General features: G+C 38.0%; 1 pseudogene; it reads right to left on the reverse strand.

Annotated features, from left to right (window-relative positions):
• Positions 1–45,785: 45,785 nt before the first annotated feature.
• On the reverse strand, positions 45,786–46,633 carry LOC113910275 (annotated as a pseudogene).
• Positions 46,634–72,089: the final 25,456 nt, after the last annotated feature.

Consider the following 72,089-nt stretch of genomic DNA (forward strand, 5'->3'; position numbering starts at 1 on the left):
GCCAAGTGTAGGAGATGCAGGAACAGAAATTTGAAGAACCCATGGAATTGCCATGACAACTCTGAATGACCCACCCTCAGATTTCTGTTACATAAGAAATAATCCTTTTACGTAACCATTATTTGGGGTTTATCTGTCACAGGCCACCAAAAATAATTCTAATTTACAAAGCCCCACATATAGAAATTCCAGGCAACTGGTTCATTAAGGCAGTGGTTCTCACTAGGCAGGACATTGTCCCAAGAAACATTTGGAAGGGTCTGGACACATTTTCGGTTGTCCCAACTTGAGTGTTGCTACTGGCATCTAGTAAAGGCTAGAGATGATACTAACCATCCTATAATGAATGCACAGAACAGTGTCACCAAGAATTATCTGGCCTAAAGTATCAATAGCATCAAAGTTGAGAAATTCTGTACTAAGCCAATTACTTCCACGTCCGTCTCTCAACACAAATTGATTAGTCTATACAAGATGCTTTCCAAATAATATTAGAATAAGCTCATTTCGTTTGCTCATTGCCTTTGGTTTTAGCCTGATTGGTGCTACTTTCTCTTCAAATGTAGCAGTTTTTAAGTTTTCCAATGCCATTAAGAACATATCCTCTCCACCAACCCCCCCTTTTTTTTCTTAAATTGAGAGAGATCAATGACTGATAAAGTGAGAATTTGAGTTTAGGGCAACTGAATGAAGTACCAGATATAACCCAGTTCTACTCACTGCATTGTTTTCTTTCTTATAGCTGAAGAGGTTTGTCACTGTGGGAGGTGATTACATGTATTTGGTTATTTTTCCTGAATTTCATTAGGACAAAAAATATTTTCTGTTCACTTTCTTATTAAATAAAAAATGTTCATCATAGAACACTTAGAATTTATTGAGCAAAGGGAAGAAAATTACAACCATTCATAATCTCAATAGTCCCAGAAAAACTATTGTCTGCCATGTATACATTTCTAGATCATTTCTATGTACATACATTAGTACATAAATGAGACTATCCTCTACCTGCTCTTTATAACAGCACCCCCCCCAACACACACACACACACTCAGAAGTAGATCCTACTTTATGAGTGGTTATCCATCTCTTTCAGAAGCCCAGGAACCACCCCCCTTTTAAAAGGGAAAAATGACTGGTCACATTTTTCAATGATCGAGTTATACAAAATTTGCTCTGTTTTGAGGATACCTCCTAAAACCCTAGGGAGCTTTCCTTATGCATAGCAACCAAGGCCACTATTCCTATTTTGTTTGTAGCATCTTCAGTTGCCTTGTAAATGACACCATCCATCCATCTCCCTCAAACACACTCATGAGCGCACACCCCCGTGCACACATGCACGGATGTACACACCCCCACACACATAACCTTGATAGAAAAATATTTCAGGTTTTACATTTAATACATTTCCCAGTAAAGCCTATGAGAAGATACCTTATATAAGCAAAGCCTCAGATAGAAAAAAGAGTCTCCCAGTTTACTACTAACTTAAAGAGCAAATTGAAAGCTGTTAAAATAGACAGTTTAAGAGGGGAGTTACCTGACCGGCAGACACAGGAGGTTGGAGATATAGTTTCCCCTTACCACCCTGAGATACTTCTTAAAGAACAAAATCATAAGGTTGACAATCTAGAGTTTTGTGAATTAACACCCTGCTCCACAGTATTCTGCAATAATTCACTAAGGGATGATCACTGTCCTAAAAGAACTTCAGCTGATTTGCTGGGCCACAATGCCCAAGGTTTGCATTCTCCGGGCTGCACTAGTCAATTACACTTTCAGTGTTAGCCGATTCTGATTCAGTGGGAGCTATTTTCACCTCTGCAAGTTGTAGATGATTAGTATCACTGGAAAATTATTGTACATATACATGAAAACGAATCCTGTTTGGAAGGACTTTTCCCTCCCCCACAAGGAAAAGATTGTTTTAGCACTTGGGCAGAAGAGGATTAATTCAGCAAATCTGCATGACTTGAAACCCTGTATATTCCAAACAAAGGCCTGTCTTCAGGACTGGTTTTTGAGCAGTTCCAAGGAGAAACCTTGTAGCCCTCAGAATATTCTTCCTGATAAGGTTTTATAGGTTTTTAGGCTTTGAGCTACTCTGTACCATTTGGGCCAAATGTATCTTAATAGCGTGACTTCTGGTGAAAGACTTTATTGCTCTGGGGGTGGGCTGGAGTCAGAGCTGCTGAGGTCAGGTGGGCACCGCATGTCTACGTGGCGGCTGATAAAATCCATGGCCACCAATACTCGAGTGATCTTCCCTCACATGTGTTGTCACACATCGTTGCTGGAAGAATTACGTGCATCCCTCTGAGACTCCTGAGACACCTGGAAATGTATGCCTGGCTTCTCCCACACTTTGCCCTCTGTGGCTTTTACCTTTGGTGATTCTGTGTCTGATCTGCCTCCTTTTGCTGTATTAATCCATAACCATAAGAAGAGCTTCTGAACTTCTATCTAATCACTGAGCCTGAGGGTGTTCCTGGAGACCAACACACCTCTGTTTGCATATTCTTTTTAGTATCCCAGATCTATAAAGGTATCTGTTCTTTGGGTTTTCCTTTGAAAAAGGAATAGCATTATCCTGATTCCCTTGTTAGTGAGTTAAATCTTTAACATGTGTTCATTTTAAGTCTGTAAGTCATGATTTTAGCTTAAAAAAAAAAAAAACTTAGTAACAGCAAAGTTTCATTAAATATTGGGAGCCTCTCCTAGAGTAAATGCAAACTAAGATCCCTCTCCCTTACAGCTTTGTTTCTGGTGAGTATCTCAAGTCCAAGACTAAATTCCTCTGTATACTGTGCAAAAGCATGCTAGCAAGTGGCAATAAAGGAGAGTTATACCATGTGTTCAGTGGCCAAGCTCTCCTGATTAGCAGACTCAGAAGGCTCTCAAGATGCAGATTCAGTAAGACTCTGGTGGCAGACCCAGTCTATCTTCTATAAGCCCAGGTGGCAGGGGTCTCTTTGAAGTAGAGGTTTGTAGAACTCCAAGAGCTGCATGGATATTATTCCACTGTCAAGTTTGCTAAATTCTTACACCTCATTCATGCATTTGCCATCAGAGATATATACAAACTTCTTAAGCAACCATCTATGTTTAACACCTTTATTTCACTGATGGAAAATTATTTCTAACACCCCTTATGTTAATAATAAACCTCTCTTGTGTAAATTTCCATATAAGAGTGCTAAGTTACCACCCCTGAAGGTGTGGATTTCTGATTGGGGTGCTTCACAGGATATGTTGTTTAACCACCTCTAAAGTGTGGATTCCTGAATAGGGTACTATAAACACCAACTTTCCCCAGGGTGCAAATTAGAGTTAACTTGCATATACAAACATATCACACTATTAATACCCAAATAGTCTTAAATTCTACACAGACAATAGCAGTGCTAGGAACAACACAGACTCGGAGCAATCATGGTCTTTCTTTCAGGTATGCTTTGTTTTCCTTCTTTCTTAATCACTAATCAAAAATTTTTGAGCATCTACTACCTATGAATAGGATTATTAGGTTATTGAGTTATTTAAAGATGATTAAGTCTTGGTCCCTCCAAATATAATAGGAAGAAAATAGACTTACCAAATGTTCTAGGGTGTAGTAGGGACTTTATAAGTATTATCTTTATTTTTCACAATAACCTTGAAAGTCTGGTATCATCACCCATCGTATAAAACTGAAGGCTTATATCTCACCACACAAGGTGATGATATCCACACTAACCAGAATGAATGTGTCTTAATCCATGTTCTTCTCCCTAGGCATAACAAGTCTCCCTCTCCCTACCCCCCACCCCCCTCAAAATTGGACTAACATAAATACGGAAGTATCAGTTCCTAAGCAACTTCATAATGAAATGAAATTAACCTTCAACAAGTGACTTTGTAGGACAGCCAACTGTGTTAAGTATCACACATGTCTTATTTTCTCAAAGATTCTAAAAGCTTTGACAGATAATACACGAACTTCGGAAAAGAAGTTGCTTGATTAGGCATAAAGTAAATGATTAAGTGAGATTTGAACTAAACTTTTTTACACACTTTCTATATCCTCCTACTTAGTAATGCAAAAAAAAAAAAATTAAAATGGCAATTATCATTAGATATGAGGGTAGGATGGGGTCTGGATTAATCGAAATTAAATTCATGAACAATGTTATGTTTAAGCATTAAATATTGAGAATTTGTACATATGAATCTATATGAAATCTCAAAGAAAGTTCAGCATTATTCAGGAAACAGTGAACTCATTGACATGAATGGAACTAGGTTTTTTAAAAGGTGAAATATATGCAAATTCATAAGGAAAGTACTTATTCAACAAATAACCATTGAGTAGCATCCATTTTTCTAGATACTGGAGATACAACAGGGAATAAAATGGACAAAAATACCAGCCCTTCAAGGTGCTTATGCTCTAGAAATATCAGTGCAAATAAGTTAGGAATGAACAGACTATTCAATAAATGTGCTGTGGAGAATTGGCTGCCAAGATGAATTAATTATTAAATCCCTATCTCACAAAATACATTTTAGGCAGATTAAGAATCTACATGATAAAGTAAAATGCTAAGGTTAGAAGAAAGTAACATTTTCATATGGTATGGATTCACAGAAACTGCAACATAACAAAAACTTATGAAAATAAATCTTTCATTAAAAATTTGTCAATCTTAGGATTCCACTCTTTCAGAGAGATTTGTTAGATGGAAATATATCACTAAGAACTTGAACCCCAGATAATTTTGTTTTAATTGTGTTTGATCTGTAAAGGGGTTGTAGATTTCTGTGTATGGAGAGAAAGTTCAGTAATATGAACTATGTTAACAATAGTTAACATAGTTCCAACTATGTTAACAATAGTTCATATTACTGAACATATAGTGAACATCCTTCAAGCTGATGAGTGGGACATGGTAACTAAAAATGGGGCTCAATATGACTCAGTGTAGGGAAAAGAATCAGTGGTTCTCCACTGCTCCTAATCCCCTGCCCAAACAAAATCTCTGGGAGAAAGTGAGCTCAGTTCACCAGTCTGGGCTCTTTCTTCATCACGGGATGATAAGCCCCAACTCAATAGGGACTAGTTTTTTTTTTTTTTTTCTTTTTAAGTATATACACATTTCTTAAGTCTGGGAAGATAGAATTAGTCAAGTGAATCATACTATTAATGTGTACTCCATATATTTTGTAATTTATATACTTCTAAAGTTTAAGAGGCTTTGTCCTATAAATATTAGTCCTGTTATTCCAATTTAAAATTCATAGTTGAATTGATTTACTCAGGACCCTGAGATCATGACCTGAGCTGAAATCAAGAGTTGGACACTTAACCAAATGAGCCACCCAGGCACCCCAACCATATTTTCAGAAGATAATTTTAGTTTCACCATATTGTAAGTTGAATCTACTATATGCATACAAGTTATGTTTTAATTTTTAAACAAACTTTTAGGTCACCTTAGATTTACAAAAAGTTATAAGGAGAGTACAGAGAATTCCCAGGAGACTCTCATCCAATTTGCCCTATTGTTACATTACATTCCCCTCTGACATTAATCTGGCACATGTGTCAAAACAAGTGAGTGGGGAATTGATACATTATTAACTAAAGTCTATAATTTATTCATGTTTCACTAGTTTGTACCTAACATCCTTTTTATGTTCCAGGATCCTATTCCAGGGGTTACATTCAGTCATCATGGCTCCTTAAGGTCATCAAAGTTTTTTGCAGTTTTTTTTTTGTTGTTTGTTTTTTAAACAGAAAAATCCTTATAGACTAGAAGTGCTTAACAGTTTTGAGCAGTACCAGCCAGGTATTTTGTACAGTGTCCCTCAGTTGGGATTTATCTGATATCTTTCTCATGATTCAGCACTGAGTAGGAGTTTTGAGGAAGAAGCCCACAGAGGTAAAGTACTATTCTATTCACATATATCAAAATGACATCACTGTGGATGTTAACCTTGACCACCTGGCTAAGGCAGTAGTTATCAGGTTTCTCCAGTGTAAAGTCGCTCTCTCCACAGGTGCCTCCCCCCCAGCCCCCTTTTTCCAAATGGTACTCTTTGGAAGAAGTCCCTCAGTGCAGCCCACACTTAAGGACTGGGGAATTATGCTCTACGTCCTTTATAGGAAAATACTTATATAATTCATCTGGAATTTTTCTGCATGTGAGATTTGTCTATTCTCCTCATTTATGTATGCATTTGATCATTTATATTGTTCCACTTTGGTCATTGGGAGTTCTTTCAGTTAGATCTCGTGACACTTTGACAGCCATTGGCTTGAGTGTGCACGTGCACACGTGTATATATTTTAATAAGTATGCCCTTGCATTCTCACACTAAAAGTTTCCAGTCTTATTTGGTATATGTCATGGCCAGCCCTAGGGTCAGCCATTACTCCAGGGACCCATGGTTCCTTTTATCAGAGAATGGCCTTAGAAAGCAAGATCTGGGCATTGAAGAGGCTTGTTGCCACTGGAGCATATGAAGCTACTTAAGCATTTAGAAATTTTTGTTTCTTGATTCAAGCAACTATTTTATAGAATAGTATTTAAAATTATATTAAATATGTTTATAAATGCATTTAAAAATGTTTGAAAGACTTTGGTGTAGGTGTAAATATGATTAAATGTTATTCAAACACTCCTTAAAAGTGATTAAGAATTACTAGGCATAGGTTGAAGTTTTTACACTAACTTTAAAAACCAAGAAGGAACTCAGTTTAACTTTGTTTTTTAAAGTTATCAATTGTTAAAAACCCCAATATAGTCTTGCTTATGTACTAAAAACCAAACTCTTCAAAGAACCCCAGAACACAATGTACATAACAGTCCTTTTCTCAAGTACTAAAACTGCTATATATCAACTTAAGAAAAGACACTCTTGATAGAGGTATAAGCAATAAGAATGTACAGGTAATTCACAGGCAGAGAAACCTGAGTGTCCAATGAATATATGAAAAGATCCTCAGCTTCACTAACATATTAGTTTTCTACAGCTGCTTTTGAAAGTTACTGTGAATGTAGTAGCTGAAAATAACACAGAATTTCCTACCTTACAGGAAGTCTGATTGATCCCACTGGGCCAAGATCAAGATGGAAGCAGGGTACATGTCTTCCTAGAGGCTCTCCTTACCTTTATCCAGCTTTTAGAGGTCCTCTGCCTCCATCTTCAAATCCAGAAACGTCCACACAAGACCCCTTCGTGTTGCTGTCTCCCTAGTTCTCCTCCTCTGCTGCCTTGTTCCACTTTTTGAGAACACTTGTGATTAAATTGGAACCACTCGGATAATCCAAGCTAATCTCCTTACTCAGTGTCAGCTGATAACAAGTCATTTTACCTGCAAACCTCCACAATTTGACATATTCACAGGTTTTGGTGAGTAGGCCATGGACATCTGGGGCAGGGGTCAATATTTTACTTACCACAATTAGTATCATGGGCATTTAATTAAAACCAGGCTCACCTATTCTCATAAACTACCAAAGGTTAAATTGATTCAACCACTTTGACTTTGGTCTTTTAACTTGAAGAATCACATTTATAGATAAAGAAACTCGAGTAAGTGGGTACAAGGTGTCTACAGATCATGTCCATTCTTTTGAATAGCAGAAAAATTTGAAACTAGCTAATTTTTCAACAGGAGGAAATGGGTAAATAGTAATAATCATAGAGCAATATATTATATAACAATTAAAATGCATCAAACAGATCTATAGTACATAACATGGATATGTCATAATAATATAAATTAAACATGCAAAAGATTAGTATTTATGTAATTGTTTAAATACACACATACATATATAATGTTTACTACATAATATGTGGGGCCTTTTAAGAAAAATACAAAATTAAAAGTGAAAACATAACTTAGGTACATAAATGAGTATTTATTTAGATTAAAAAAAGGAAATCATATTATTAAAGTCACTTTTTTCTGAGATCCCCATAAACAATTTGTCAGAAATGAAACCTGGATATCCCCCCTCATAGATCACTCTCCAATGCCTTCAGAGAGCCAAGTTTGGGGGAAGGGGGACTCTGGGACTTCATTCGCTTCAAGAAAAATCCAGCTCTGTACTTATATATGATACAAAAGTATAGCCACATGAATGCCTATTGTAGGTATAACATAGTCTTCATCTAAAATAAATGATCTTCATTTAATAATGAATAGGTAAACAAATAAATAAGACAATTATTCAAGCACCTGAACCACACTTTTCCCTCATTACAGATGTGGCATCTGAAACTCAACCCTTTTACGCCCATTCACCTATCTCCCAACAAAGCTAGCTCCCCTTTTTGATTGTTCTGTCTTTACTGACACTACAGTCTCCTGAGCACCTTAATTATTGTTCTAACTTCCCGTTCTCCCTGCTTCCATCCTTGCCCCCATTTTCTGTTCTGGACAGAGCAGCCCAGATGTTCTTTTAGAATACAGATCATATTGTACCACTTCTGTCTGCACAACCCTCCAGTGGCTTCACATTTCACTTAGAACAGACCAAAGTTTTTACAGTGGCCTTGTTGCTGCTCCAGGTGTTCAGTCTTCAAGCATTTGGTACTTGGAACCTTCCCCTAGACAGCTGTGTGGCTCCTTCCTGCACTTACTTGGGCCCCAGGTAAAATGTTATCTATGAGAGAAGCATCTCCAGACCAAACCACTTGATTCAAAACAGCTCTGCACTATCCCCATCTTTCAGTCCATTCCTTTCCTGTCTTTTTATTAGTTATCACCACCTAACACCCACTTAGTTGTTGACTATCCTGCCCACCGAATATAAGCTACAGGGGAGCAGGGACTCCTCATTCTCTAAGGTAGCCAGTACACATAAAGAGCACTCTGTAAATATTGATCGCATGTGAACTGACTGAATGAGCAATCCAAGTTGGATTAAGTACTTTAAAGGAGGAGGCTTTTGAGGAGAGAGAACATTCCCAGATATGCAAGGAAAGGTCAAAGAGAAAAGAGAAGTGTAGTGATTTACCTGGAAGGGAGAGATGAAGACAAACAGGTCACTGGTCTGGCAGCAAGAGACACACTTGGAAAACAAGGGGACAAGGAAACAACTACAGCTTATTTTTCTCTGGGGCATCAAGTTTATATGAAAAAACATGTCTTAAAATGCTTTTTCAAAATGTTCCAGTTCAAAATGGTGATGGAGGAGGATCCTGAACTCACCACCTCCCAGTGAGAAGCAGACTAGAAAGAGACTGGGCAGTGTCTTAAATGCCAAGATACTAAGTGTCTATCTATTCAATCACTGAGGATTGATTTGGAGATGTTTTCAAATGCCAATGATGCATCAGAGACATGCTTCAGAAGAATTAATCCACAGTTGTATAATAGATGAATTAAAGAGTGAAGCCATGAGAATTAAAAAGTGGGTTCGGTGGTTATTTAAGACAAGAAGTCATAAGGGTTTGAATTATCTGTAATTTTGAAGAGACTCAGAAGATGCAGAGTATACACAATTAGTCATGTTTATCCTGGCTACAGGTTAAAACTACCTTGGAAACTTTCTAACAACCCCATGCCTGGACCAAACCCTCATTCAATTAAAGTAGAGCATCTCATATAAGATCTATATATTAAGAATTTTGTAAAGCCCCCCAGTTGGTTCTAACATGCAGCCAGGATTGAGAACCACAACTAACAGAGGAATTAATCTCATCACTGGGACAGTGATTCTCAAAGTGCTGGTCTTCTCAGTATTAACCAAGGATTTGCTAGAAATGCAGATTTCTAATTTGTTAGAATTAGAACCCACCCAGGCTGGATCAAAAACTCCAGGGGTGGAACCAGTAGTCTGTTTCTTCACAAACCCCCCAAGTGATTCTGACACACAGTGGTATTTGAAAACCACTGGCCTAGGGTTGCCAGATTTAGCAAATAAAATTACAGTATGTCTCAGGGGGCATATTTGTGCTAAAATATCATTTGTTGCTTATCTGACATTCAAATTTCATTGGGCATCTTGTATTTTATCTGCCAATCCTAAACTAAAGAGCTAGAATGGCATTACGGTAGAAATTATATTTTTAAGCATAAATGCTTGAGGAAAACAATGGCATCATCAACTAATTAAAGGCAGAGAGGTAACAGAAAGATCTGGCTTTGTTGAGAAGATTATGGGTATGTTTGTAAACACCTTGGGATTAAGTTGTCTGGGGAAATCCAGGTGAAGGTGTCACATAGAATATATTGGAAATAGGCAGATAGAAATGTTTGTATAAATACTCTAATTAAGGAAGTGAGTATCAGAAGACAAGGTCTCAAAACCCTGAGCTTTAGGGAAACATCTATTTTAATGAGAGAAGAGAGATTAGCTAGCCAACGAGATGAAGAAATCATGTCCTTTTAAATGTATTCACCCCAAATTTCTTTGGATGATCATTTTGCTGTAGAGTATTAACTAACTATTCAATATATGCAAAGGGTGCTAGTAAGCTCTTTGAAGGCAGGGACCAGAGACATTATACTTTACAAAAAAATTACCATACATACAAGCATAGCTTTCAAATTAATCTCTTTCAAGTGAATGATTGACTGGATTAACAGTTTGGAATTAATGAGAAGGAAAGCTGTTTGTGCCATTAAGATATAGTTGGAATGAAAATGTGCCTATCCCAGCAGTATACAATCACTTAGTGTTAGGCTCAATGATAGAAATAACACAGCAACAAGTAGTTTTGTTTCACAGTCTAAAAAAATAGTGGGGAGAGGGAAGGTTAACAGTGTGCCTTCTATTTAGTACTGCATGAAGTAACTAAAACAGCTTTATAAACAATGACACAGGATATTTGAATGGAGACCTGGGTCTGAAAGGACATGAGAAAATTATAAAACCGCCAAGCTGGAAAAACAATGATATATGAAGAGTACTTAGTGCTTTATTTCCTGAATATCCTTGTGTTTTAATGGAATGTTTCTTTCTACACTAATCAATAATGCATTTTGGTGGAATGCTTTTGACTTGAAAATGCAGATGTTGTACTTTGGGCAACCCAGCCTCGACTGGCCTTGTGGTAGGTCGTGCTATCATTAAAAAAGGAACTGCTTGTAAAAACAAGTCTTCATCTCGATGGAAGAATTTATTGCTCCAATAAAAGGAAAGGCCCCCAAGGTTTACGGACTCCACTTTGCTCAAGAAAGAGAAAGTAAAGAGAAAGTAAAGCTTTTTCTGTATTATATGACATGGTAGCAAACGTGGGCGGAGGTGGTGAATAGCTGAAGATATTTAGGGAAGTTCAGCCCAAGGGGAAAAATAGAGAATGGGCATTTGGGCTGTTGAAATAAAAATGAACCTCATTTGGGAAGGCGCAAACAAGAAATAATTTGAGTCTATTTTACACTATTGGATCTTAGCTGGATTTTTCTACTGCTCCAGTAAATCATTTATTGAAACTGCCTCTCTGGGCAGTCTGTTAGTTTCCTGTTGCTGCTGAAACAAAACACCATGAGCTTAGTGGCTTAAAACAACACAAATTTATTATTTTGCAGTTCTGAATGTCAGAATTCCAAAATGGGGTTTCGCTGGGCTAAAACTCAAAGTATTGGCCTGGGTGTGTTCCTTCTGGAAGCTCCAGGGGAGAATCCAGATCCTTGCCTTTTCCAGTTTCTAGAGACTGCCTGAATTCCTTGACTCACGCTCCTTCCTCCATCTCCAGAGTCAACAATGGCCAGTAGTGTCTGCCTCACATCGAATCACTGAGACACTGATGCTCCTGCCTTCCTCTTGCAGATAGAAAGACTCTTGTAATTACATTTGGCTAACCTAGATGATGACATCATCTTCCTACCTCGAGGTCCTAAATTTAATCACATCTACAAGGTCTCTTTTGTCCTGTAAGGTAACATACTTACAGGTTCCTTGGATTAGAGCATAAACATCTTGGGAGCCATTACTGTGCCTACCACAGAGAAGTAATATCTTTTTGGATTTCTATTTGAATGTATATGTTCCTCAGTAAAGAGATTCATGAGGAGTTGAGCACTGTGAGACTTTCCAGGTCTGAATGATCATTTTAAAGTGCGTCTATGTTCTTTCTGCTTTGTGCCTCATCAGCCGTCATAAAAATGACCATTAGTATTTAGGCAGTGATATTTCTACTTACTCAAAGGGCAAGAGAGAAGCCATTTCAGTTCTTTTACAGTAATCAAGGCTATGGAAAAGTGACCAAGACTAAGACTTTATCATGTCCATAAAATATATTTCACACAAAGATGCACCAGAAGAGGTGTACAGTGGGAAGGGTAACATTTTACCTGGTCTTGTTTTATATTATCCTCACTCTTCATGAAAAACAGGGGTAGGGGAAATCTCAGAGAAGCAGAGCTACTAAAAGAGAGAGAAGATGAAACCATCCACGTTGTTGAAAGGAGATGGGATATTCGTGAAATCAATGAAGCATCGTCAGTGTGGAGGGAAGGTCTGAGCACAATAATTAAACAGGGCAGGGTGCATAGTCTACAGCAGCATGCATCCAATAGGAAATAAGGTAATAAGACTGCTTGAATGCTTCGTTGGGAGGGAGGAAGACAGCAAGTGGCATTGGAGTGGTGGAGGGGAATTTGTGAATGGATCACTTAAGATAGAATACCAAGTACACGTCCAGGTCCTCAGCAGTTGTTAAATTAATAGATGAAACAACCAGTGATGATGGTCTTTTGATCAGTGAAAATGTCCAAGCTCTTGACTTGCAGAGTGTATCCAGGCACTCAGGTGAGAATCAGGAGATGTGTTAATGAAAGGAGCACACACAATAGAGAAGATGGGGGTATGAAGGGGAAAGAAACTCAGAAAGGAGGGCAACAGCCATTCTGTTCATCTGGGACCCAAGAGGACAGAATCGGCACAAAAGAAATGCAGCTACAACATGAAAAAGCATGTAGTTGTTAATAGTATCATTAAAGGGAATTAAAGCGGTCAAATCAATGCTTCAAGAGGCAACTTGATAGTAACAGCTCAGATCTTCACACAGAGAGCTCTGTTTCTGAAGTAAATTCAGTTAGAACACTTGTAGATTATTCTACAGGATCAGAGCAGGCTGGGATAGGTAGACCAAAGGCAGAATAAAAAAATGTAACATGGTAGAAACATTATCAGACATAAAACAAAAACAAAAAAATTTTTTTGTCTCATTTAAAAGGCCCACGAGCAGCAGGGCAAAGTAGAAGAACTGAAAAAAAATGTTTTTGTTCTCTGTAAAATGGAAAGGACTTGAACATGCTTTTGTATGAGAAGCTATGTTAGTGTAATAATATAAATGTGCTCAGTCTTCAATTCCACAAAAGCCAACTAAGGAGAAAATGCATTTATCCCAATTAGAATCTGCAGCAGTGTGGAAAAGCAAGGACACACTGGCAGACAAGCGTATGTCTCTGGAACCAACAACGGCTGTTTGGGTTTGCATCACAAACTTTTTTGGGTTTTTCATTTTTCATGTGTTTGGTTTATTGGATTGTGAACATTTTTAATTATGCAATAAATCTAATTATGCAATAAAATGAAGATGCAAGCAATACAAAATTCTTTGAAACATTCCTTTTCACATTTTCCCAAACCCCCCCCCGCCCCCGATCCTGTCTTCCTTCCTCAAAGTAAATGTTCATAAGAATCTAGAGTGTTTCCTTTTGGGTAATTATCTGCATATTCATATGAAATACATATACAAATATTTAGGATGACTTTTAATAGACTTATGCCTATTGTTCTACTTTCATTTTATTTAATAATATGTATTAAATACCTTTTCATCTTTCTCTCTGCCTTAAATCTTCTATGTTATTCCCCAGGACCATAATCCATTTAACTATTTCTCTATTGATAAACATTATTTAGATTTTTCTAGTATTTTGTCATACAAAATATGCTTGCTATGGATGGTTTTTTTATACGCACACACACACATATTTATTTTTTTCTTTGCAGAGCAAATTGCTAGAAGTAGAGTTGTTATGTCAAAGGGTATGCGCATTTTCTTCTGAAAAAAATGTTTCTCAAATCATTTTCCAAAATAACAGTAGCAGTTTACATCTCTGTCAAAAGAGAATGAGCATGCCTGTCCATCTAAGTCTTTATGAACAATGAATATCATTGAATTAATTATTTAAAATTTTCAAGTGTATTACTAAAGACAGCAAGATGTTTATAAACTATCTTACAATAAACAATATAAGAAAAAAATTCAAATATAATGGGTAAAAAATGATTTATCATTAGAGTTTTAATTTGTAATTACATAGTTATTAAGGAGGTTTAGTATCTTTCCCAATGTTACTGACAATTTGCATTTTGTTTCCTGGAAATTGCTTGCTTTATCTTTTACTGATTTTTCTACTAAATTATTTGTATTTCTTTCTTAACTGGGAGTGTTTTAGTCAGTTTGGGCTGTCATAACAAAAGGCCATAGACTGGGTAGCTTGTAAGCAAGAGAATTATTTCTCACAGTTCTGGGGACTGGAAGTTCAAGATCAGGGTGCCCGCTGGGTCAGGCGAGGTCCCTCTTCCAGGTCACAGACTTTTCATTGTATCCTTCCGTTTTCATGGTGGAAGAGACAAGGGAGCTCTCTGGGGCCTCTTTTATAAGAGCACTAATTCCATTCATGAGGGCTCTACCCTCATGACCTAATCACCTCCCAGAGATCTCACCTTCTAACACCATCACCTCCAGCATTAAGTTTTCAATACATCAATCTTGGTGGGACACATTCAGACCATATGGGGAGGAATCTCAGTATATCATGAACATGAAATCTTTGCGTGATGTTTGTTACAATTATTTTATTCATTCTGTCACATCTTACAGATATTTCCTTCTACTTTTAGCCTGCTTGCTATATGTTTTTAATTAGTCCTGCATAGTGCATTTCATCAAATATTTTCTCAGCATCTATCAATTAATCATATGACATTTCTCATTACCATCATACCAATCCTTCTCTCCTGAGATAAACCCACCTATTTCAGTTATTATTGCCAAACAACAGACATGCCAAATACAGCGGCAAAAAAAAAAAAAAAAAGCATTTTATTATACTCACAAATTCTGGGGTCTGGACAGGACGTGGATGGGCAATTCCTTTGCTCCTCGTGGCATCAGCAGAGTGGTCCTCAACTGGCAGATGGGCTGGTCAGGAGGTTCCAAAAGGCTTCATGTCCAATGACTAGAAGATGACAGGAAGGCTGAACTTACTTGGGACTACTGACTGGGGTACCCACATGTGGTCTCTCCACCATGAGAGTTCCAGAGTTGTTGGAATTTCTTACACAGCAATTGGCTTCCACCAGAGCAAATATCCCAAGAGAAATAGGAAGAGCTGCTTGCCTTTTTATGATTTATCCCTGAAAGTCATATAGCTTCATTTTCACCATACTGTATTGATGAAAACAGTCACAGGCTGCTCTCAACCCTTTACTCTCTGATTCCAGGAAAGGGACATAAAACCCAAACCCTAGATGGAAGAAGTATTAAAGAAAGTGCAGACATTTTTTAACTGCCATATTACCTGATCATGATATAATTTTACTCTATTAGATTCATTTTGTTTATATATCATAAAATATTTTTGTGTCAGTGTTGCTTTGTAAAAATAGCACTTCAGCTGCTTATCTTGTTTGTGGCTTTATGACCACAAGACCCATAGCAGCTCAAAATGATCCAAGTTCATAAAGCCTTGGCTTCCTTGGTAGTTGCCTCCTCTTCTCCGGAAGCAAGGACTGTGTTCTGACTTGTCTTCCCCATTTCTACCTGGGTGGAAGCCACAGCAGCTCTAGAACTCAGATCTGACCTGGCCATATGCACAGAAGCTCAGAATGGAAGCTGCCAGAAAAAAACACAAGAATGGAGTACCAAAGAGCCCCATGGAGAAGACTTTACCTAATGAGAGACAGGAGCTGGAGAAGACTGCGAAGATGGATGAGTTGCCCTTCATCCCCGAGAAGGACTTCTCCCAGACATAGTAGTTTTATCCGGCCAATCTAGGGACATTCAGTGTGATCAAGCAATCAGTTTTGTTTTTGGTTTTTGGTTTTAGGTTTTGTTTTTTGTTTTTGTTGTTGTTGTTTTCTGTTTGTTTTTGTTTGTTTGTTTTATAAATATGGCAAGCTTAACAGCATACCCCCTGAATTTGCTTTCCCTCTTTCCCACTTCCCTTCCCTTTTTTCCTCTACCCCTGCTTCCCTGGCTTTATATCCCTCAATAAAGCATTAGCACATAGGTCTGGTGTAGGCTCTTATTTCTAAAGAATTCAAATTGAGACATAGGATTATATTACCATTATAAAAGTACACAGGGGAGTTTCCATTTTTCATCTGCTCTGGAACAGTTTGTATAAAATAGAAATAGCTCCTCTACCATTTAAATTTAGTGGGGAGTGCAGTAATTGGTCTTCTCAGGTTTTAAAGTCCTTGATCTGATTTTTGGCAATTTATATTTTTCTAGAAAATTGTCCTGAGACTTTCTATAAGCAACTTGTTACCTGTTAAATACATGGCTTTTGATAAACTTCTGGGATAAAGAAGAAAGAAAAACACTGATTAATATTTATCTTGTCTCTATCACGAGTTAGTATGTCAGGTGGGACAAGTAAATGAACCAATCTGCGTTTCAGTTCATTCATCTGTAGAATAAGAAATTTAGACTAGACTATTGCTCTTTTCCTTCTGGCTCCAAAATCTTTGATGCAATATGACATTGGTTCCATGTTATGTGAGGAGTAATACCAGAGATTTGCACACCATATGCCAACATGTAACCATCCATGTGACCAAGAGAAAGCGAATTCATTTCTCAAATAAATAAATAAATAAATATAGTAAGTTGAAGCAGATTTAGTGATTATCAACCAGAGGAGACACTGAATTCCTAAGGGACATACGTCAGAATCCTCACCATCAGATTTTGATAATATTCTTGATGTGGCAACACTCCCCTATTACAATCACTGCCATGGGAGGACATTATGATCATTGGAGTCTCACTGGAAATGTGTTTTTATGAAGAAAAATGTTTGGAAACCTTTATCAATAGAAATAATGAGGAGAGAGAGAAGGAATAGATAGAAGGATAGAAGAAATATTTATCAAATTTAAAAAATATTTATTACAAATATTTATTAAATTAATATTAATTTAATAAATTAATAATAAAATAATAAAAAAATTATCGTTTGGTTCACAGTATTAATTTATTTAATTCAAAAATAATCCCCATGAAATGGATACTACATGAAATGATCATTCAAAGAGCACTTCCAGTTTTATGATTCTAAAAATACAGATTCCCAGAAGTAGAAGAATAAGAGCAAGTTTTCAACACCAAACTGGAAATAAATTATACGCACACACACACATACACATATATATTTGACATTAAAGAGAAAACAGGGGCGCCTGGGTGGCTCAGGCGTTAAGTGTCTGCCCTCGGCTCAGGTCATGGTCCCAGGGTCCTGGGATCGAGCCCCACATCGGGCTCCCTGCTCGGCAGGAAGCCTGCTTCTCCCTCTCCCGCTCCCCCTGCTTGTGTTCCCTCTCTCACTCTCTCTCTGTCAAATAAATAAATAAAATCTTAAAAAAAAGAAGAGAAAACAGTGTTAAATACACATTAAAACTTCCAGGCAAATATAGTACAAATTGTATTTGGAAACAGGCTCTAAAAAAGTCAAGAATGGAGGAAAAAAAAAAGACCAAAGATGAAAGTTACCAGAAAGATTTTTAAAAATGTTATGCACAATGAATCATGGAACATTACATCAAAAACTAATGATGTAATGTATGGTGATTAACACAACAATAAAAAAATTTAAAGAAAAAAACATCTACATAAATGTCTATGTGATTTTTTCTCTAAACATGGGCAGTTTAAAAACTTAGAATAAAATTTTAGAAAAAAAAAAGCATGTGTAATCTATAAAACTTAAATGCAAACAAACAGAAAAAAATAGAAATTATAATACTACTAACATCAAGGTGGATTAAAAACAAAAGCATTTAAGGGAAACAAATAAGGAACATTCCGTGGTAAAAAGTTTAATGTGAAAAAAAGAAATATCTGTGTTAATTTTTATGCACAACATAAAACAGAAAGAAGTAAAACTGAGCTGTTAAAAATACAAAAGGAGGGGATCCGGGGTGGCACAGTCTGCTGAGCTGCCAACTCTTGGTTTCACCCGGCTGTGATCTTGGGGCATGATCTCGGGTGGTGAGATCAAGCCCTGCTTCAGGGTTGGGCTCAGTGCAGGGTCTGCTTAAGACTCTCTCTCCCTCTCCCCACCACATGCTCTCTCTCTAAGATAAATTAAAACATTAAAAAAAAAAAAAATACAAAGGGAAACCGACAAAACCTTTACAGACAGAGGCCCTTGCTTAATTGCATGTCTTTATATATCAAGTTTTAGAAAACAAGTACATTTCTGATGTGACTAATATAGCTTCAAGCCAAGTTAGTCAAACTGAAAACTAAAGATACAGAGCAAATTTAAAAGCAGTCAGAAAAAAAAAGACATTATGTAGGAAATGTAAAGGGCCATACATGAAGTTTGAAGTATAAAGTAATACAATATTGACTCTAAATAGATTTCAGAGTTCATATTGTTAGAGTTTCTTGGTCTTAGCAGAATTGACATTTTTGGGATAACTCTTTGCCGCAGGGGTCTCTCCAATGCGTTGTAGCATTCTTAACATCATGCCTGGCCTCTATCAGCTAGAATTTTTTTTTTTAAAGATTTTTATTTATTTATTCATGAGAGACAGAGAGAGGGACGGAGAGAGAGAGAGAGAGAAGCAGAGGGAGAAGCAGGCTCCCAAGGAGCAGGGAGCCCGATGCGGGACTCGATCTCAGGACCCTGGGATCACGACCTGGCCGAAGGCAGACGCTTAACCATCTGAGCCACCCAGGCGCCCTATCAGCTAGATTTTTAACAATGAAAAATACCTCCAGAGAAAACCAGATATTTGGGGGGTGGGAGAGATGAGGCTGGGAAATCATCCCTGATTAAGAACCACGGCCCGATAGCAATCATTAGAGGTATAGAACCCATAAACAAATATGGACTATTAAAAAATATTCAATAACTCCCACATAGTCTGGAAAGAAGCAATAGGCAGAAAATAAAAGGGAAATTGATAATAAGTAGCAAGATGCTATATTTAAATTAAAATATCAATAATTAAATTAAATATAAGTAAAATAGCACAACAGAAATTGTCATAGTTATATTGACAAAAATCAAGACCCAACTGTATGGTTTCTACATGAAATGCACTTCAAATATAAAAACCCAAATAATTTTAAAATCAAAAAATGGAAAAAGGATACCCCATGCGAACAGTCAGCATAGGAAAGCAGGAGTGGTTATATTAATATCAAACAAAGTGGTCTTCAAGATAGGAAATAACAAGATAAAGAGTAACTTTTAAAATGGTAAAAAGGATCATAAATTACAATAACTGTAAATATGTATGCACCTAATAAGATAAAACCCTGTAACAGAGACCATGTGCCTAACAACGCAAAATTCATGAACTGTAAATTCTATAATGACCATTTCTACCATATCCTCGCGCACTGTCTTGTACATAGTAAATGGTCCTCAACACATCTTATTAATTTTTAATGTACCATAATTGATTCAACATTCTCCTTCAGATTTAAGTTGTTTCCAATCTTAAATGGATTTGCTCTAAGTGACCGCAGGGTTCCTGGGATGTCTTTCCTCAAACCTTTGTTCTTGATCAACAGGTCTATTCTACTATCTTTTATGCTATAAATATTTAATTTGGTCATGGAGTCTGCACTGCCTACTCTGATGCGTATTCTTTGAACGAAAGAAACCATGAAATTCTTCTCATTTTTTTAGATTATTCAGCTGCACTTCCTTTTTTCTTTATGTTCCCTTGACTTCTAAATGTACAAGCTAGAAATAATCTTAACAATGTTGCTGATGACCTAACAAAATAGATTTCTGTTTTTCTTTAATATATTACATGCAAAGGCATTCAGAAAGCTGGAGGTAGCTTTTCATTCCCCACATATATAAATAAAAATATAAATGAATGAATAAAAATCAGCAGTTAGACATAAGATTGTCTTCTCTATATTACCATGCTATCCCAGTAATGGTAAGAAATCACTCTGACACTCAATAGAGCATTAGAGAAAGAACATGATCTTAAACTCAGAAAATCCAGATTTCAGCCCGTCTCTGCCATAGTCAGTTTTGGAACTTTGAGCTATTTCCTACATATAACTAATTTTACATTTCCTATTTTAAAAAAATTGTTAGAACAGCCTATCCCCTAGGTTTATGGTGAGGATCAAAGAAGTTCCTGGGTACAAACATACTTTGTGAATTTTCATCTGATTATAAAATCTCTTCATTTTTTAAAATTTTTATTTTAAAAAGTCAGAAAAACATTAGAGAATCTATATCACTTAGGATTACTTTTATGGACACATAGTAGAAAACCCAACTAACAAGAGCTTACAAAACCGAGTTTTCCTGTCCTCATACATCACCAGCCCATGAGTAGGCGGCTGCTGGTATTTCATGGTGAAGCCATGTTGGACTGAGACTATTTCTCTATACTCTGCCCCTCTCCGCAGGCTGGCTTCTGGGCTCATGTTTGTGAAGCAAGGCAGCAAAATAGCTACAAAAGTCACATCACTATTGAAGGCAGGAGGTAAAGGGGAAAGGAGAAGGGCCAGCCCCTAACCCTGCCAAAAAAGCAAAAGGCTTCCCTGTCACTCCTCTAGCAGATGTGCTGGATTAGGTCTCACTGATCACACTAGTGTCAATGTGCATCACTACATGCATCTGCTAGGAAATCTCCCTCTGGGTCCTGCGTGTGGGAGCTAAGATTCTGTGAGCAAAGATGAAAGGCTGTTGAGGAGGCAACAGCTCAGCCACAGGATCTCCAGGGTGAGAAAACATCTCTCTCTTCAGGCCCCTACCCAATCTTACCACGAAATCCCCGCCCTCCCTCATAGATCATTTTCTTAACCAGGATAAATTTTGAGCCTCATTGCCTACACTCTCTTCAGCTCACCTTTTTGTATCCTCAGGACCACTTATAAAACCCAGATGTTGTTTAGGCTCCTCAAGTGTTCAACCAGCTAGTTTTCAAGTACCAGGTAGGTCTACTACTTGGTGGCATGAATGCACTTATTGGCTCTTTTTATGGGACAGGTTCTAATATAATATTTAGGTAAGAAGTAAAAGAACATTCATAATGTAAAAACCATGACAACAATATGTAGTAATGCCATCCTATAACATTTCTGAAAACTTCTTCCTCAGAATAATATCCGGTAAACTTTATTATGATGAGAAAAGTGGGAAGATTCACTCTGTGCCACAAGAGGTCTTGAGGCCATCCTACACCCAGCTCCTGCCCCCTCACTTCTACATCTTTATGGGGCTCAAACTAACCATTCTTCCTTTGCGTACTTACTCTATCCTGGATAGTGAGCCAATATGTGTAATCACTTTACCTCTTATGACCTCAAGAACATAGAAAACTGTACAATGCTTCCCATTTTATACAGAAAGAAGTGTTTTAAAAAGTGAAGTTATATAGTAAACTCTGTTAAAATTCAAGTAATTTTATCAATAAGCATTACAAAGTTGTAAGAAATGGTTACAAGAATTATTACCCAATTTTTCCCAAATCTAAATGGCATTTCCTTGCTACTGTGCACTCACATGAGGAAGAACACAAGTAAGATAAATAGATCCATACTCCATCTTTTTTACTTTAGTATTTTCTTAAATACCACAGAAAGGTTTCTGTTTACAAAAATGCCATTTTACCTAATGTTAATGTATGCAAAGAGTTTAAAATATCTTTTAAGTTGGAGAAACAGGGAAACTGTAACAGCAGTGTTTGTGACTATTCATACTTACCTACCAAGACTGATATTCTCATCGAACTCATTACCTCACAAGTCAAAAATGAGAAAAATATTGAGGACTATTTTGACATGGCTAGAGATTTTATGAAACATTAAGAAATAGCCTCAAGCCTCAGTAGCCATGCTTATGTTGTGAGAATTGTGTTTTGCAAGTGAGTTTAAGTGAATATTTTATCTAAGGAGGCCAGTCAATAGCCAGATTTCTAAAAGCCAGAATGAAATCCCAAAGATTGAATACCTCCAAAACAGCTACAACTTCATTTTGCGAACCTTTTTTGTACATAGTCTAAAGCTCTGAACAATAACAATACATTTTCAAACATGACAAGTACAATAAAATCTATTTTAAAAAAAAGCAGAAATAAGCAAAACTGGTTTCAGATGTGACTCCAAGGAGACTTGCGTAGCTAGTGAAAGGTGAACGAGCTTATTTGATACAAAAATCTGAGATGTGATACATTGCAAACACCATGCATTGGAGACTTTCCAATTTAGCCAACTTGACCTTGCCACATCTCTTCATGGCCAAGTTTGGAATTCACCACTCTAAGTCCCCTCCCCACTTCAACCCCATTCTTCGACAGTGGCAGGACAGATGCCGAAGTGCAATGGGTGAGATGCACCTATGAGACATTTATACGCCAAGGGAGACTCTGAAGTGGGAGACTTGGGAAGGTAAGAAGCAATCTGGAAATGGAAGCAATTAAAAAATAATGCTGTTTTTCACTGAAAACCATAGAGAGAAATAAATGGTGTAAGAGCTTCCACTTTTTAACTAAGGTGTTTTTTGCAAACTAGAGAACTGCTAAAATATTTACATCTTTAAGTGCACGTAGACAGATTTTTCTCCTTTTGCCACTGTCCCCAGAGAAGAAGAGAATATTCTGGAAGCACACTAATACAGATGATTACAATTTCCAGAGGCTACCCCTGAGGATAACTCTGAAAGATGAGTTAGGTGGAATGAGGTAAGCAAAAGTCATCTCTCCTCAGCCCAAACTACATTAAAAAAAAGAGACTTGGTGTAGCTCTTGATACAGAAAGTTTCCTTTGCTACTGTTACAGTGTCATCAGGAAGTAATACCTCATAAATAGAGCCAAAACTGCCATGCAAGGACACTAAAAAAAAAAAAAAAAAAAAAAAAAAAAAATCGCTTGGTTCTATAAGCCTCAAATTAAATAGCAAAAGTATATTGATTCTTCAAATGAGCTTAAGATGATCTGACTGTTCGGGAGCCTGGGTGGCTCAGTTGGTTAAGCGACTGCCTTCGGCTCAGGTCATGATCCTGGAGTCCTGATCGAGTCCCGCATTGGGCTCCCTGCTCAGCAGGGAGTCTGCTCCTCCCTCTGACTCCCCCCTCTCGTGCTCTCTCTCTCTATCTCATTCTCTCGCTCAAATAAAGTCTTTAAAAAAAATACTTTAAAAAAAAAGATGATCTGTTGATTAAGCCATTGAACCAATACATTTATTAGCAGCTGCTTTAAGTAGAATTACTAATAAATATCTACTTTTAGTGATTATATTTGTATACATATATATCTTACTTTTATTTCCATGCCCTTAAAAGAAAGACACTCATTCTTTTCTAAATAAAAGGAGTTACAAGGCCAGAATTCTGTCTCACTCTCTAGAAAATCGATTGTGTCCATGAGTGAGACACTAGCCAATCCTGTGTGCAGAGTAACAGGTCCAGAAAATCAGATTTGATCTATGTGGGATTCTCAGACAGAGCTGCCCTCATCCTGACCCTCTTGCACATTCACTTTCCACTGAAGCTGTCTGTAGACAAGTAAAAAGATTTCAAGCTTGGCCACTCTTCTGCCTCATGTGACATATTCAGAAACAGCACAGCAATCACTGTTTTGTATTTACTAATGTCATGTGGATACTGCCCAGATGTCATTTATTAATGTCATATCTCAAAGGAGAGGCATCAGCAAAGCATGATTCTACATTCTGCCTCATAAATTACTCCCCTGGTCCCACCTATTTGCCAGACATTCTCTAATGACCTTTCTACCTGCTGATCTTCCAACAAGTAACTGTGTACCAAAAAATGATAAAGATGAACTTCTAATCATGACCAACCTCCTTTGTACTTGAATGAATTGTCCTCAAAAGCCTGTGGATGCAATTAGGTATCACGTAGGTCTTGACAGTATCTATCATCCAAACTGCCTTTTCACAGTTTTCTTTCTTTTGCAGTTTTCATACTCATCCTAAATTCTTTAACATGAGAACTCCCTTATTTTCTAGCAATCGCCCTATATCTGCCTTTTCCTCTCTCTAGCGGAAGTCCTCCTTACAAAACTCTAAATCATTAAATTTTTCCTTCCATATGATTATTTCCATACTGAAGCAATAGCACAACTGATAAAACTTGTCATGCATTTAAAACCATGTTTATAATACAATATGTAAAACAAAAATTGCTTGGGCAGAAGTCTCTGCTGGATGATTTTGTGTACCAATAATCTCATCTCTGCCATTTGCATGTAGACAGCTTCAGGTGTCTCTCTTTTAGGTTCATCCAGTGTAGGTAAAACTAGGAATTGGTTAGAGCACACCTTTCCCCGTTATCTGATCGTAGCTTTTCATTGCCTTTGAGCTGTTTTACAACTCTATAAATTGTAGATAACAGATAGCAATGGCAAAATAATCCTTGTCTATAGAAATGCAAATAAAGTCTGTCTGGGGAAGTTCAATTGACTTCTCTGTATCCCCCTGTGGAAAAGTCCAGTTATCTCTTTGTAAATTTATCTCAGCATTGATTTACTTCATATAAATTTGTGCATCTTTGACTTTTTTGAACATCTGATTCCCTCATTAATAATGGCCTAAATAAAATATTTAACTTGTGTTTATGTTATGTCTGTTTGAAATTCAAGTTTCACCTTTTTTGAAAAATAATTCCTTAACACTAGGATTCACAAGCCAACCAACGCTGCATAACTTGAAGCCATAGACTATGAAGACTGAGGAAGAGTACACTTACCTAAAATTTATTGCATTTGGTCTATGTTCATGAATATGACTGAAAACCCTTTTAAAAATTTTATATATAATTTACAAAGTGCCCAGAGTGCCAATAACTCAAGATGTTGTCAATTAAAGAAGTTAAAATGTAAAAGATTGAAACATTAAAACAATGAAAATAAATTACTCAATTCTGTCTTCCCTTTTCTTTTCTTCCTTTTTATATTCTCTGACCCTCAAGAATTAAAAGAAACAAACGAAAAAAAAGGTAAAAGAAATAGCCAAAGAACATTCCCTCCTGATTTTATTTAGAAAGAAAGGCTAGATATAGGAATGTCCCTAAATCTATAGCTTTTCAAACAAGAGCTTTCCATTCAGTTCTTCTAACTCCTTACTGAATCCTAGCTGAATGTGATGACCACAGGTTCTGTCTTGGGATCCTGGCCACCATAGTGCATGGAAGGTGGCACTGGCAGAGGTCAAGATCTCCAACTTCAGACAGTGAGAGTTTGGATTCTGGCTCCATGAATTATGTGTGAGTCTAGTCGAGTCACGTACTTCCACTGAGCTGCAGGTAGTTAATGTATAAAATTATGATAGTTATAATAATAATGATATTAATTTTAAAAAATGATATTAATTTACAGAATTATCTGAGGTATAAATGAGAAACTACCTATGAAGCTCCAAAAACAAGGCCCGTCATGTGGTAGTCACTCAGTAAACATTATTATTATCCTTCTTTGATGTGCTCCCAAAGAGTTGTTTTAATTTGTTCCTAAACATCAACATCACCTAAACACCAGATTTCAAAATCACCTAACGAACGTAAAGGAAGTTCTATCATGTAAGCTCCAAGAACACAAAGAAGATGTTTTATACACATAAAATCAAGAAATAAAGCATCTAAGACAAAAAAAAACAAGTTAATTAAAAAACTTTGTGTCACAAACTTAATGTCAGGCAAACATGTAAACTGGCTATAATTGTGGACTTTTGTAACAACTACTCTGATAATTAAGATCTCACCCAAACAGTAGACTTTACTTGGAAATCAGGCAAAATATAACCTTCTCTTCCTAAACCTTTGGTTCAAAAGTAATGTGTCCTCTCTATTCAGTTGAAATTCCATTATACTTAAAAACAAATAGGTAAGTAAATAAATACTTAAGTTTTATATGAGAAATATATATATTTAATTCTATATATTATATATACATACATATGTGTGTATACATACATGTATGTATATTTATATGTATGTATGTATATAACCACCATTGGAAGCAGAACATCTGCCTCTTTGAATAATTAAAAAATTCAAGGAATGGCTGAGTTTTACAGATAAGACACAGGGTCTAATCAACTGCACGATTTGTGGTCAGTAACGAATTCACTCAATTTTAGTTGCCCCATTGGTAATAAGAATTCTAAGATGGTCAATTCTTTTTATTCAATCACAAAGTAAAGATAAATGAGACAAAGTATGAAAAAAAAAATCTGTGATCAATTTGGAACATAATGTACTATATAAATCCAAGTCGGCACTACTCTGAAGAGCACAATTTAAACACTTCAGATGCAGTAACTAGATATTTGATGCAAAAAAGACTTTATTTTCCCACCTGCTCTTTCTTCCTATACCCTTTCCAGGTGCTGCTGTATAATTTTTCTCACAACCAGGCAATTACATCCCCTGAATTGTGTGGTTAGTCAGCTAACCATCTGCTTTCTAGGAGCAGTCATGTGCTGGGTTCACAATTTTCTTGATTCAAACCATGAGGAGGATGTAGACATCTCAGGTGCAATATTTGAGGCATTATTTATTCTGGAATAATTAACTACAAAGATGAAAATTTTTACCACCCTTGACTTGCTGGTGAAGTTCTTAGGGCACTGGAGAACAAGGTTGGGGAGCCAAGGAAGGTAGAGATCATGGTCACTTAATATGTACATATAAACATAAATAAATGTCTATGACTATTTTTTCTTGATTGCACATCCCCCTAGCATCCCAAACTGAACAGGCTGTAAATGTATGCCTCCAGACACCCAGAGAAAAGCAGCAATCTTAATTAGCCAAATTAAAACAGTAAGACACATCCGATTATCCCTTTTTAGTCTTAACCAGCTTCTAAAATGACAACTGATGTGAAAATAATTAAAACAAGACAGACTGGAAAAAGAGGAGAAATAATGTATTTAGATTTTGAAGAGAAGTAATTAGTTTTGGCAGGTTATTTTTTTTTATGTAAATTGAAAAATTACGTCTCCTAGGCAGAAGCGATACATTTAAGTATCAGCATTTCCGGCACAACACGGGAGAAGAAAAAGTTATAATGAAAAGCAACAAAGATGAGTTTCAAGCATGGGAAAGACTCTTTAAATTGTTACTTTTTTTAAAGGAAGACAGATTCCCAAAGAAAATAGAATTCGTAAAATCTGTCTCAATAGTTCAGTATTGCTGTGGAGGAGAAAACAATCGTACTAATTTCCTAAGACTGTTTTTCCTTAATGCAGATAAAGATTTTTTTTTTAATTTAAACAGCTGTCTGTTCTTGTGTCATTCTGTGTTAACATTCACATGTTATTCTTCCTTCAAACTGTCATTTTTATATAGCTTTACTTCTTCATTTCAGCTGCTTTGTTTTCAGTAGAAACCTAGACCAGTCTTCTCTTGATCTTGAACTTGTGATATGTACACACACACTTTGCTGTCCATGCATTGCTCTTGCCTGGGTTCACCCACGCACGGCTTCAACCATCGTAGACAAAACAAGGACTCTGAAATCTATGAATCTAGCATGGCCATCCACACTTAAGTATACAACTACCTATACCGTACTGATATACACAGCTCTTCTTGCTGCCTTAATTTAGCCATCATTCCTACAGAAACTATGAGCTGCCCTGATAGAAGAATGACTAGGATACACAGGAGGCAGGAAGAAGAGAATGGTAAACTCTATCTGATCTGCAGTGCAGGTGAGGAGGAGGAGTAGTTAGGAAGAAAAATTTCTTCGTAAATAGCTGATCTTCCAATCCCCAAGCTCCAATAACCACAATAAGAGAAAATTATTTTGGGGATAAATGAAAAAAAGAGTACCATTTGCCAGCTTCAGTGAACCCCTAGTGAGATGAAGATACGCACATAATACATACACGCATGTTCCTAGTTCAATAAAAAGTAGGAATTAAAACCAAACTACTCCTTTCCTAACCAAGCCTTCAGTTAATTAGATGATTTCCCATCTTCATATCTAAAATATACACAGAAGTTTTAATACATATGATGTTACTGAGAATCCTTCACATTCTATGATTTATGTGTACAAACTGCCATATCCATTTATGGCCCAGCATAATTCAGGAAGCCTATTGGTTTCAAAATTTCATTGAAGAGTACCTCCAGAAATCTCACATTTTTCTATGATCTTCTTCTGTGCAATGAGGTGGGCTTGAAGAAAATGAATTAAAGTGCTAAGAGAGACCTCATGCTGATGGAGAAACATGCAATGCCCTGGCTGCAGAGTCTCCCCTTCACAAAGGAAAACCGTATTTCCAGCCTTCTTGGAGTTAGTCTGACGCTGTATGACTGACATTTCATCAGTGGGCATATGAGCCCAAAAAATGGCAGTTAAAAAAGAAGTTGGTATGTGTCCTTCTTGGTATCCCTCTCATATCTGTGCACTGGCAACAAACAGTTTGCACAGTCGAATTACAGGGCAGAAGTAGCTCAGACCCTGAGCCATAATTTAAGAACAGCCAAGGAGGACCACCGGACCCATGAGTCATTTTCCTGATAAGCCACTGAAATAATGGAGATTTATTTGTTGTCACAGAACAATTAACCTATCTTAACCGACACAATGTTATAAGGAATTGATCCACCAATACTTTTCCTCCTAAGTGAAATGAAGACGAAATATCAAAAAACTACTGATATCTCAGTTGGTTAAGCTTCTGACTTCAGCTCAGGTCGTGATTCCAGCCAGGGTCCTGGGATCAAGTCCCTCAGCAGGGAGCCTGCTTCTCCCTCTGCCTGCCACTCCCCCTGTTTGTGCTCGCTCTCTCTCTCTCTCTCTCTCTCTCTGACAAATAAATAAATAAAATCTTAAAAAAAAAAAAACAAAACACTACAGGGCACCTGGGTGGGTCAGCCAGTTAAGTGTCTGGCTTCAGCTCAGGTCATAATCTCAGGGTCTTGGGATCAAGCCCCACGTCCTGCATCGGGCTCCCTGCTCAGGGGGCTGCTTCTCTCTTCCCTACCCCCCCACGCCCCATCTCCCTTTGCTACTCCCTCTGCTTGTACTGTCTCGCTCATTCTCTCTCTCAAATAAATAAAAATCTTAAAAAAAATAAAAATAAAAAAATAAAAAACATTACTGATATCAACCAAACATAGTTAATATGAATGAAAATACTGTATAGAGTTAATATTTCAAGCTAGGATTCTGAGGACAAATGGCCTAAATTCAAAATCTGACTCAGTCTTTTATTAGGTGGATGATCCTGGGCAAATTGCTTAACCTCCCTGTGCCTCAATATCCTTATCTGTAAAGTGGGGATATTATCACTATCTACCTCATATATTTCCATAAAGACTAAATGAACTATTTCCTGGAAAGAATCTACCATAGTCCCCATCATATAGCAAGCCCTATTGATAAATATTTACTATTATTGTTATGCAGGGGTAGAACAGTCCATAGCTCTGAAGCAGCATGGTTTCCAAATTTAAGTTATTATTTATACAATTGGCTAAAATGTTTCGGTGTTCCTTTCAATAGGCTCTCTACAGGTTAGCTGAGATGGACAGTCAGGCAAGAGAGGGATGTTTCTTTTCCTGAGCCCTGAACTCTTCTGACAGTGTCTGACTAGACACCTTACCTGGTCAGCCATGCAATGCACTAGATAAATGGCGAGATCCTTCTAATGACGATGAAGTTTCATAGACAACAGCACTGCCAATTTACAACCTCAGTAAAACATTTTACAGTTTTACCGATGCCTCTTAATTTGTGTATTTGTGTCAAATGAAATGGCAGGAAGGGCAAAAACAACAACAGCAACAACAACAAAACAATTCAAGTGGCCACAAGGCTAATCTAATAAGAGTTTATGAATATAACATTTTCTTAAATTCTATACTGCACTGCATGCAATTATACTCATATGAAAAAGAGATGTATCCTGATTTCCAGCTCTAAGAACCTCATCAGAGTCTGTGTACACATATTACGTTTATATACTTTCTAAAAAAGGACAGGTATTTACATGTATGGACTTAAGAACAACCATTGTCCGGTATTCCCTCACACATTTGAGATACTCCTGGGCAAGGGAACCAAGCCTAGGCATATAAAAAACTACCTCTCCAGAAAGGAAACCATTTGTTCAAATATTTTTAGGTAGCTTGAAATTGTCCCCCTATTCTTTTCTATATATACTTGAGTAATACCTCTTTTCCTAATTTTTATTTAAAATTATAACCCCTTAGAAGGAAGGGCTCACGGTCCTATTAATAAATACACTGTCATTCTTTGACCCTGAACTTGGCAAAACCTGACTTCCTAAAATATTCCCATATTAATGATAATGGTGATGATGGTGATGATGGTGATGATGATGATGATGATGTTTAATAGTTAAAAAAATTATTGATATTTACTATTTGCCAGATGACCTATCAAGCTTTTATACTTAATCTTCATTTAATCCTGATAATAACCCTGAAATAATATATTACATCATCATTTTATGGATAAGAAAAATGTGGTTTAGAAAGATTAATAAACATATTGAGGTCATACAACTAAAGGTCACACATTTTAGATGTGGAACTTGAACCCAGCCGGCAAGCTCTAATTTCTGTTACTTAACCACCACAATATATTACCTCCTATTCCCTCTGTCTTCCATTCTCTCCATTATAGCATATTTCTTGATGCCTAACAGTTGTGATATATCTAAATTATACAAAGTGCTCATGAATCATGTCTTCATAAACATGCTGTTTTTTAATTCAAGCAATAGCTCTTTCACTGTGCCCTGTAAAAGAAATGAAGGTCACTCACCTCTCCTTGCCTCAGTTTTCTCACCTGTCAAATAGATAAATAATACCTTCCTTAATTTTTAAGATTTTATTTATTTATTTAGTTAGTTAGTTAGTTAGTTATTTGAGAGAGAGAGAGAGAGTGCAAGTGAGGGCAGGGAGGGACAAGCCGACTCCACTGAGAGCAGAACGCAGAGTCTGACCCAGGGCTCGGTCAGGACCCTGAGATCAGGACCCGAGCTGAAATCCAGAGACGGTTGCCCAACCAACTGAGCCATCCAGGTGCCTCCTTTTTTTTCTTTTTAATTTTATTTAGTTACTAAATATTTTTAAAAGTTCTTTAAGCAATATTAATCAACAGCAAATAATAGATTGGTTGGAGGTGTGATCATTGTCAGCATAGAAAATGATGTCAGAGCAAAAGGTACACTCATTAATTTAACAAATACTTATCCAATAGCACATACTGCCAGGCACTGTTTTAGATTCTGAGGTAACAAAAGTTGAGATTAGGGCAGCAGAAATGGAAATGGATAGAAAGAAATAATGACTGGAGATTTTCTAAGTGAAGGTTTTCTTCGTCTATAAAATGGTTTGAGATCAGTGGTTCTGAGAACTGGTTCGTGTCAGAATTACCAGACCTAACAAATCGGATCCTCAATTAGTGAGGTCCTGAGCTTCTGTATTTTACTGATTCCGATGATTCTCAGTTGATTCCCATGGCACACACTCATGTTTGAGATTCACTGGGCTGTAGGATTCTTTAGGGCCCTTCCAACACTAATGATCTCTGCACTTTTGATTCATGATTGATGATGATTCCATTGCAAAGAAAGGGAGATCTCAAGGATAACTGTGAGCTACTTAGCAGCGTCTCTATGAAATGCCTCCAGTTTGCAGAAGTTCATTCTGGAACTTCATCCGTAGAGACAGGATTTCAGTCTTTTTTGACCTTATTTTCTCTTTCTGATGTTTTATATGTGTTTTTAAATCCAGCACATCTATTTTTAATTTCTAAGTTACATCTGCATCCCTACCCTCTTGTGATGCAGTTTTAATAATGCTAAATAAGAGTGCTAGCAAGTGAACCATGTGTGTATATAGATAATTTATAACATTTGTTTTACAATGACCTGGTAGGGAACACACACACACACACACACACACACACACACACACACACACAATTTATTACAACTCCCACAACCTCTATTACCAGCTGTACCTCTTTAATATATATGATTGTCATAATAATTGTAGGCTCCCTTCCTCCCAACATGGATCATTACCTACAAACCTGGAATGAATTTAGCTTCATTATCATTGACCTTATACGTGATTGAGCACAATAATGCGCATGAAAGTATTTTGTAAACTGAAAGGCATCACATGATATGCATTACTCTTATATTCAATTAGTATGCACTAAAACTTTATTGATTGAGCAAAGTTTTACAATTTTGAACCTTTAAAGCTTTGGGAAAAAAAACAATTGTGAAAACCTTTGTATAGGAAAGGACTGTCTTTTTGAGGACACTGTATAGTAAACAGTCTTGGAAGACAGAGGGAGTGTCTCCCTCTAGGGTAGTGGGCAGATTTGTTTGCTATCCAGGGTAGTAGAGATGTCTCCCCCCAGGCAAAAATTGGGCATATTTGCTAGCAGTCCCTTATAAAACTGGGGCTCACTAACCTCAGGTCTCCTTATCAAGAGTATGAGCCTACTGTGTGTGCACCACCAACCTAGGACCACCTCCTTGTTACCTCCGTTGAACTTGGAGAGGGGTGGGAAGGAAGACTGATGTGAACATGAAGCTCACACTGCCTCATGTGCTGTGAGTAATAAAGTCCTCTGTCTCTGACCCAGGAAACTTGTGTCTTCTGTCAGAATTCATGAAATTATGCACAGCAACAGTTTGTTAGCAGGGTAAAATCTCAAACCTTTCATAGTGCTTGACAGGATGTGGGTGTATGATACTCTTACAGGACAAGGAATGGATATTTAGCAAAAATAAAAAGTAATGCAATCTTCCATAAAGGTTGACATCTTAAAACGATTCTTAAAAAAAAAAAATCAGTGTGAAAATCTCTCTCCCTCCCTCTCACCTTCCATCCCTCTTTCTTCTTTCTCTCTTTTTCTTTCCTTTCTCCCACCTCCCATACTCCTCCTTCCTTTCTTTGCACTAAATTTTCTATGCCAGTTTAAGTTTGTTCTACAGTTCTAATATCTGTCTGCATTAGCATGTTCACTGTTCCAGGAACAGCATGTCCCTGAAAATCTCTGCGGGATATAAAACTTTCAAGCATAACTAATATGACAGCGAAATGAATTTCATTTAAATGAACAATGCATTTCTTGGCCTTCATGGGTCAAGGTTACAGTGGAGGGAACTGCCTTTGTTTACAATCATTTGTCATCTATCCACAAAAACCTAGTTAGCGCCTGGAATGTTTCTGTGTACACACGAATGCCTTTCTTTTTAAGAGCACACTGTCTTTGGAAAACAAACCAAACATCACAAAGAGATGACAATTTATAATTCAGATTAACTGCCTCCATTTGTTATTATAAATAGAAGGCATAATGAAGTGATTACTCAGGGCGCCTGGGTGGTGGTTCAGTTGGTTAAGCGACTGCCTTCAGCTCAGGTCATGATCCTGGAGTCCCCGAATCGAGTCCCGCATCAGGCTCCCTGCTCGGCAGGGAGTCTGCTTCGCCCTCTGACCCTCTCCCCTCTCATGTGCTCTCTCTCTCTCTCTCAAATAAATAAATAAAATATTTTCAAAAAAAAAGTGATTACTCAATCGTTCTTAACATTTTAACCAAGTCAGAAATATCATGAAAATGAGCAGCAGTCCCCTGGTCAAAGGGGATTGAGGACCTAACTGAGAAGTGACCCTAAATTCTGGGGGTATTGACTAAACCATTGTTGACTGCCTGATTGGGCACACTTCCTGTCTGACATAAAAATTTACTACACCGTGCTGCCTCCCTGATAAATGCCATCTCTAGCCCCAGCAAAGGTGTTGTTTCCTTATAAATCCTTGTTTCCTACATTTTGTCAGGAGAAACCGAAGCTATGGAGTGTCACATACCAAGCCCATCAGTCCATAAAACTGGCATAAGAGCAGCAAATTATTACCAGAACTTTTATTTCACTCTTTATCCACCCATTATTCAACTGCATCCTGAGCCTCTTTGAAGGACCAGGCATTGTGCTAGACTCAAACAGGCAATTCAAAAATAAACACCAACAAGTTATACTCAGGGAAATTTTATTTTATTTTTAAAGATATTATTTAGTTATTTGAGAGAGGGAGAAAACATGAGCAGGGGAGAGGGGCAGAGGGAGAAGCAGTTTCCCCACTGAACAGGGAGCCAGATGTGGGGCTCGATCCCAGGACCCTGGGATCATGACCTGAGCTGAAGGCAGACACTTAGCTGACTGAGCCATCCAGGCCCCCCACTCTGGGAAATTTTAAAGTGGTGGTATAAAGAAATATGTGGGAGAATAAAAAAAGATAAAACAGTCATTTCTGGAGTAGTCTAGAAAGTTTTCATCAAAATTTGACAATTGATCTGTCTACTCAAGAACATTTGGGCAATTTTTTAGATGAATAAAGGGCACTATAGCTAGAGGAAACAACATGCAGGGAAGTGCAATGTAATTTTGAAGACAACTCTGAGTCAACAGTCAATAATGGTTTTGAAGCTGGAAAATTCCAGGGTCCTATTTGTTTATTAGAAGATTATTCTACTGACGGTGTGGTGAGTATTGGGAGGAACAAGACAGAAGCCTGTGCAACATTTCAAAAGTTAGACAAGAGCCATGAGAATGCCTCTTTGAAAGGTATTGTGAAACAGAGTTCTGTGATTGCACCATACTGTGGGATGTGAGAGCAAAGACTCAAAAGTGCCTCCATGTATATGAAGGAGAGAGAAAATACAAGGCGTCCAGTATTTATAGAGTGTGCTACATTCCAGCGAACCAAAAACAAAAAAATAAAACACTAGGCAGAGATAATTGGAAATGTGAGCATGGGGCTCAGGAAAAAATTTGGGTTTGGAAATATCATGTGGATTTGTGTGTCATATGAAAAGGAGTTATAACCATTGATTTAAATGCTCTGCCTCAGGGAAAGAGCAGAGATTTGGAACAGTATCGAACCCAGGATGGACTCCTGGGGAATGCAGACATATAGTGAGAGGGCAGAGGATGAAATAGAACAAATGAAATAGAAAGGTCAGTGGTTAGGGACATAGAAAAACATCCAGGAAGGCTAAGAACTCCAAAAAGTCGACTAAAATGGTCAAGTAGTATTACGTCACTGGCTCGCCAACGAATGGGTCACTCATGACACTGATGAAAAGGTTTCGGGAGAGTGAGGGGAAAGCCAATGCTGGGCTGGGAAGCAAATGGGAGTCAAGAGATAGAACTACTGAATACTTCTGTCACCGGCTCCCACAGGGGTGATGTGCAATCGCGCAGGCGGCCATGGTCCGTGGGGAAACACAGCAGTCACCTACGTCTGTGGCCACCCTTCCCCCCACCATCTCTTGGAACACCACAGCCCAGGCCCATTCCTGGCACTGGGGGCAGGAGCAGAGAGAATGGGAGGAGAACCCCTCGGTACGTGTTTCATATTCACCACGGACCCCCAAGCTGGAATTTTAATGTTACCTCTGGATGAAAACGTACTACAATACAAACAAGTAAATGTAGAGGTACTAAGAGGACTGAAAGGAAGAAGATGCTCTACAACTGGATTCCAATACTGGACCCCATTATCCCTGGCACAGGATGAATTATTGCTTTTTATAAAAATCAGGAGCGGATACCAGAATTATTCTTACATTCCTATTAATATAACAAAAGGATTATTTATACTCTACAACTTTTGAAACTGTTTTGGCATTAAAAAAAAAAAACAAAACTTTTTTTTTTAGGATGACCAGGAACCACCAAAGGGAAAATGGAACGGGCCTCTCTTGCCTCTGAGAGGTCCTGATGCCAATCCTCCAGTAATTCCCTCCCCTTTGGAGGATTCTGTGCACGTCTATGGGCGTTTCTGCATCGATAGGCCAGTCTGCTATGTGCTCTGAATGACTGGTTTTTATTCCCTCTTCTCCCCTTCAGCTGGACGTCTTAGGATCATGACCATTGTTTCTTCCAAGCAATGGTGACTGAGTTCCACTAGAATTTTCCCCAGATGCACTGCTGTCTCTGCAATTTGCTGTATTCCATCTCCCTCAGATCCCCAAACTAAAGTCTCCTAACTGGAAAGTGTGGGAGTTAACAAGGATGTCTCTCTCTGTCCTTTGAATTTTATTCTCTCAGAGAGATAGCAAGAGTTCCACTACCCTCCTCCCTCCCCCCACCCACGGACACCACAGGATTCAGACATGGGTCCATGAAGTTTGGGCTGACAGGCAAATCTCACGGCAAACATAGCACACTCAATATTGCCCTGCACTCTGAGAACTGAGGTTTTCCTACTGGGCCGAGAAGCTTTTATGTTTGTCCCTTCTCTTGGTATAATCCTCTTCCAAATGACTTCTTGACCCTTGAAATCACTCAGCTCTAAGGCCAGTGCTCCTGGATCAGTGTCACCAACACCCTCTCCTGCCCCTTGACCACCCCCCCTCCCCTCACTGCCATACAGTTCACTATAGGAATTACTACAGGAATTTACTGACCTCTTGCTATGGACCCAGCACGTCACAAGTGATTTATTTGGCTTATTTCATTTAATCTCCACAAATAAAAACTTCTAAAATGTTCATGCCTCCATTTTTACAGATGAAAAAAACTGTTTTAGAAAATTAAATTTAAGTTTTCCAGCACGATGCAAAACCAGGCATTGAACCGGGACCCACTTCTGCTGGGCTCCAAAGTCCAAGCTCTTGTTACCACGTCATTCTCTAAGTATTAGGCACTGAGAGGCAAGCACAAGGCAGATGCTCTGTCCATGTCATTCTCCACTGCACCCGTAGTTCCTAGTACTAGGAACGGAGCTGAGTAGGTAGGGGTGTCAACTAACATTTGTTGAATAAATGAAAAACAGTGGAAAATAAATCTCTCCTTACAGTACCATTCATAACTGACTTTGGAATTTGCTTTGGGATACAAGTTCAGAGATATTTATGAACCTCCAGCCAATCAGTTATTTAGTACATATCATTGCAATAGACATAGCCTTATTCTGCTGGGCTTTATGAAAGAAACAAAGGCAGAGAAATATAATCCCTACCCTTTTGGGTTTACTAGTTTGTACAAAAGAAACAAACAAGTAAGTAAACAAAACTCATGTGCATGGCCAGAGCTTCCCATTACCAAACTTCAGCCAGAAGCTAGAGATCAGGGACTCCTGAGATGCAATCAGAGGTTAGCCTCCAAGACATGGAGCAGGGCAGAGCTCTGTGGAGAATGAGCCCGGGGAGGGAGAGGAGTCTCTAAGAATGACCAGCACTCTACCATAAAACATGTGCTACACAATGAATACTGTGCTCTAGTTCAAACTCCTTCTGTTTGACTCCAAAGAAGAGTTTATCCAAGCCAAACTATCTACTGTTGAAGTTCTGGTGGAGGAGCTCATTTCCACGGAGTCCAGTATTCAAGACACTGCCAGTGCTCCTAACCTGGTTGGCAGTGGCTGAGGAGATTCAAGTATACTCACCCAACATGCTGAATGTTTCCATTTGCCCCTTCGCCTCCACCCTGCATTTCTTCATCCTGCTCTGCCCTGGGAAGACCTACTTGTCACTGGCTTCTGGTTGGTTCTGTGGATGAGCAGAGTTGGAGGGAGAGAGAAAGGAGGGTGAATTCAGGGCATATATATTACCCTAGTTCCCCCTCTTTCTGTTCTGCATCCACTCAGCTTCTGCTCCTTGTATAAACAATCGCCCTCTCTCTCTCTCTCTCAGCAGGCTAGCTACAACTCCACAGGTAGTATGTGTGTTGCCCTGTTACTCTCTCCTGAGTACTGCTCATCCAGCGTTGCTTCCCTATATTCTGTCAACATCTTTGTAAATGGTCCCTTCAGTAAACTTTCACCAAAAGACCCAGTTTGAGGCATAATCATCTGTTTCCTACTAGGACCCTGCCTGACTGACAAACCAATACTACAGAGATATGCTTCATTAAGAGAAGGAAAAAGAAATACTCTGCCCATGGGAAATGAAAACAGACTTGTGGAAACTTGAGAAGCCACTCTTTATGAAACTGTACAATTTGCTTAATTAAGGTCTAAAGCAATAGACACTATTAGATTCCAGATAAGTCTTCATGAGTATTGTCGTACCATGTGTAAACCAGAAATGAAATTCTCAATCATTCTTCCTCATCCTGGGATCCTATGTTTATCTTTTATTTTCTAAAACAGGAGGGGAAAAGTCTTCACTTTTCTCAGGTGCCACTACAATCATACAGTGAAAGGATTAATGAAAATGTATGTACATAATGATCCACCATCTCCTTAGATTATTTAATGGAAATCACATGCCATTCATTACACACAAGCACTCTCTTAAGAGCACTCTGGGGAGTTATTCATAGGAATGTTGTGGCCAGAAGGTGAAGGCTTACAAGGGCTTGTTGAGGTGCAAGTTGGAATGTGTGAGATGTGTAGTTTGAGTTAGCAAAAAATATGGGAACTAGGGGATTGCCCTAGTAAATCACCAAGAAGTAGAGGAAATGTTATGAAAATGATGGCCAAGTCAAGGGATATTCACTGTCCTCCAGGGTGCAGATTTTAAATTTTGCCCTGCAAATTCAGCAATTCTTAACATATTCTTTGATATGTTTATAATTATTTATTACACAGTCCATATATTTTATATTTAACCAGATGTTTTCCCCATCTAGAGACACAACTGTCTTCTACCTTTTCCCTTCCATGACTCAGTGGAATTCTGCTAGGTGAACAGGGAAAGTTTTGCACTTTCATCCTTACACAACTATGCTAGCCACACCATAGGCAAGAGCTGAACACTCGCTAATTTACTATTTCCACATCTTAATTGAAACAACTTCTGTCTGGAGAAGTTTTAAGAAAAGTGCATTTATGCGACAAGTGCGTAAACATTGAGACTGCTTTGTATGGGCAATGATTTTCATGGGGCGTGTGGGGGCAGGGCATGTCTGGAGGTGTTTTGTTCTGACCATAGTAGAAACAGCTTCATGATCAGTCATGGACTAGGTATCTCTGAGGAATCTTTTAAGGCACTCTAATAGTTCAAAACTCTGTTAAAATATCAGTAACAAGTCATCATTTGGACAAAGAGAGGCAATACAGTCTCAGATTGGTTGAATTCGGAAAACTGGAGTTTACTGAATTTGACCTATTTTTTTAATTATTTTTTTAATTTTATTATGTTATGTTAATCACCATACATTACATCATTCGTTTCTGATGTAGTGTTCCATGATTCATTGTTTGCATATAACACCCAGTGCTCCATTCAATACATGCCCTCTTTAATACCCATCACCAGGCTAACCCATCCCCCACCCCCCTCCCCTTTAGAACCCTCAGTTTGTTTCTCAGAGTCCACAGTCTCTCATGGTTCGTCTCCCCCTCTGATTCCCCCCCCTTCATTTTTCCCCTCCTGCTATCTTCTTCTTCTTCTTTTTTTTTAACATATAATGTATTATTTGTTTCAGAGGTACAGGTCTATGATTCAACAGTCTTACACAATTCACAGCACTCACCAAAGCACATACCCTCCCCAATGTCTATCACCCAGCCACCCATCCCTCCCACCCCCCACCACTCCAGCAACCCTCAGTTTGTTTCCTGAGATTAAGAAAGCCTCATATCAGTGAGATCATATGATACATGACTTATTAAGATCACATAACCATGCCAAGACTCACACTGACTAATGTCATTTATGTCATATCTTAAATCCTAGGGCATAAAATTTTATCTGCAGTTTTAACATATTTTAAAGTACTTTATTTAAACCTTATGAAGCCATTATCCCTATCTTATCCCCATTTTATAGTGTCACTCAGGCTAAGTGAATTGGCTAGGAATATACAGCCAGTAAGTGGCGGAATGAAATTCAAAGCCAAGCTTCTCAAACCTAAGTTGTGGCCCATTTTTACCATGCAGACAATTTCTACTTTATGCTAAAGTGCTTATCTTCTTGATCTACAATTTAGAGATGTCAAGTTATCAATCAAAATATAAGTACAACACAATTTATAGGCAAAGAAGAACCTCCCGAATCTTCAGGATGTTACTGGAATGTGCTGTTTGAGTGAGATATAAAGGGATGCTTTTCGCTCTTTGTTTCCTCTGCTCATTTTCTAACACAACTCAAAAGAAATTATTTTGGTCTAAGTCTCAATCTATTTGAAATAAAATAAAATATGTGTCCTATGCTTTAATTTGGGGGGATAATAAAATAAGAATATAGAATATAAGACCCAGATGCATGCTCTTCACTGTTTCAAAAGTTCAATTGGTCTCTTAGCTACTGTCCTCATCACATCGAAATGCCTTCTACAGAGATAGATGTTTCATCCTTAAGTCATCTACTGCTGGCTATGGCTTATCATTATGATTCCTCTGGGTAAAATGCATTCTCCAAGTGCATCCTTCCTTCTAATCCTTCCCAGCAAATTTGTAAGTGGGTAGTTTTATCTGACCACTTGCCCCTAGAGTGTGATCATATTCTACAATCTCTGAGTCCCAGGAGAACTCAGGAATACCAACATTGAAATAGGCATTGAACCAAGGCAAAAAAGCAGCTGAGGTACTAGGGCAAAGAGACAAGATGGAAAGGGCCACTTTATGATGTGCAGCCCATATCTGAACCTTTTAGTGTTTCAATGGGAATTTAAGTCAATCAGTGATTCTTCTGCTTACTTTCATGGAGTGGTAAAAGAACAGGGAGGGTTGGGCCTCTCATAACTAATAAAGGAAACTGACATCAACATGAAAAAGTGTTAAAGCATCAAGAGGGAATGCAATAGTGTGATCCAGTCAAATTTGCAGTTCTGCTTCAAGTATTTAGTAACTCAGGTTGCAACATTCTAGTTGTTGGATTACTTTACTTACAGATGAAAGCCACACTAAGGACAACAGATAAACAGAAACACAAAGTGAATTTCTAATCAAAACCCACTAGGGTGATAAAGACTCACAAATGAGTGGTGGAAAAGAAAAGTCAATGGCTTCTTTGAAATAAGAACATATTAAATGTCAGTTGTTGATTTTTTTTTTCTTTCCCACCTGGAGGTATCTTCAAATAGCAGTAAATGTTTAACCTCCAGTGCTAAGGATTCTTATTAATTCTCAGGACTTTGAAAAAATAAGAATTCAACCCAGAAAAAAATTTCAACCCAGATCCAAGGGATGATAGACAAATGCCTTGAAATTTAAAGTGTTTTGGGGCATCCATTGACAAACCACACTTAAGATATCAATCAATAACTGCCACTCTAAAGAATATTGGAGAACACCAAAGCTGGCAAAAGGCCTCGAGGCTTATGTATATAAATATATTCAATGTGGAAATGAAAGATTGATGGATACGAATGCTATCCAAGAAACTTTATGAATATAAACTCTTTTGACAGTGTTATTCACACCTGAAGCATTTCTGAAATTCTCAGCAAACCATGATTCAAGAAGCTCCAGTGTTACTCGTTCCAAGCTACACATCCAGTAGGTATCATGGGCAATGAAAATAAGTGGAATCTGCTTTCTACTTTAGCAAATCTCCTTTCTAAACACTAGCTTTCTAAATAGAGTAAGTCTTAAGTGTTTTTCCCTACCATGGTATTTGCTTTTTAGGTGAATATAGTTTGGGAACTACAACGTGAGTGTACAAAGCTAGAAAAAAGGAGGAACTGTGTTACTATCCAAAAGAGAATCCATATATTTCAACATATACGTGGAGTTCTGTTTTTCCAGTTGATAAGTCTATATTATCAAAGTAAGGTCAAAGGAAGAATGTTTTATAGGCAGTTCTTTTTATACTTACAATAGTTAAAGGGACATTTCTGGCATTTTTTTTTCCTGTTCTAAAAGTAATTCATGTTGGGGCACCTGGGTGGCTCAGTCAGTTAAGCGTCTGCCTTCGGCTCAGGTCATGATCCCAGGGTCCTGGGATCAAGCCCCACATCGGGCTCCCTGCTCTATGGGAAGCCTGCTTCCCCCTCTCCCACTCCCCCTGCTTGTGTTCCCTCTCTCACCGTGTCTCTCTCTGTCAAATAAATAAATAAATAAAATCTTCAAAAAAAGAAAAAGTAATTCATGTTTAACGTTTTTAATTTGGAAAATACTATATAATCTAATGAAACAATACAATCTACAATTGCATCACTTACTGATTACTGTCAATATTTGTTATACTTCCTTACAGTGTATTATTTTTACATACATATTTAATTGGTATGTTGTACTTCACCAACTTGGAGGTTCACAATCCTTTTTATGTTTTTAAGATTTTATTTATTTATTTATTTATTTATTTATTTATTTATTTATTGGGGGGGGGGGGGACAGAGAGAGAGGGAGAGAAAGAATCTCAAGCAGATACCTTGCTGAACACAGAGCCTGATGTGGGGCTCGACCTCATGACACTGAGGTCATAACCTGAGCTGAAATCAAGAGTCTGACACTCAACCAACTGAGCCACCTAGGTGCCCCGACAATCCTTTTAATATGATAAAATCACCCAGCCACCCAACCTAGAGATTTGAGACCCATTCTAGATTCTTCACTTTTCCTTACATACCACTCACATTCAATATGTCATCAAATACTGCAGATTATATTGCTCTCACTCTATTATAGCTCTTTTTTTTTCCCCTTTCTAGCCACAGTGCTACTGCCTTAAGTCAAGCTGTTTCATCGCTCATCTTGGCTATGGAACTAAACCTAATTTAGATCACTACTCTTAGTTTTACATTTCAACTCATCTTTCACATTACTTACCAAATTATTATTTTTAGTGCATCAAAGATTGTGTTATTCTCCCACTTTATAATATTTCAGTGGTTTCCTGAAAAAAATGTTGAACTCCTTAACATGGTGTATAAAGTTATCCACCCTCTAGTTTCATCTAACCACTCTTTACTCTGGCTATATTCACTCATCTTTCCTTCTCTTTATGTCCCAATTATTCTGAGCTGCTTCCATTTCTCCAAACCACCAGGGGTAATCTATGCCTTGCCTAATGTTTTTGATCATTCTATCCCTCAATCAAGAATCATCATTTCCTTTCTGAAAACCTCTCTTGCTCTTCCATCCCTTTCCAAGTAGAAGAATCACACTCTCCTTTATATGTCATGCTGTGTGATCATTCCCTCTATATAATTCTGCCTTCGTCTTTTATGTGTTTTTCTCCTCCTCCTAAAAATAGCACTTCTTAATGTTAGAAACCCTGTCTTACTCATCTTTGTGTCCCCAGGATCTAGAGTTCAAACCCCAGTACAAAAGAAATGTTCAAAAAGTTCATAAATTAATGTACAATAGCAGTGAGTACTGCTCTGACCGTTGGTAAATGTCAATCAAAAACTTAGGTTGAATGTCATTTGAACTTAAATATGTTCTTCCGATTCCTACACCATGTTCACTCTGCGTTTATCCATTTTTGACTTTGTTGAACAACCACAAATGAAGGGCAAATTCAGCCTATTTAAAATCCCCATGGAATGACAATTCATAAAATGCTATAAAGAGATGAAACTCAGCAAACACCACAAAGCCATTATGAGAAAATTGTCATGCACTAAATCTGCTCAGGACTGTGGGGCGCTTAACTGATAGTCACATTTGTTTTGGGATGTTTGCCTAGAAATGTTCTTTTAATAAATGTACTAAATAAGATGCATAATTTAGTTCCTTTTCTGTAGCCTGCTGGCCAGCTGCCAACTCCAGGTCCAGCACGCCTCTCTCCTTCCCTCCTCCCTTGATCTCTCACCACCTCTTTCTTGGGTTTTACTCAGCACCAAGGTTACCTGCTGGCCTAGTACAAACAATCTCATTAAAAAGCCATCACAGTCGTGTCTGATGGCTTCATTTCTTCCCCAATGGCTCAATTTATATCTTCCTTTGGAACAAGTAGAGAGCAAGTTCTCTCCAGGATGACTTCATCCAGCTATACTACATGCACACTGGCAGATAGTAAGATGAAAGAATGAGAACTCTTGCCTTAATTGGGTACATGAAAAAAGGAGCTTTCCTAGTCTTCCTCTACTTATCACCATGGGGTTTGTTAAGGTTCTACTTTGCTTTGGAGGCTATCATGGTCAGTGCTCAACGTTTCTTTTCTTGCTCCTACGCAGCCTCAAGTAAAACTCAATAAGCTGAGAATCAGAAGACCTTGCTTCAAGATGGACCATTGGAAAATTATTCGCTATTTGGTGAGGGGTCAAGACACACATAGTCTAGATCCAATGGCAATATAGCCCCAAATCCTAGGTTTGTTAAGTTGCAGTCTGGCTTATGAGAGAAATTCTTTATTTAGATGCTTCAGTGACCAAGAGATAGCATAAACACTTGAACACACACCCATACACAACATGTAAAGGCATTTCACAGACAAAGGGGAAGGCAATGGGGGGGGCGGAGAAGAGGCCACAAGAACAGCTCGGGGCTTCTCTGATTCAATGAAGAGGGGCTTGTGATGGTGACAGTCCTTAGAATTCCTGCTTGAAAGCCACCAGGAAAAATCTACTCCCAGGGAAGTCCCAAGCCATAAAACACAGCAGAGTTGGAGAAATCTTGGTTAAGGGCCTGGGGAACATCTGCTCTCTCACCCAGAAACCTACACCAACTCTCCTTTCTTTCCCTAGGGGCCCTATCCTGCTCTCTGGTACCCAGGAATCTGCTGGTGGCTGGCGGGAGAGGGCTAGGACCACAGCAACCTGGGCAGGTGGTCTACTGCAAAAGGAGAAGGGGAGGGCTAGTAGATCCAAGGAGCAGTAACGAACCTCTGAGCTGAGCTGGCCGGCATGAGGCAGTTTGCCTTGAAGGGCACAGAACCATCAAGGGGATTTGGATGTGGGGACTTCCCCACATGACCCTGGGTCAGAGCACCTCTGGTGGAGGAGAAGAAAAACCCACCTTGGAGCTTCCCATGATCCCACTGGGTACTAAGGCCTCCTCCAGCTCCAGCCTTTCCCTAGCTGCTGCTGATCTTTAGCATGATTCGGGAACAAGGGAGAAGGGGCAGAAATTGTAGCACTGCTCTGCCAGGACCATGTCATTACTCCAGAAGGAGACTTCACAGTGGGCAAAAAGCTGTATAACTGGCCAGTATCTGGTCCCAGGCTCAGGAAACCCTGTCCATTTTGGGAAAAGAGGGAGTGTCATATTAACTCCAAGCTCCTATGGGGCAGCCACTTCCACCTGCCCTTTCCCACCTTGGCCAAAGTCTGGTGTGAAAGCTTTAGGTTTCACTGGAGCTGCCTACAGCCTGGGAGAGTTCAGTTCTTTAACTGCAAACTGGTTTGAAACTGACCTGCAGTCCCAAACTCAGGCCTGGGACTCATGACATATGGCCGAAAGGGGCTGGGGAATGAGGAAAGCCATCCTCCAAACTGCCACCCTGTGTGACCCCAAGTCGTCTCGAGATTCACCCCTTTCCCTCATCCTGGCCTATGGGGCCCATTCCAAAGGGGAAGAGCAAGGGTAGATTTGCCTGGACCAATCAGATGCCATCTGGGGCCCACTCCTGCCTTAGGCCTATGAGTTCTCCAGGTGTAAGAAAGGAGGAATAGGGCTGACTATGGTCATGGGAAGCAAAATCACAGCTGGTTCAACCTCAGCTGTCCAGCACGGACAGAAACACCTCTAGTCTTCCAAGGTGGTTAATTCTTTCTAAAAGGGCTGCCTTTGTATTGGAATCTGGCCCAGGGGTGATGCCATTGGTTTAGTAACTGGTTCTTGGGTTCGAAGCCACTGACATGAGCTTGATATTGTTCTATGGAGTTCAGCACTATCTTATATATCTTGCTGGGGTAGCCCTGCCTAGCTGATGAGTCAGTGACAGCAGAGTCTGCGGCTGCCCACAGTGTGCCACGAGTTTGAGCTTGGTTTCCTATTTCCTGTGTTTCTTGCCCACATAATGTTGTGGGGCCATGACATGGTCGTTGAAAGTCACCTGGCAGAAGCTGCAGAACTTGTCTGGGTCTATCACCTCTATTCTGGTGCAAGCCTTCCACCTTGGTGGACTGCTGCTTCAGCTTTAAGTTCTTTGTGTGGGTCCTCCCCAGGCAGTGCCACTGGGCCATGATAGCAGATGAAAGGGTGGTGTTACAAATGGGGCAGCACTGGTTCTTATCTTTGCTTCTGCTAGTCTTCTGATCTGCATCTAGCTTGTTTTCCCCTTTAACATCTCCATTCCATGGATTGCTAGGAAGATCTTCACTCTGCTGGCATGTTTTTTGCCTGGTACTGTGCCAGCTTCTGGGATTCAGAAATGAGCAAAGCACTGGCTATTGGTAAAGAGACACGGGTTCTTCAGAATCATGTGCTCCACTTTCTCCCTCCCCACCAGTTGGGCCCAGGGCACTGCTTCCCACAGGCGGCGCCCTCTAGCGGGGGAGGTGCGGCCCACCTGGTTCCTGTCCTCGCTGCTCTGAGGTGTTGCATGGCCAGGCCCCTCCGGGATCCATAGTGCCCAACAAAGGATAATCCATCTTTCCCGCAAGCCCGAACTGGCCGACAGCCACTCATAAACCTGGATCTCTACTTTCCATATTTAAAAGAAAACAAATAATATGTAATAAGCCCTGCCAACCCATTCGGTAGTGCCTTAACAGCACCCTGCCCCCAACACACACAGTCATTTGACCTCCTAACAAGATCAGTATGTCAGAATAATCTGAATACTGTTATTCTCCTTTCTAGTTGAGGATGTGCATATTCTTTGAATTTAGTAACTATGAGAATCTCCTATCTTTTCATCCTGTACAACCCATTAAAATCCATTTTCCATAAAAAATATGGGCTTGGAACGGTAGTCATAGTCCAGGTCTGGGATAATTTCTGGGGAATAATTCTTCACAGCTCTGCCAACCCAATCTCTTATTTGTTTAAGAGAACTGGGCTCAAGAGTCTGGAAATCTATGAAGGCTGGCTAAAATAATGACATAAGAAAAAATCAGCTTCATCTTTAATAAAAGCTAAGATTAATAATTGTCACTTGCAAAAAACACATTATCTGCCTTAGATAATTTAATCCTTACAGCCATCCTATGAAGAAAACTCTACTGTTTTGCAGTTGATGAAACTGTATCGTAGTAACTGTGGGATCTTGGCCATGTTACTTTGCCTCTTCAGGTTCCAGAGGTAGAACCCAAGACCCTCAAAGCCCATTCTCTTAACCACAGCAGCTTCTCTTAACCACACCTAAGCCACATCTGGCTTTAACAACCGGGAATACAGGGATAAAGACAGCTGCTAACCTCAGAAACTGACCTGTAATGAATAGCATCAAGTCAGTGCCCATTATAGTGCTTGTTTCCCTTATGTTTCTCCAGACTGTGAATCTTCATATCCATCTCTCCTCACTGGATTGCAACTCAGCCTTGGCTTGCCATGATTTCTTTTCCAGCTGCTAACCTGTGTACCGTGGCACTGCACGCTGTCTGGCTATCCCATGGAGAGGAGGCTGTGCAGAGCATGGCATCTGACAAAATGCAGGTCATTTCTCCGAATGAGCATTATTCATTTCTGTCGCGTAAATTCAAGGCAGCAGTCTGCATTTCTCTCCCTGGACTGCTAAGAAGAACTGGAGAGCATGAGGAGACATTTTAAATGTAAAATACTGCGCTGCATTCTCCCACATTGAAAAAAGCATGCCAATTCATCTCAGGGAGACCTCCTGGGGCAGAAGTTTTGTAAACACCCTCCAGTGGCCCCTGGGTCCTAATTTAAATACTTCTGTTCTATTTTATACCAGCACTTGCTGTTTTGTCTATGAACCAAACCAAATAGAATGGTTTCTATTCAGTAAGGAAGGGAGGGAGAGCATGGCCATTTTGTATTCATTCTCCCTTGAACAATAGACTCAACTTTAAAGCCTCCTCAAGTTGGAAAAAGGTCAGGGTAGAGCAGAATTCTCCAAAATATGATTGTTTCTATTTATAAAATATCGTTGTGATACCCATTAAACCTATTTGTGTCCCCTGCATTTCCATATGAATTTGAAGATCAGCTTTTCAAATTCTGCAAAAAAGAGAGTGCTTTGAATCTGTAGATCAATTTGGGGAATAACGTCATCTTTAAGATATTATCTTTTACTCTATGAACATGGATGTCTTTCCATTCATTTACTTCTTTTTAAATTTCATTCAACAATGTTTTGTGGATTTTAATGTAGAAGTTTCACAGATTTGTATTTAATTTATTCATAGTTTATTCCATTTGACGCTATTGTAAATAAAATCGTTTTCTTAATTTCAGTTTTAGAACATTCATGGTTAGTGTATGGAAATACTAAACATTTTTGTATATGGATCTTGTATCCTGAAACCTTGTTGATTTTTTTATTAATTCTGGTAGTTTTTCATGGATTCTTGAGGATTTTCTACATACAAAAATCATCATTTGAGAACAGATGATCCTCATTTCCAATCTAGATGCCTTTTCTTTTTCTTTCTTTTCCTTTCTTTCCTTCTTTCTTTTTCTTTCTTTCTCTTTCTTCTTCTTTTTTTTGCCTAATTGGCATCTGAGATGAAAATAGTTTTAATGGTCCATTTCCAACCTGTATGTTATTTACTTCTTTTTCTTGTCTAATTGTCTGGTTAGAAGATGCAGTGTAATATTAAATACAAGTAGTGAGAGCAGGCATCTTGTCTTGTTTCTGATCTGGTGCGGAGAAAATATTCAGTGTTTCACCATTAAATATGATGTTAGCTGTGGGTTTTCCTGGAAGTTCTATTCCTAGGTCAATGAGTGTTTTTGTCATGAAACAGTGTTTGATTCTGTCAAATTATTTTTCTACACTTATTGCGATTACCATGTAGTTTGTGTCCTTTATTCTATTAATATGGTAATTACACTCACTGATTTTCACATGTTAAAGCAATCTAGAATTCCCTGGATAAATCCCACTTGGTCATTGTATATAATCCTTTTTGTAGGCTGCAGGATTCCGTTTACTAGCATTTTGTTGAGGATTTTCGTGTTGATATTGGTCTTTAGTTTTCTTTTTCCTGTAATATCTTTGGTATTGGTATCAGAGTAATTGTTCTCCAATATTTTCTTGCAAGAGTTTGTGAAGGATTGGCATTATTCGTTCTTTAAGTATTTGGCAGAATTCATCAATGAATTCTAGACTTTTCCTGGTAGGAAGGTGTTAATGTACTAATTTTTAAATTTGTTTTAGGGCTATTCAGAATTTCTATTCTTGAGTTTTAGTAGATTGCAGTTTTTCTGTGGTTTTGTCCCTTTCATCTAAATTACCTAACTTGTTGATATTCAGTTGTTCATGTGTCCTCTTATAATCATATTTATATCTGTAAGGTCAGTAATGATGTTTTCTTTTTAATTCCTGATTTAGCAACTTGAAACTTCTGCATTTTTTTTTCTTGGTCAATCTAGGCTTGTCAATTTTATCTTTTCAAAGAAACAAATATGGGTTTTGTTGACTTTTTTCTATTCTCTACTTCACTTACTTCCACTCTAATCTTTATTATTTCCTTCATTTTTTTTTACTTTGGATTTAGCATCTATTTTTTCAAATTTCTTAGTAATTTGTCATTTATTTGAGGTCTAACTCTTTTTTTCTAACTACTTAAAATAAGTGCTCATAGCTATAAATCTCCGTTTGAGCACTTTAGATGCATTCCATAACTTTTGATAGATTATCATTTTCTTTCATCTCAAAGTATTTTCTATTTACTCTTTACATACACTTTTCCTTTGACCCACTGTTATTTTAGAAGTGTGTTAATTTCCACATATTTATGAATTTTAAAAAATTTAATAATTTTGTGGGGATGGGTAAAGGGACAGGGAGGGAGAATCTTAAGCAGGCTCTAAGCTCAGTGTGGAGCCCAACACAGAGCTCGATCTCACAACCCTGAGATCATGACCTGAGTCAAAATCAAGAGTTGAATGCTTAACCGACTGAGCCATCCAGATGCCCCTCCATCCTTGTAATTTCAATCTCATTTTGTCCTCAAGCTTAAAGTATGATTTTATAGATAGCATATTGTTGAATCATGTTTGTTTTAATATAATTCCATCAACTCTGCCTTTTGTTTCTCATTCCCCAAATTTTCCTTTGAAGATTTCTGGTGATCTTATTTGCCTCAATTGCCTTAGCCACTTCAGGCATCTACAGTGTTAAACAACTGCCACTGTGTGTGTGTGTGTGTGTGTGTGTGTGTGTGTGTGTGTGTGTGTGTGACAAATGTCCTGGGGATAGAGCTTTCCTCATCAAGTGAGCTCTGAGTCATACTGAATAAAGACAGATTCTGACAATAAAGACAAGATCAGGAAGCTGCCAAACAGCTCAAGTAATAAAATTCTCTGGGAATGAAGCTTTCTGAGGCACTCCAAATCCATTCTGCTCCCTCCAGTGACTGTTAAGCTGCTGATTTTCACATCTATTATGGTTCTATAAGTTGCTATATTCAAGACCATCATGAGATAGCTTTTTACTTCTAACCCACTTCTTTTCTGGGGAAGACTTGACCAATTCAAGTTGCTATTTAGTGACATACACTCTTCAAGTTCTAAATAAGGAATAATGGCTACTTTGGTTTGTGACTTTAAGTTAAGGCCTTGGATATAGTTTGTTTGACCTTAAAAGAAAGAAAACTTTTCTGCAGAAAGAAAAAGAAAAAGAAAAAGAAAAAGAGAAAAGAAAAGAAAAGAAAAGAAAAGAAAAGAAAAGAAAGAAAAAAGAAAAACTTAATTACCTGAAAAAAAAATCTACTTGTTTATATAGCATGCTCACTCAAGCTCCCATGAAAGAGCCTTTGCCATTTTCAGTCAAGTTAGACTTGCTAAATTCAATTTTTTCTATAAGCTATATAAATTCTTTATAAATTCTTATCCATAGTCTTAACAGCATGCACTCTAATTATTATGTCAGTAATGCACCTTTAGACTTTAAACTGGTTTTTCTGAATGTCCAGTGCTTAAAGGTGAAGAAATAACCCTATATCTTAGAAAATTGTATATTTTATGCTCTCCTTTAAAAATGAATAACTATCATTTAGTCTATTTTTAAGTGTAGTTCTTTGTACACCTGTACTTTCTTCCAATTTCATTGCTGAATGACCTACTATCACCTGAAGTTAAGAACTTTGGGAAATGGTGTCTTGATAGCATTTTAAAATCCCACTATAATGTTAAAAATAACTCAGCTTTTCTTAAAGTCAACTTAAATTTAAACCTTAAAGAAAATATATGGGTGCTTACTTTTAGTTGTTACCTACACAAAGTGTGTAACTTGAATGACATACAGTGATAGAATCTCTGACTTTTAGTAGTGCATATGGCCATCTGAAATAGAACCACATTCCTTAGCCTTCCTTGCAAATCGTGATTTTGTGGAAAAGATCTGATCAAGAACTTATAAATGGAAGTGATATGTGTAATTTCTGGGTAATAACCTTACTGAGATGTGAAAGGAGGGTTATTAGCATATCATCCTTACTCTTTCCCACTGAATGAAATATAATATAAATCCCAGAGTTCTAAAAGACAAATGGATCGTGAGACAACCTTGGAAATATAATGCATGCATGCTTCAGAGTCATAAGAAGCCCAGATACCTGACACCTGAACTTGCCATGACCACTCCCACCCAGCTGCCAACCAAGACTTTTACATGACAGAGAAATAAATGCCTGCCTTATTTGAGGTTTTTAGTTATTGTTATTTGAGGTTTGAGTCACCCCCAGCTGAATCTAATTTTACCTCATAGAGCACTTTTCAAGGCTTAAAATTTACTTTTCTGAGCTAGGGAAGCTATTAAATACATCATAGAAATCCAATTAAGTTACTCATTGATGATCAGTACTGCTTAATCAGAATGTGCTTGGAGGAAATCTCTCTGCAACATAATAAAATGGATATTCTCAGATAGAACCGTTTCTCCAAACACTAAGGTACACTCACACATCAGTTAATTTCTTATAAAACGGAAACCTGATTTTCAGTGTGCCTTCAATCGGTTTTGCGAGGTTGTGAATATTCACACATTAAGAATCCGTGTCTCTTTCCCTGGTAATATTATTTATCCCTGTTATATATTATTTTCTCATTATAGAACCAACAACTGCAGTCTCTTGAAAGTCTCCTGATTTCCCTAGACAGAATTTGTACCACATATCTGCATTTCCATAGTATCTTATAGCCAATTTCTATCATTTTATTCAATACATTATGTTTGGTGTTTCTGCATCTGTCTTGTTTACTTTGCTGTAACCATCTCAAAAGAAGTGACCGTGATCTATCCACCTGTGATTTCAACACTTCACACAGAGCGTATAGTAGACTCTATTGGTTTTCTATTGCTGTGTACCTAGTTACCACAAACTTGGTGGCTTAAAGCAATACCCATTTATTGTCTTGTACTTTCTGTGGGTCACAGGTCCAGGTGAGTCTGACTAGGCTCTTTGTTTATGGTCTCACAAGCCAAAATCAAGGTGTCAGTCAGGCCAAGCTCTGACCCACAATCTCTGGATGAATTTTCTGGATGGGTCTGCTTCCAAGCTGGTTCAAGTTGTTGTCAGCAACCTTGCATTAGTAGGACTGATGGGTCTTCATTTTCTTGCTGCCTATCAGCAGGGAGCCACTTTGAGCTTCCAGAGGCCCCCTGCATTTTTTGTCATGTGGCCCCCTTGTATCCACAAGTCAGCTATGGTGTGCCAAATCCTTATGCTTTGAATCTCTCTGTCTTCCCTTTCTACCACCTGCTAAAAAAAATGTCTCTTCATTTTAAAGGGCACACCCAGATATCCCCCTTTTGCATATGATTTAACAAATAATCTTGAGGGTCATAATATCATTTTCACGGATTCTACTCACACTCAAAAGGGAGGTGATCATACAAATGGAGATACATTTGGGGGTTGTTCATGCTTATCAGGTAAGATAAACATTTGAAAAAATGTTTCAAATAAGAAAATGACCCCTACACATCTTGAATTTTATTAGCATGTAGATATTTAAAATGTAAATGTTTCAAACCTTGTGTTAATTTTTCATTCCCAAAGAGCCATAAGCACATGGGCATAATTTCATCTTATAGTATGATCTGTAATTTAATTATCAAAGCCTTAGGAGTTTGGGTGACATGCCATTACTAACTGGATCAATAAAAAAGAAAAAAGAAAACAACAGTAAAAAGAAACAAAGCTAAGAATAAAGCATATCAAGTCCTACCAACCCATTTCCTAGGCAGATGAATGCTTAGTCATGACATTCACAAATAACCAAAGGGCTACATGACCTTTCTAGAACAATTAAGACCTCTTCCAAAGAGACCTCTTGTACCTGCCTCTACAGAGAGCAGGTGGCACTTTTCCCTTAAGAGCAATAAACAAATCAACAAACAACAATGACAAAACTACATATAAAGAAAAAATTACAAATAGTAAACAGTGGTGGTGAATTATATAAATGAATATGGCTGGGGAAAAGAATTTGGATGTGTCAAGATTATATTTGCATCAGAACACAATTGCATTTTGAATTTTATTTTTTACTTTTTTTAAGATTTTATTTATTTATTTGAGAGAGAGAATGAGAGATAGAGAGCACGAGAGGGAAGAGGGTCAGAGGGAGAAGCAGGCTTCCTGCTGAGCAGGGAGCCCGACGTGGGACTCGATCCCGCGACTCCAGGATCATGACCTGAGCCGAAGGCAGTCGCTTAACCAACTGAGCCACCCAGGCGCCCCGCATTTTGAATTTTAGAGCATAACTGCTTTGCTGTGTATGTGTATATCCAGAACGGAAGAGAAGTGAAACAAGGTCTAAGTGAACTTGGACTTCTTTCTGTTGAGGTCTATCTGATTCTCGGTCTCCCACTTTCACTTCCATCTACAGTTCTGCACAGCTGGAATTTTTGGCTTTGCTCTACTTTCCTGACATTCTCAGAGGTAAAATAAGTGCTATTTCATAATAAGCTTCCTCCAGCCTCAGGCAATGGTACTGCTAGAATTCCATTTTGTCTCTAAACCAAAGTTCTAGTCACCATGAACCTGTTTCCAGAGAAAACGTATCTGCTATTACCCTGGTCCAGAGCCCAGGGACCAGTTACATGTGGGAAGAACTCACCCACGTAATCACCCCCATTCCTGATTCTGTACGATCTGTTTCCCATGTCTACACACTGCCCACCTTGCGGGGCTCTGCTAAGATGGCTCAGAATTCTAGTACAATCATCATTATACCTGCCCTGCCCTCAGAACTTGTGCCTGACTGTAGGTCATCCTGCTCTCAATGATGATCTTCTGCCAATTTCAAACACCTTCCTCCCTTTCTTTCCAACCTATTTATTTTAATATCACTCAAGTCTCAGAATATTACACTTGCTTTTCAGGTACAAAAAAGTATAGGTAATGCCACAATTCATACAGTCTTTGAAGAATTTCTCCAGGTAAACTCCTTTATGGGATACTTGTATATAGTCTGTCCCCTCTTCCAGAAACATAGAATTCTTAAAAGATGGGAGGAAAACTATCTCATGCAGCAATATTAAGAGTTTTAGCTAAAATATAAATCTCTGTACACACTTATAAAGCATTAAAATGTGTACTTTGCATATCTATAAAATCCATTTACCTTGCCCACAAGAGCGTGCTGTTCCGTAACAGAGTTCCATGCGATGTGTCAATGTTGGTTTTTCTGATTGACTATACTTAATGTAACTCCACCAGGGTCTGTGATTCCTTCCCTTCCCTCATAGGAAGGCGGCCCTGAATCCTGAGAGCTGATAGAACATCTCTCTTTAACACTGCCCCTCTGCTTGTTGTCAGCCACCAGCCCTTGGCTGCTTCTGCTACAATCAGCTAAGATTGTCATCTTCCAAGATTACAGGAATCTTGCCCTCATAAACTGCTGCTCAGTCAGCTTTTGTAATGTTTGTCAATTCCATGGAGAAAAGATTAATTCGTGATGTTGTAGTTGCCACCATTTCCCCTCTTTTTTTAAAAAAGATTTATCTATTTATTTGAGAGAGAGAAAGGGAGAAAGGGAGCTCACACAGCCGGGGGTGGGGACAGAGGTAGAGGGAGAGAGGATCTCAAGCAGACTCCCTGATCAGTGGGGAGCCGACCCGGGGCTTGATCCCAAGACCCATGAGATCACAACCAGAGCTGAAATCAGAAGTCGGTAACTTAACCAACTGAGCCAATCCAGGCACCCCATCATTTCCCTTCTTTTTGTGGACTGACTGGAAAGTCATCGCATCTTCCCATTCAGATGCTTAGGTCACTGTCAGTCCTCTAAAAGTGCCTGTGCTTGCCCAGCCCTTCAGTTCCTTTCCTCCCTCTAGGGTTGCCTTAAACACTCGCCATCTTAGAGATCTAATGCTAAATGTCTGCTAACAATAGCCATGCCAAAAAACTAAGCAAAACAAAAAACAAATGGATGGCTTAGAAGCCTTGATATGACTGGCAAGCACTGTTCCTAAGTCACAAATGTGATTTTTGATCTCAGTTGCTAGTGACTATAACTTGTGGTCATTTAATAGCTTTACCACAACCCACATAGGTCGAGGCTATGAACCACTTGTTCATGGTTTAAAAATACTGTCCCCTGTGTAGATATCCCCAGTCATCACTATAGCATATTCTAATCATTGTAATGACTCAGAAATAAGAAGTAAAAATGCTCAGCTCTATTAGAAAATTTTGTCTGGCATCTGGATGAGAATATGCTTCTCAGAATCTTTCCCCCAAAATTCCTATATTTTTCCTGCTGAAGACAGTCATTTGTTGACCTCTGTAATAGTCTACATTTTCTTTAAGTTAGCATTTATTCTATTACTAAAATCCTTTTAGTTTACCCTCAAACAATTTTTTCTGCTTAATATTTCTAATCCATTTGAGGATTAATGGATGGCTTTCACTCACTGTAGCCACATGTTCATTCTCCTAGCTCTGTTCGTTATTTCTTTGATAACAATGTTATATCTTAATGTGTGAAAGATGATCCCTCCAACTCAGTCAAAACTTGACTGCATTTATTTTCATAGTCCAAATACATTTCTTCTGTTTGGTCTTTAGGGGCCACTTATTTTTGAGACCAGCAGGAAAAGAAAAAACCTTCCTATTTGAGTCACATCCAACTAACTAATGGGAATCCAAAGGGGAAATGGAGATTTGCTTTCTCTACTTTTTAAATTTAGCCTGATTAGGCAGAATGGAAAATAACTGGCTTGACAAATATAAAAATATGTGTGGTTGAATGGAGATATTAACTTATTCCATCTACATGGATCAGTTGCTTAGATAAGACTAAAATAAAAACATTTACCAAATAATATACTCTTATGCATGGGAACAAAAAGAACATTTATTTCTTAGGATCAGATGTTAGAGTTCAAAAGTGTATAGCATACTGATAAATCCATAAGCTTCAAGTTTAGCTCAGTTGGAAAAAAAATACAGAATGTTCTGAAATCAAATTTGAACAGAAAATCTGAGAAACTGAGCAAAGTTTTAATAATGTAAACTTGTACCAATTCAAAGAATAGACTCAGCACTTTTACTATATATTATGTTATGTACTCAAGTATTGGCGAAAGTAATTCACAGCCATAAAACCTATTAAGCCTTTCGCTTACAAGGGCATCTTACAGAGAACTTTAAAAAAAGAAAATAGCAAATGCTTCGTTTTATAAAAAATATTGTTGCAAGATTAGCAATAAATCCTGAATCAAAAACCTACCTTGGGTTATCAATAGTTGAAAAAAGAATTTTAGTTTTCAACCTACAGACTCAGCCTAACCAACATGTATAAATCATTATGTTCTTCTTCTGATTAATAAAGATAAATACATGAGGCTTTTACACTTTTGCACACATTTCTCTAGAGCAGCTGAAAGATTCTGGGTAAATTGGCTCTAACTTTTAAAAGCATGTTAGTAACTCTATGTGAAAGTCTATGCATGTAGAAGGAAAACATCTTGCTTTTCCAAATTTAATATAGTGAGACTTTCTAATTTAAAAATATGACAAAAATATGAACCTGAAAGTAAATAAAAATTGAAAACAACAACACTTTGTTAACAAAATTTATATGATTAAGGTCATACTCTTTATGGATATAAGAATGTCTCTGGGACAATCTACTCTCCTCTAATTTAGAACAAATTCTACTATGTCAGGAGACATAGAGCAGAGAGAGAGAGAGAGAACAAGTCGGGGATTAGGAGCAGAGGGAGAGAGAGAAGCAGGCTCCCCTTCTCCCAGCAGGGAGCCTGACACGGGGCTCGATCCCAGGACCCCAGGATCATGACCTGAGCCAAAGGCAGATGCTTAACTGACTGAGGCACCCAGGCACCCCACATTATGGTAGCTTCTTAAAAGGTTAAGTATATGCCTAAAATCCAGCCATTCAATTCTAGGTATTTACCCAACAGATAAGAAAAATATATGTCCACACAGAGACATATACCTAACATTCATACAACCTTAATTTGTAATAACCAAAAACTAGAAATAGTTTCCATGAAAGGGTGGATGAGTAAATATAATTGTATTGTTTCATTGAATAATACCATTTAAAAATAAAATGAGGGGCGCCTGGGTGGCTCAGTCAGTTAAGCTTCCAACTCTTAATTTCAGCTCAGCTCATGATCTCAGGGTCATAAGAGCAAGCCCCACACTGGGCTCCACGGTCAGCAGAGCCAGGGAGGGAGGCTGTCTGCTTGAGATTCTCTCTCTCCCTCTCCCTCTGCCCTGCCCCCTACTTGCATAAGCATGCCTCTGTGCTCTCTCTCTCTCTCTCACCAAAATAAATCTTTTTTTTAAATAAAATAAAAATAAAATGAACTACTCACATTTGTTAGGAAATAGAAAAAATCTCAAAATAATTACACCTGGTGAAAGAAGCCAGATTAAAAAGAGCACATACTTTATGATTCATTTATATAAAACGCTAGAATATGCAAAGTAATCTACAGTATAAGAAAGCAGGTTACATGGGTGTGGGGAAGAGAAGCCAAATGGAGGGATTGCAAAGGGGCAAATGGTTATGAGGTAATAACTCTTGAGAGTGATGGATATGTTCAGGACCTTAATTGTGTTATTGGCGTGTGTGTGTGTATGTGTGTGTGTGTGTGTGTATAATGCAAATAACACACATATATAAAAAGACTCTTTAAAAATATATAGCTTGGGGCGCCTGGGTGGCTCAGTTGGTTAAGCGACTGCCTTCGGCTCAGGTCATGATCCTGGAGTCCCGGGATCGAGTCCCACATCGGGCTCCCTGCTCAGCAGGGAGTCTGCTTCTCCCTCTGACCCTCTTCCCTCTCGTGCTCTCTATCTCTCAGTCTCTCTCAAATAAATAAATAAAGTCTTTAAAAAAAAAAATATATAGCTTGTTGTCAATTATATCTAAATAAAAATGTTTAAATATATAGCATATCAAAAATCTGTGGAATGCAGCTAATGCAGTGTTTAGAGGGAAATTTATGACTTTCAATTTATATATTAGAAAAGAAGAATGATCTAAATCAATGATTGAAATTTCCATTTCACAAAATTAGGAAAACTAGACCAAATTAAGATAGAAGGAAGGAAGAGCAAAAATCATTGAACTAGAAAACTAAAAGCACAAATTATCAATAAGTATTAGTAATGAAAGAGTGGACACAACTAGAGTTCCTACAGACATTAAATAATTAAGGGAAAAGTCTGAATGACTTTATGGCAGTAAATTGGAAAATTTAGATAGAAAAAATTGTTTGGAAGACAGAATTACAAAAATGGATTCAGGAAGAAATAGTAAATCTTAATAGATTAAAGAAATTAAATTTGTAACTAAAATTTTCCCACAAATAAAACTCCTGATGGATATATAATATACATTATATAATAGATTGCATATATATCTTTCATATATATAAATAAAAATGGAGAAAGAAGAGAGAAGGAAGGAGTTGAGGAGAGGAAGAAAGAAGAAAAAGGAAGGAAGGGATTATCATGTAATAACTTATAATAACTATTTATAAGCCAGAGTAGATAATAAATGACAAAGTTGTGATTCAACCTAGCTCTGTTGCATTTCATGACCCTGCTCCTTGCCTTTATCACAATCACATATGCCTACCTACTGCTAAACACATCAGTAAAAATGGTATTCACTTATTTAAAATTCACCTAGCACGGAGGACATTAGGAGAAGGAAGGGAAACATGAAGGGGGGAGAATCGGAGGGGGAGGCGAACCAATGAGAGACTATGGACTCCGAGAAACAAACTGAGGGCTTTAGAGGGGAGGAGGGGGGATGGGTTAGTCCAGTGATGGGTATTAAGGAGGGCACGACGTACTGCATGGAGCACTGAGTATTATACGAAAACAATGAATCATGGATCACTACATCAAAAACTAATGAGGTATTGTATGGTGACTAATGTAACATAATAAAATAAAATTTAATTAAAAAATAAAAGAAAAAGAAAAAAATAATAAAATTCACCTAGAACCCTAGGCTCCATCAGTCTAGACCCCAGATTGTTGTGTGTTTTTTTTTCCCTTCAGTTTCACTTAAATTGAGATAGATCTATGTTTAATATGATTAACAGACTCCTCAGAGTGACGAGACATTCATAAGCAAACTTCAACAAAGTCATAGATTATTTTTCAAATCAAGTAACTACAAATTGCATCTAATTAGATCTAAATCTAATCAAGGTTTGCCAATTCCAGAATAGATTAAGAAAACCACACTAAGGTTGATGTTGGCAGTAGTCTCTTATAATTGTAGGCACACCCTCAGAATCATGGCACTTTGCTTTCTTCACAGAAGCCACCTTATGGCAACACCCCCACCCATAAACATCCAGGCTCCAAAGGAAGGGAACCCAGGCAGTGAATTATCTCATGAGCTTTCCAACTCCCAATTTAAAAGAACTTTACTGATACATTATTCCTTCAGTTTGGATAGCCAGATGGTTTTTCCAGATTATGTTATCACAAAATACAGGCTGCCAATTTTCCTGTAAAATAATTGTCAATCTTTTAAATATGAAATATCAATACCATTTTTTCAATGTTATAGCAAAATACAATGTGCCAATTGGCAGGGTAGGTGATGGATCCCACTGTTTTATTCTTTACTGGTTGTCATAAATGAAGTGAACTGAAATGTATAAAAAGTGCTTGTAAACACTGAAATGCTATTCATATAAAAGATTTGTTTGGGTTTCCTTCTGTTGGTCTTATTGGTTATTGAGTTATAAAGTTGCTAATAATTTTAGGTACCTCTATTTTTTCCACAAGAACATTTATTAAAATGCTTAGCTTTTCGGGTGCCTGGGTGGCTTAGTCGGTTGAGCATCTGACTCTATTTCTTCTTGGGTCATGATCTCAAAGTCCTGGGTTCAAGCCTCACATCAGGCTCTGCGCTCAGCGGGAAGTCTACTTGTCCCTCTCCCTCTGCTCTTCCCCCCACACCCCCACTCACGCTCTCTCTCTCTCTCTCAAATAAATAAATAAATTTTTTTTTAAAAAATGCTTAGCTCTTTAAAAACATGTAAATGAGAAAGATAATTTTATTAACCCAGAGAGTGCACTCTGAGCTTATGAGAAGCTTAAGATTTGGTGCTATCAGACGAGATATTTGTTTATTAGACTGAGATGCTTAGCAGAAAAGATGAGGGGAGCATATCCTGGGTTAAGGTTTTTTAAAAACACAGAGACTATTTCAAGGAGAAAATAAACATTAGGGGCTGTTTTTGTTGTGTGTAGGTTTCTTTCCATTCTGCTCTTTTAAAATCCATTTTATAGATTTTGTAATTTTTCAAGAGTTAAGACTTTGCAGCTTAATTTATGTGATTATCAAGAGAAACTAATTCAAAAAATGGACAACTTTGTGGAAGTGACTTTATCAGGCTTCGAAAGCCAAAATTTAAAAGGAAAACTAATTTCATCACAAATATCCTTCAGTCAGCAAAAGCTCTAATTTAAAGTGGTCAGACTTCCTGAAACACTTAAGCAGTTAAAATCCCTGATTTATTTTACATAATGGGAGGAACTCAGGCAACAGGACCCATTTCAACTCTCATCCAGAATATCAACCCCTTTTCAATTTTACCCAGTTGTTAGATGAGTGTAGTACACACTGTGAAACTCTGATTGGCTATAGAAATTATTGGAAAACCTGACTTTGTGTTTGTCTAAACAAAGCCCTTTCTCATTTCTTAACTGAGACATAGCTGCATATACATTTCTGAGGGTTTTTTTGCCACCAATATCCATTGCCTAAAATGTATTCCAAATAATGAGTGTGAATATGCACATATTCTAAGCTGCTAAGAAAAAACTCCACTGTGAGTTTTCTCCGAAATGCCAGTGTACCCACTCTTCCACCTGCTTTCTCTCTCTAGTCTCTTCCTTCATCTCCCAGCCCGATTTCTGGATATCCAGAGGATATATCTGAAGTTATTAAAGTTGAGACTGAAGAACTCACTCAAGGTCATTAGACAGCAGTTATAATAGCAGCCAAGAGAAAGGAGCTTCTTTTTTGCTCAACCTAAAACTGGTAGTTTAGTTGGACCCTAATGTCTACCGTGGGAAACCCGGACTCATCCTGTAGGTGACTCTGATTAAAATGAGACATAAAGAAAAGGATCAGAAGTAGAATCTTTAAGGAGACCCTTACAAGCTAAACAATACAAAAAACTAATCACTTACTTTGAAAACCATATTCATATTACGTGTCTATGTATTTGTATGTTTCTATACATGTAGGAAAACATGGAAGGAGCACACCTCTATATCATGTGAATTGCTAAAACACTCCCTACAATAAAACAATTAAGTGCTTAAAATAATATATATCAAAATATCGAATTTTTTTAAATTAAAAGCTACATCAAATCACTTCAGATTTATTTTTCAAAAATTTTTGTCTAAAGGTAGCATGGTAGAGTAGGAGCAGAAATCTGGTTAAGTGCATACATTTGCATTTGAATGTTGCTAATCACCAGCTGGGTGAACTTGAGTAACTCCCCCTGAGCTTTGCTCATTTGTGAAATGACTGAATTGAGCCAGTAACCAGAATGTTCTTTGCCACTATCAAAACAGATTTGGGTCTTGCATAAGCAAAACTAAAAATTTTACAGAGACATATAAGTTATTTCATGTATCCAAACCATTATTAAGACACTGCATTAGCTAACTCTATAAAAAAGATCTGTCCTGTAAAAAAGTACACCTCAGATCGGTGCTGATGAGGTCCAAAGGGACAGCAGTGTCCCTCTCTCACATTGCTGGCCTTTGAACTCCAGGCTGTCTGCTTGCTGGGAGCAAGGAGCTTGTTGGACATTGTTGTATCCCGAGGGCGTGTCCCTCTCCCACATTGCTGGCCTTTGAACTCCAGGCTGTCTGCTTGCTGGGAGCAAGGAGCTTGTTGGACATTGTTGTATCCCGAGGGCATGTTAGAGGCCCAATATATATTTGTTGCATGACTGATTAGGCCCTTAAATCGAAGCCTCTTATATTCAGATAAGAGATCTATTTCATTAATTGGAGAATTATTTGGCATCATTTAAAAGAAAAAAAAACCTAAAATAAATAAATAACAAAAAGACCTATTTTATTGGATTTTTGCTTTCTGTTTAGCAGTCTTCAAAGAGCCCTGTACTTCTTCGCTTCCAGTTAGGAAAAAACCTCTTTCCACTCTTCTTTAAAAAATATCTACTCATTTTATAATTGCAACAGGGCACAGCAGTGCATGTGGCAGCCCTGATGGATGTATTTCTCACGTGAACTTGAAACCTGAAATGTATGTTCCTGAACCACAGATTAATCAACACAGGAGCATGGGCTGCTGTGTCTTACTGATTAATTATGCTGAATGATGGATACAGGTTTAATCACTTTACCTGATAGATGTAGGGAGCCTGCAAATGACAGTTACCATATCATTTCTAATAAACTGCTTTCTAACCACCTTACTGCAGAAATTTCCAGAAGTTGATGTTCCAGAGGGAGAAAAAAAGGCATAGGATTTTCCATGCATCACTTTACATTTCTACTAATTTATCTTTAAGTTTGTTCTCTGACCAAGAAATCATACCTATGTAAATACAATAATTATCCAGGAATTCCATTGTCTGGAAATCTGTCTCATCAACTAGAAAACATAATTTAAAAGGTTAATAGGATTCAGAATCAGGTTTATAATGTTAGGGAAAAACTCCTTCCTTGACCTAGAAAATCAGCAACTCATGGTTAAAATTATATGTCTAAAAATGAAGAGGAAGAAACATACCTACAAACCACCTCTTCTCCTTTTAAGAGGAAAATGCTAGATTAGTTCACATAAAAAAAAAATGGAAGAGCTTAGTGATCACTTCTTTAACTGAAAACAAAGAAACAAACAAACCAACAAACCAGGATGTACTACATAATTAATATTTTACTTCTAGATAATTCAGTAGACAGCCCTAAGGAGAACATGAATAATATCTGGACCAATGAGACTTAACAAATTGGTAACAACCTCTCCCACAGATACCGAAGTTAATTCCTCTTTCCCTTTTCCTTTCACTGAATTTTGTACTTCTGTTTTAGTTTATCATTAGCATAGTTTTTCACGCTACAATAATTAATGTGAAAAATGTATTTGCATTACAGACAGACACTGGTCTCTCCTTCATTAGAGGTAGTGAGGACCTGGAAAACAGTGGCCATCATATCTCATTTAACACTGTTCTGCACAACATTTAAATAGTTTCCCACTGGTAGTAGACGTTCAATAAAATCTTACTGAAGTTGAATAACTGTATAGATTCTGCAAAGGAAAAGGTTAGTTTGTCCATTCCTGATCTCCATAACTCCTTTCAAATATATGTAAACTGCCTTAAACCTCAGCCCCACTCAGGCCCTGACTGACCCTGCACCCATAAAGGGCTTCTCTCGAATTTGTGGGCAGTCCAGCCCTTGGAGTGAATGCCAGTATCTTCCAAGAGGCACCCTTTCTTACTCTGTCACTTTGTATAGGCCATTCGTGAGTCCTCCGCCACACTGTTCCTTCATGAGAATTTCTGTCTCCCCATGGGGCATTAGGTTGAGCCTGGTGATAGAGATGTATAAATGAAGGAGGCATTTTCTGGGGCTTAGCTTCCTACCCATTCCCTTTGCTGAAATCCCAGCCCTAGTCAGGAACTTGAGTATTTAGACTGGCTGGGAAGCTTCAGTTGCTGACACCTGCTCTTATTTTTATACCAAAACTTAAACTCTTTCCACCATTTGTTCTAAGTTCAAAGCACGTTGAACTTGCTTCAGCATGGGGAAGTGCCCACACTCAGCTTCACCAGGAAGCAGCCACCATGCAAGAGGCTAAACCAAAGTATGAGGATTAGGGTCCACACACGGCTGGTTTGAGACTTGCACAGACATGTGAGCCAGATTTCTGGGGTTGTTTTTGAAAGGTGGAAGAGTAGTGGCAGAGTTTCAGGTTGAAAAGCCCTTTTGTGGCAGTTATGAGGTTATCAGGTCACAAATAATTTGGGCAGTCCAAGAACCTTGAGTTCCTTAGCCAATTTCTTCTTAACTCTCTAAACTTCAGTTTTCTCCTCTAATAGAGATATTATCTGCTTTGTTGTAAGGTTTGAGTGGTGAATGGAGAAAGCATATAAAGGGCCTAGTTACGGTACCTGGTTTACTAGTGCCTAACAGATATTAACTACATTTCATTTTCTCTTTTCATATAAGAACTAACTGCAGTTCACTCAAAAAAAAAAAAAAAAAATAAGTAGGTTAGAGAAGGGGGCATAGCCCTGGAAGTGACCAGTGACCTAGGAGATTGCCAGAAGGACTGAACTGGTTTGACCCTAAATAGTGGTGATTCCAGTCATGAAGTGAGGAGAACTATGGGCCTTGCTCCCCTGACAGACTCAGTGTTGTGGTGACAAACCCAGACTTGCTGCCTTTTGCCAACTCTGCTACTACAAGGTAAACACTAGGCACATGGTGACAATAGAACTTACAGACAGGCCAGCCCCAACACCTGTGGGACCCAGGCGAACACTACAAATGGAAGCCCATGTATCTTACGTCTAAATATCGAAATGTTACAAATAAAGCCATCAGACCCTTATATAAAATATGGTCTATTCTCTGACCTTACAAATTTACCTGCATATAAGTAGGAAAGCCAGGTTTGAATTTACTATTCTTGGACACTTTGGGTTTTCCTGCTGGAATGTGATGCTATGGGGAAAGCTGTCTCCAAACCCTCGTCCAGCCCAGCTTACATCTTCATAGTGAGGGTCTTGCTGCCTTCCACCATCCTCAAAAGAAGCCCCTCACAAGCTCCTTGGGCATGAGGGTAAGCAGAATGGTGGCTTGGTCTACTTTCAGGTGGAAAGGATCAAGGAGAAGGCTTGTACAGGCTCTAGAAGCTGACTCGTGGCCAGGTGGCGTAGATGGAATACTGGGTACTCAGAGTACAGTCTAGAAAGGGAGGTGCTGTCAATAGTGAGGACATCCCCTTGGTCTTATGCTTCTCTGGTTTCAGCCAAGGGAAGCTAGAATAGGGTCCTGTGAAACCCAGAAGCTGGGAAAGAAGTCCTACTTGCACAAGTCTAAGGGCAAGATGCTTAAGTGATGGCTTTGGTAAGAGAAAAGAAGACCACTCCCTGAATGTAGGAGCTGCAGCCTTCGGTTAGAAGCAGAATGAGTTATGTCCAAGAATATCTGATAATCGGTAGCTGATGAGCTATGACAGTGGCTCAGGGGAATTTTGCATTGAGTATTTTTTAAATTTCTTTTTTTCTCTAAGTTTCTTTTTTCTCTTTCCCCATTTTCTTCTCTATTTTCCTGGCTTCTATGTGTGTACAATGTTGCTTTATTGTATGGAACTAGCGGGGTTTTTTGCCACTCACAGGATAGGTATGTAGTCCTTGAGTCTACTTAATAGAAAAATGTACCCGTAACTTTTATTTGGGTAATCGATCAATATCTTTATATGAAAAAGCCTTAAATTGTTCTTGCAAATGATACAACCCACCTAAGATCCTCTGACCAAAGGTCTACCTGCAAAAGACAGTAAGACTAAACAGCTTTAAAATAAAATAAAGATTTAAACTTTCTAAATCTGTATTCTATTCTATTTTCCACCTAGGGGAGCTCTCCAAAGCAAGAATGGAAAATTAGCTATCTATCCAGAATTGCTACATTTGGGGAAAAAAGTCTGAATGACAGGCAGTTACTTAGAAACTATGGTTTTCATTATTCAGATTATTATGCCACTAAAATTAAGGTGGTAGTTCTTCATGATCAGTATAATCGCAGCAATTTTAAGTTGGTAGGGACTTTAAAAATGATAAAAATCACTGTGGTGGGAGGTATATTTGAAAAAAAAAAAAAAAACACTACAGAAATTCAAGTGATTTAGTTAGTTAGTTAGTTAGGTCCTAAGAAGAGAGATTGGGTTAGAACTCAGGTCTCCTTTCTAGCTAAGTGGATGTCTTAATCAGTTTGGGCCGCTATAACAATTTACCATAGAATGGGTGGCTTAAATAACAAACATTTATTTCTCTCAGTTCTGGAGTCTGGGAAGTCCAAGATCAAGGTGCTGGCAGATCCTGTGTCTGGTAAATGCCCTCTTCCTGGTTTGCACATGGCCACATTACTGCATCCTCACATGATAGAGAGAAGCTTCTCTCTCACAACTCTTCTTATAAGGGCACAAATCCCATTCATGACAACTCCACCCACATGACCTCATCACCTCCCAAAGGCCCCACCTCCTGACACCATCACATTAGAGGTTAGGATTTCAACATGTGAAGCTTGGAAGAATACACACATGAAGTCCATAATAGTGAGCTTTCCTCTATAATGAGGTACCGAATCTAGGACTGTGAATACAAAAGTGCATTTCCAGATTTCCTTGAAAGACTTAAGATAAAGGTAGGAAATGGTGGTAATGAAAGGAAGAAAAGGTAGAAGAATAGGAGCTTCCCTGTGCCTTCGCCTCAGACACATTCACAGAAGCTGCCACCTTTTCCAGAACCTGGTGCCTATTCTGGAACAATTAATATGTTATCTTTCTGAAGAAACTGGTTGATCTAAAGATAGAAATAAAAGAGGCAGAAAGTCATAGCAAAGAGAACACCATCCAGGAATTTGAAATATTGAACATCGAGTTTGAACTCGGTTTGAATCATCATCCCACCCACTTGTAAATTTTCATGAAGTACAGAACTCACAAGGCACAGGAAGATGAGTCAAATTCTTTTCCTCCACAGAAATCACTTTCTGAGTTGCTCTTTGGGGAAAAGAGCTGGGTTAAATGAGACCAAATACTTTGCATGTTAGATTTGAAGTAGATCTGACAATGGCACACCAAGGAGGCATCAGCATTGGTAGCCAGAGCTGGTGTTGCTGAGCAGCAAGCCAGAGGCACAGAAATCTATAACAACAGAGAATCAGCCCAAATAGGATTAATTTAGGACTGCCTGTCAGTTGTGACTCTTGGGCCATTTGTATAAGGAGGACTGGCTGGGATTGCAAAATGGCCTTGAACTTGTTTTTAGGTGTCACTAGCTGTACGGACTTAGCCCGTAAATTTAGCACATGGGATGAATGATTGAAAAGAAACTGACAGAAGGTTAGCGATTCCCCATGGAGGTAGGCTCCTCTTACCTAAGTTCCTAAAGGCATGCATTCTGAGAAATATGCTTGCAATATTAACTCACTTACGATGGGAGCTTCCATTTGCAAGGTGAAGTGATTTGTCACATATCAAATCCTGATTTGGCATCCCCTCAAGAACAACTTGGGTATAATCCCTTGAGAAATAGCAAAGGCAGCATCACTTCCAGAGTAATGTTGGGAGTGGATTCTTGGTGACTCAACATGAGAAAAGCAATGTGTTTTATATAAAATACAGAAAAAAAAGTCTCTCCTAGAGTTATAAAATACTGGACGTGGAAAAGATCCTAGGGGTCATCTATTTTAATCTCCTTATTTTAAAGACAAGGAGCAAACTTCTAGAAAAATTAGAGGACAGAACCAAGATTACTGAGCTAATAAAGGTAGTACAGAGTAGTGGCTTTACAAGGGTATTCTAGCATCAGACTCCTTTGGTATAAATGCTGGCCCTACTGATCACTGGCTACGTAAGTGTGAATGAGTTACTTGAACTTTCTGCATGTCAGATTTCCTGTGTATAAATGGGGGTCATAGTTTCTACTATATTGAGATTACTTTAAAGATTAAATGAAATATTTTGTATAAAATGGTTTGTATAGTTCCAAGTTAGATGGCAAATAATTAGTAAATGCTAACTAATATTAATATAATAATACGATGATGATGATGATCTAAATTCATCATTTTTGTTATGTGACAAGATAAGAATTAGTCCGGGAATCTTCAGTGTGCTCTCTGATACAGCAATTTCAAAGTCAAATTTAGTTAACTAGTCAACTATAATCAAATGAGAGGCTTTTCTACTGAAAGAGGTAATTGCTCTACTGGCAGATAAAGACTCAAGTACTTTTGGAAGCGTTGAAGAGACTGGGATGGATAAAAGGACAGTTAAAGAACTTAGTAACATGTGGAACCATTAAACCTGGATGGATAAGTAGTTGTGGACAGATATCATCTAGGAGTGGGATGTAGTGGATTGTCACAGAATTCTGTCTTTCAATTCGCTCTAGATAATATATTCATAAATACCCTCAACATAGAAGACAATGTTTATCAGTTAGGAGGATGAAGTTAAATTGATAAGGTCAAATCTTGGCAGGCTATAGCCAAAAGATAAATCTGGAAAGAAAAAGTGTAAACAGATATATTCAGATTTTAAAAATCAACTACATAAACAAGAGACAACCGAGATATGCAGTAGCACATGTCAAACATTTATTAATTTTAGCTGCCATTAAACCCAAAATGATGTAAAACCCAAAGGGCAGCAAATTTATTGACAACAAACCCATGCATTAGCTGAACACAGTGAGCAAACATTTTATCAAGAATTTGAAAAGCTGAATGTCTATTGCCTCTCAGGAATAATATCACAAAGTAGAAATCAAATAAATGGTGAGGAAAGTGGCAGAGATGGCAGAGCGGCAGGAAATAAATGGTGAGGAAAGTGGCAGAGATGAAATAAAAGCTGATAGATCTTTGAAAAGAAGGAAACAAAAATAAAATCAACCCAGTAGGAAAGATAGAAATGGGAAGAACATAAAAGTGAGACAAAACAAAACACAGAAGAAAACACCAAGGCAGAGAGGAGAGAAATACAGCAAATTACAAAAGAAATGGAAGAAAGAATAAATATAAAGGAGCAAGAAAATGATAGAGAAGCAAACAAAGGGAAATCCAGCATACACCTATGTAGGGTCTCTAAAGAAGGAATCAAGTTACTGGAAAAAATGGAGTCCTAATTCAAGAAATATTTTCTGAAATAAAAATAAACTTGAATCTGAAAAGGCACATCTTTGCTAGAGAAATGGACCCAGAATAGTGGATACCAAGATGTAGGGATTGAAAAATACAAAATCCTTTTCACAGCCAGAAAAACAGATGAAAACATGAAATGATGGGAAAATCTGCAGGAACATCCAAACCTATAGGATTGTTAACCAAAATATAAAATTAACTTAAATAAAGAAAATGTAAACCAAGGAAATTATATCAAGTCAAATAATTTTTTATCTATAAAAAACATACAGGCAAACAGTGTTGAATAAATGAGAACTGAGTAAAAATTGTTCCCATGAGTCTTTCTGGGAAAATTACTGGAGGACAGAGTTCAGCCCCTGAACCGCACCCCCCCTCCCAGGGTGGCCCTGAGCAGCGGGGCAGGGAGGGAGGCGGAGTGTTGAATGGTTAATCTCTGAGAGTTAAAGGATATCATTTAAAGCTGACAGATCAAATATTAGAAGTATAAGAGCTGTCCCTCTACAATGACAATAATTAAAAAAGACTTTTAAACTGACTAAAATTGAAGGGGAGAGGATACAGGAGAGGTGAAAGAGAGTGGAAATATGCTAATTGCATCATCTCTCAGAGAACAGAGATTCATTTGTTAACAGAGATTCACTCCTTTATAATTTTAAAGGAATGCAACCTTGCCTAAACATCAGAATTCCACAGATAAGCACACAGAAAAATGAAGAAAATGAAACACCTAGTGAAACACCACAGTTATGAATAAAAAAATCAACTGTTTTCACAGAATTAATACAAATATATGTCATTATTTTATTAAAAATAAAAAAGATTGGATTATAGAATGCATTAAGATTTCAATTAATGAAAATAGAAGCATATTAACGATCTGCCCTTATTTTTTATTTGTATTTACTCCATCTACCCCTGGCTTCCTTGCTGTTATGGAACATGTCATATCTCCTTCTACTGCTTCAAGGCCTCTATACTCACTATGTCTTTTGCTTTCCGTGGGATCTTCCCATAACCAGCCAACTCAGATTTGTATTCTCTAGGTCTTTAGGTTCCATTCCCAGAGAGAGATTTTCTCAATACTATACACATAGTATTGACTTGTATATGTACCTAAAAATTTTCTGGAAGGTTAAGCAAGAACTTAATAATTGTTATCTTCAAAAAAAAAAAAAGGAAACTGAACTGTTGAGACACAATTATGGGGGGAGAAGTTTTTATTTTATATCTTTTTATACTTTGGATATTTGAATCATGTGTTTAAATGATCTATTTTTAAAAATGTTTTAACATAATAACGCATTGTGATGAGAACCAAAAGAAGGGCACAGAACCCAAAGGAAAGTTGTTAAGAGATTTTTTTTTTTAGTGAATGTATATTTTTACATGAGTTTTAGACTAAAAAATGGGATAAGCCAGGAGGGGTGGGGGTGATGGATCTCCAGGTAGAAGGTAAGCCGAAGACAATTTTAAATTCATGAATCAGCATTGTATGTGCACAGAGGTACAAGTCACATAGTATAACTGAACCAAATGGGCAAGATGGAATGTGGACAGAAGTGAGGCTGGAGAAATAGGTGGGGTCAAGTATATACATCATGTTAGCAATCTTACATCTCATCCTGAAAGCAATAAGAAGCCACTGGAGAATTCTAAGTAAAGCTTTAAAAATATCACTGCCTATCAGAAGTTAACTCAGTTTTTTATATAATTGATAACACCTATATTAACTTACAATATAAAACCATACCATCAAATTGATAAAAAGTCTGTAATTAGTTTTGACAAAAATGTGAAGAAATTCAAACTTCTATGCTGTTGGTCATTGTGTAAATTGGTCAGGCATTTCAGATAGCAATTAATCAGTATCTACCTGTGTTGAAAATGGGCATGACATACATCCCAGTAATTCTAGATCCAAATTTATACTCAAGGGAAACACTCATATAAAAGCACAAGGAAGCAAGTATAGGAGATTGTTATAGGATGTTTGTAATAGCAAACCATAGACAGCATCTAAGTCTCCATAAACAAAAAATGTAGATAAATACATTGTGGCATATTCACAAAATATTATTCACAGTCAAAATGAGTAAGTAAAAAAAGATCACCTTATGGCACACACACACCCACACACACACACACACACACACACACACATAAATCAATCAATAATTAAGTCAATCCAGGTAAATGGAGTCCAAATATTCTGTATTCCTATTATTGCTGTAACTAATTACCATAAACTTAGTGGCTTAAAACAATAAAAATGTATTATTTTATAGTTCTGGAGGTCAAAGTCTGAAAGGGGTCTCATTGGGCTAAAATCAAGGTGCCAAAAGCCTACTTCCTTCTGGAGGCTCTAGGCAAGAATCTGTTTTTTCCCTTTCTCCAGCTTCTAGGCTATCTACTTTCCTTGGCTTGTGGCTCCTTCCTCCTTCTCCAAAGTCAGCACTGACTGGCCAAGTCTTCCTCTGCATGCCTCCCTCCAACACTGGCTCTTCTGCCTCCTCCTTCCATCTCTTAAAGACCT

The sequence above is a fragment of the Zalophus californianus genome, chromosome 6, assembly GCF_009762305.2.
Source record: "Zalophus californianus isolate mZalCal1 chromosome 6, mZalCal1.pri.v2, whole genome shotgun sequence".
In the NCBI taxonomy this organism is placed as follows: Eukaryota; Metazoa; Chordata; class Mammalia; order Carnivora; family Otariidae; genus Zalophus; species Zalophus californianus.